Below are 60,948 nucleotides of genomic sequence, written 5' to 3'. Positions count from 1 at the left end.
CATTACCCTTGTCCCAAAAAAGAGGAATCCTTCTTCAATGGGGGAATATAGGCATATTTCATGTTGCAACTTAATCTACAAAAGTATTACTAAAATACTTGCTAACTAGTTGCTTCAAGCCTTGCAGATATTGTGAGTCTTAATCAGTGAGCCTTTATCCCTAAGAGGAGTATTGTGGAGAATATCCTCCTTGCTCAGGAGTTGATAACCGATTATCATAAGGACAAAGGTCAGCCTAGGTGTACTCTTAAGATAGACCTCATGAAGGCCTATGACTCGGTCAGCTGGGACTTCATTTTACATTGTCTTCACGCTTTGGGGCTCCTAACAAATTTATTGCTTGGGTTTAGGAATTTATTACCAGTCCAAGCTACTCCATTGCCCTCAACGGGTCATTGGTAGGTTATCTCCAAGGAAGAAAAGGGCTGCGGCAAGGGGATCCTATTTCCCCTTACCTTTTTGTCTTGGCCATGGAGATCCTATCCCGGCTTTTAGCTGAATCTGCAATTGATAAAGGGCATTTTGGTTTTCATCCTAGATGCCAAAACTTGAAGCTAACTCATTTGTGCTTTGCAAATGATTTGCTCATCTTCATTGCAGCGGATATGGCTTCGATCACTATAGTTAAGAATGTTCTTGGAGAATTTAAAGAACTCTCGGGTCTGAAGGCCAACCCTTCTAAGAGCACGGTGTTCTGTGTTGGTCTTCCGGTTGATTTGAAGCATGATTTACTGAACTGTTTGCAGATGGAAGAAGGGATTCTGCCAGTCAGGTATTTGGGGGTGCCTCTCATTTCTAAGAGGCTTTCGGCTGTTGACTGTAAGTCTCTTCTTTCTAAAATTACTGCCAGGATTGACTCTTGGCTTGTTCAGCATCTCTCATTTGCTGGTAGACTTCATTTAATATCCTCAGTTTTCAGCCTCCAGGTGTTTTGGGCCAGAGTTTTCATTCTCCCTAAGAGGGTTATTAGGCTTTTATAGCAGAAGTTCAAAAGATTTTTATGGTGTGGTAGGGATACTAAAGCTAATGCAAAAGTTTCTTGGGACAAAGTTTGTGTAACTAAAAGAGAATGAGGGTTAGGGCTTAAACGGTTGGAGCTTTGGAACGAAGCAGCAATGTTAAACCACATTTAGAACCTGTTTACACAAGCAGGATCCGTGTGGGTTGCATGGGTGGAAACTAATTGTCTCAAGGGGAACAGCTTTTTGCAAGTCTTTATTCTTGGAGTTGGAAGAAAAATGACCTGATTTCTTATTGATATACAAGAAAATTATATTCCAATAAAGAGACAAACCATATAGAAAGTAGTCGAGACTTTTGTTCTGCACAAATTCATAGACAAGTATTTTTTCCTCTCTTTCTAAGCAAAATCCCAATAGCCTTACAAGATTTCTGTGTTCAAGTTTTGCAACCACTATAACCTCATTTTCAAATTCTCCTACTCCTTGTCCAGAACTTTTTGATAACCTCTTTACAGCTATTTCTTGTCCATCAGAAAGTATTCCCTGAGAATACAAATTAAGTAGTTGTTAGAACAATTTACTAGGTACTTACAATTCCTATAATGCCAGCAACAAAAGCTTAAGCATTGTCAGATTTTGCATTACTGGATACGCTATACTCAAATGAGTATTTTGTGGTTTGAATTGTTTATTAATATATATTTTTTTACTTCAAAACAGAAACGTAAATCCAATATAAAATTAGTGGGTTAGAATTAGGGTATAATCCGTTTAATTAAATATAAATTTTATAAAGAACTTCATTTATTTCTTTTGATCTTTTATCACTTTTGAAAAAATGTACCAAAATTTTTAAAAAAATGTCAATTTAGGGTATTCATCTTTCAATTTTTTCAGTTTCAACCTTCGGTTTGAAATTTTCATTAAATCCTGTCAAAATTCTCAAAATAGCTCTCTTTTTTTTTTTTTGGAAAAAAGAAAAAAATCGTTAGGATTTAGGTATTTGTCAGAATTTAACGGAATTTACAAAAATACCCATACCTGGATCATTGAAATTTTTTATAAAATTTTTATTAAAAAAATAAACACAGGATTATTTTGAAAATTTTGAGAGATTTAGCAAAAAATTCTAACAGGAGGTTAAAATTAAAAAAAATAAAATAAAAGATACATACCCTAAATTGACACTTAAAATTTGAATATTTTTTTTAAAATAATAAAAGATAAAAAAATTATAAATGAATTTTTTAAAAAATTTTATACAGTACCTTAACACAACATGGGAAACACAATTCCTACATCCTACCTACCTTCGTACTTTTTAGAGCCTTCCTTTGTTTTGCACTTTTTTTTCTTTTTTTTTTTTAAGAAATTTTCTATTATATGAAAAGACGAAAAGCAACGACAGAAGTAAATGGTGACAAAAGTGGACATGAGAAAGATCGTTGAGAAAAATAGAAAGAAGCTTCATCATAAGAAGGTGAAATAGATTGATGGCATAAGAAGATCTTACGTCTTCCCCATGCTATGCCCCATATAAATCTTTGTTACGTCTACTTTAACCATAAAATTCCTCTATCTAACTTTTTTTCATTACTCCAAGATTCCTCAAAATACTTCGGTCAGCGGGTAGACAAGGTCATCCAACGTTAAGGGCTGCCCGCGTATGCCCACGATCTTGAACTGCCCGATTTTAATCATTAAAGGAGCCCACCCAGACTTGGCTCGTAAGCCAAAATCATGCTACCTTGGACTTTGTTATTATATTTTAATTATTTTATATATACCAAGAGATTTCATAATCGATGCAAGCAATAACAATATAAAAGTAAAATAAAAATTAATTAAAGAAAAAAAAAAATACGTAATGGATCCAAAAAGCACGGCGAGGAATAGGCACGACTATTATATTCTAAAGCTCCTAAGTGCCTATTAACTATGTGTACCCTATTTCAATCGTCATGCACGTCTCTTTCACGTTGCTTCAGAAAAACCCTAATATGAAGGTCAATATTCTTTCATGAAGTTCCACCTTTTGATTTTAATTCGTCTATTCTTTTTGTCTTATTGAATACAAAAATAGTCGTTAAAAACTTAGCTTAAAGCCTGGCGAAAACATTTGTTGTTGAAAGGGTCTCTGTTCATAATTTTTTTAATTGTGCATGCATCCCCGGCCCGTTCACCTACCATTATGCAGTATCATTTTCATTGGCTCTTATCTGTCTTTCGTGGGTTTATTAATTCTTCTTCTTCTTCTTCTTCTTCTTCTTCTTTTGGTTCTTTTTTCAACAGCTTGCAATGATTCTGTTGTAGATTTCTCCTTCATGCATTGCTTTCCTCCGACGTAAAAAAATAACATCTAATAATTTACCTTGTAAACCGCACCAAATCCACCTTCACCTAGCTTGTTATCATTTGAGAAGTTGTTGGTGGCAGCTTCAATTGTAGCAAAATTAAATTGCAATGACTCTACAGTACTTGTAATACCATTAGCAGCTGCACAACAAAACAGTAAATGTAAGCAACCACAAGTGTAACTTAGGAAATATAGGAATGTATATAAAACGACATCGTTTAATCTTTACCACCACCTTCCTGTATGGCATTGTACTTCTTTCTTGCTCTCCTGAGGAAGCAGTAGCCCATAACGAATAGCATCGCACAGACAGAAATCGCAGCAATAATGGCAATAATTGCCAGCAATGAGAGTTCACCTTTTCCTGCATAAACAATATTATTCCCGTTTCAATGATTAGGAGTGGGGGTACGTTGAATTGTTTCTAATTATAGGTGTTTTATTGACCGGTAGTTGTGACAAAATTAAACCTTAACGTATTTACCAACTATACATATTATCACTGTGTGTCTCACATTTGTGAAATGTAATTTTAATTGTCTGCATGTATATAAGTTTTTGGACATTCTCTTTTTGGCAAGTCGGTTTTTTTAAAAAAATTTCTACCCAATGTTTCTACCCATTGTCTTTCCACTGCAGCAACCCGGCAGATTCGTCATAGCTATTTGAAGACACCTATATATTGCAATCGTAACCCGACAGGTCCGGCGTGCATTGCACAAGGGTGTACAACGTTTGTGACATTGTGAATTTCGCTTCTTTCGTCCCAAACTTCTTAGCTCCAGACCCAACATTTGAAATGCCGGTTGCCAAATCATTCATTGTCGCCATCACTAGCTCGTCAAACCGGTTCGCACCCAAAACATTCTCTGTGCTCCAAGAGTAAGCGGTAGGGTCGGGGACCATGGTGGAGAAGATATACCGGTTAGAGTAGCGTAACATGCACACATCGTACCAAGCCACTGCCATTTTCCCCTCGGGGCAGCGGCCGACTACCTCTTTGGTTGCCACGGAAACACAGTCTCGGCAGGCTTCGGCTGGGACGTCGCCGCGGCAAAGGAATAGGCCGTAAACCGTGTCAACGGAGTTTCCGGCTGAGGCGTTGTAGAATTCCAGGTTGCTGGTGGCGTTGGAGGAGAGGTAAGCGAGGAGGTGCTTGAGGTTGGCTTGGTAGGTGCTGTTGGCTGTGAAAGTGGTTGTGTTTGGGCAGGCAGTGTTGAGGCGAGTTGCAGCAGCTTCAGTTCTGGTTTGGCTAAGAAAGGCGATCAGCAAGGAGAGGACAAAAAGGGTCGTCATGCAGAGGTTGAAGTTGATCAGCAAGCCCATGATCGTGAGCAAGGCGACTCCGGGATTGAGAAGATATGGTGGCCGGTGGAGTTAGAATCGAAGCTAGTAATGAAGCAAGTCAACTTAGTCAAGCCACCGAACTCGCGGTAACGCAGATCTCAGTCAAAGTTGGGAACGTACCTCAACAGTAGAACTGTGGAAGTAGGAAATTTCATATTTTGATTTTTGGAAAAGACGCCAATTTTGACATTTTTCAACAAAATAAAACGCGTCACTCCTAAAATTTTTGCCCGAAAATTTGATTCCTTGAATTGACTCCTTCCGAATAGACTCAGGCGAGTGGCCACAAAAGAGCCGTGCCCGAACTACATTGGTCCACGCGGAAGGGCCTCATCTGGCAGCCCCAATTTTCCAGATTTTTTTTATTATTATTATTATTATTTTTTTATTTTTAATAAATATATATATCTTCTCACTCTCACAAACCATGCCCGTCCTCCTCAGGTGTATTTTTTTTCTTTCGTTTTTTTTTTTTTCCTAGTATCCAAATCTCCTTACGGGTTGGGGATTATGATCGACAATTTTTGATACCATGTGAAAATTCTAATACGAATTCAGTACAAAATTAAAAAGTTAAAATTGAAAGGTCTAATCCGTATAATTAAATAAATCAAGATTATAATTAACCTATATAATCTTATACCTATATCTCGACATAATCCGAACACGACGTAGGACATTAAAGCTAACAATTTTTTACACGAACCCAATACAAAATTAATAGATAAGAGTTGAAGAGTAACCGGTTTAATTTAATAGGTTGAATCAGAGTAAACTTACATATTCTTTTACCCCACATCTTACTGAGTAGATGTTTGTTTTTAGCTTAGGCATTGTTTGAGTATCTCCTTATACAAAATCCATTCATGTAGTATGTCAATTATTATAATTGAACCTGGACCCATTTTAGTTAGGACACAAGTTCCTTGTGTTTCGTTATGCGACTCTTATCCCAATCTCAACGGGTCTAGTTCCCAGCCAAACTCCTAAACACTTGCTGAAACATAGCCAATACGTAGAAAAGAACTAATTCATTTAGTGAGAACAAACTTAGACGCCCATTATAAAATATACTACATTGAAAAAGTTTAGACAAATTAAAGTCAAAAGTCATTATGAGGGCTGATTGATATCTCTGATCTTGGGTCTCATAGTAAGTTCGTGAGTGTACCGGGCCTCTATATATATATATGAATGAGTATAATAAATAGGCATAAAGAATAACGTTAGTGATAAATTATCTGAACATGCATATTCAGGCCTAAAAGACAGAAGAAAAACAGGGGAAAGGAGAAAAACAGGGGCTAGGAAGGGTTGAAGAAAAAGAGGTGCAATTGGTTGGATTCTAGATTGATGAGGTTCCAATAACATATACTTATACTGGGTAACACATTGTTCAAGTATACTACCGAGGGTGTGTAATTGATGCTTCGGACAATAGCTCTGAATTGCTTGTAGATTGATCTGCCTCCAGCCCACTTGTTGGTGCATTTGACTCTGTTCTACTATGAAGGAAAAACCCTGGCCGTTGAGGCGATGATAGAGTAACAGAGTAACTGCTTAGCATGACAACTATTGACGCCATTGTTGGTCTTTCTGCTGGATTTTCCTGAACACACAGTAAGCCAATATGGATGCATCTGTCAACTTCATTTCTTGAATAAGAATCTCTCAAACTCGGGTCCAACAACTCCAAGGATGTTCCACGCCTCCAATGTCTCCAAGCCTGCATCAATTGCTCAAATATTCTTATAGCCTCTCCCTCAGTGGTGATGATGCAGGCATTACAAAAGAAACAAAAGCTTGCAGTATTTGTTGGATACTCACCTGGCTCAAGAGGTTGTCAATAGTTTCTGACGTACAGAAAGAATCGTTCTTCTTGCCACTTAAAATCTCTAGTATTAAGACACCAAAACTGTACACATCGGACTTCACTGAAAATTGGCCGTGTATTACATATTCAGGAGACATATAACCACTGCAAATCAACTCAATGATGTCACTAAAAAGAATATGAAACCTTTAAAATGTATGTAGTATTGATTAAAAACTTTTCTTTTTAAAATATTCGTAATTAACTTACTATGTCCCAACAATTCTATTGGTGTTTGCTTGAGTTTGATCAACTCCAAAAATCCTTGCCATGCCAAAATCAGAAATTTTTGGATTCATGTTCTCATCTAATAGAATGTTGCTGGCCTTAAGATCACGATGTATAATTCTAAGCCGAGAATCTTCATGAAGATAAAGGATCCCTCGAGCAATTCCACTAATAATATTGTATCGTCTTGACCAATCCAATAGTATTTGCTTCTCTAGATCTGGAAACAAAATTAAATATTTAAACATACAAATCAAAGTAAAATACATATTTAACTACTGCATTCATTTCAATAGCACATGCATATACTCTATCTCTTGCAAAAATGAGCCCTTCCTTAATGAACTTGATCCTTGGAGATATGATAAGACTCAACAAAAACAAAAATTGAAATGTAATCTCAATCCACGCATTTTGCAAGACAAACAAGGGAATTGGGGTTATGACTAAAAATTAGGACAGACCAAATAGAAAATAGTCAAGGCTTTTGTTGGGGACAAATTCATAGATAAGTATCTTTTCCTCTCCTTCTAAGCAAAATCCCAAGAGTCTCACAAGATTTCGGTGTTGAAGCTTTGCTATCAAGACAACCTCATTCTTAAATTCTTCTGCACCTTGTCCAGAGCTTCTTGAGAGTCTTTTCACAGCTATTTCTTGTCTATTGGGAAGTGTACCCTGAGAATCAGTTTGACCAGCAGTTAATACAATTTACTTTATAAAATTTATGAGTCCCCAACAAAAAAAACAAAAAAGAATAACAATCAAAGAAGAAGAGTAGCAATTCCATACCTTGTAAACCTCACCAAATCCACCACTCCCCACCTTGTTATCTTCTGAGAACTGGTTTGTAGCAGCTTTGACTGTAGCCAAATCAAATTGCAAGGACTCTATACTTGTAATTTCATTGGCTGCTATGCACACAAATAGGGCAAACGTTGTTTGAAAATTTGGAGTGTGGAAGCATATAAAAAAGAAGAAATACGATCTTTGTTAAAATATCAAAAACTATGAATTACAAATATATATTGTACCATTTTCATCCAGTAGAGAATTTAACTTCTTTCTTGCTCTCCTTCGTAGTAAGTAGTAGCTCATAGCAAATAGCACCAGAGAGACAGCAATTAAAGCAACGATGGCTACAATTCCTAGCAATGGGATTAGGCTTTTTCCTACATAAACAATAAATTGTTTCATGAGCATGCATGCTAAGCAGTATAATTGTTGAAAATTATGTTTGAAACATAGTAAAGATAGCGTGTAGCAAGTTTTCACTTTACCTTTTGGTCTCGTGCCTTGATCACCTGGAGCTGGAGGAGGAAAAAGCACCGGTGTCGGAGCCGGTTCCCCGACGGCTTGTATCTGATAAAACGGGTATATTTCGTACCTGAGATTACAACTAGGATCCATAACTGTGCCTCCAAGCTGTCCACCACAACACACCGCGAGGTTTGCTACGAGTGCCTGAAGACAACTATTGCAACCAGACCTGGAAAGGTCAGGGATGCACTGGACAAGGCTGTATATCGTTTGCGATTTATTGAAAATGGCTTCTTTCGTAGCAAACTTTTTAGCACCGGACGGAGCATTTGCGGCGCGAGCAACCAGCTCATTCATTATGGTTGCCACGAGCTGCCGGAAGCTATCTGGGTCTGTTGCATTATACCCGTTCCCCATAGAAAATCTATGCGCTTCGTCCATGGTGGAGAAGAACGAGGGCCCGTTGGAGTAGCGTAACATGCATTTATCGTACCATGTCACGGCCGCTTGTTCTGAAGGGCAGTAACGCTCAACAATCTCTTTGGTTGCGGTTGCCACGCAGTCTTGGCAGTCATAGGTGGCGATGTCACCACGGCAGAGGAAGAGGCCGTAAATTGAGGTCTCGGGGTTTTGGCCGGCGGTGGTGTTGTAGAACCCACTTTCATTCGTGGCGTTGGAGGAAAGGGAAGAGAGCAGCTGGCTGAGGTTACTCCGGTAGGTGCTGTTGGGGGTGGAAGTGATTTGGTTGAAACACTTGTGTGCGCGGTCAGCTGCTTCACTGGTGAAGCTAAGCAAGCAGAGCAAGGAAAGGAGCAGAGGGACGATGGAGACATTGAAAGAAGGCATGGCCAATATTCTCTTGTGATCAATATCTTGGTCTCGCTCAGGATCATTAATACTTGGGAGTTGTAATTAATCTGTCTCTTAGATTTAGAAACTATTACAAATCAACTATTATATTATAGCTAATCAAATGGCATCTACATGACTTCTACTATAATATTAGCATAATTTTTAAATAAAATAATTCGGATGGTTTGAAAGTTTTTGTAATTTCGAATGATTTAATTAGAAATTAATCTTGACTGTAACAGAAGTCAAGCCAGTGCGGATGTGCCTACCCTAGAAAAGTTTAGGGAGATGATCCCAGTTGCAGAAGAGAGCAAAGGGATTGAGGTCCCCTGCAATAATGGATTTGGACGGTGTAGAATTGGCTGAAACTGTACGTAACTATCCAAATAATTAATATCAACGACTCATGACATACTTAAAAAAAGAAAAAAAAGAAAAGAAAAAGACAACTCATGACTGTCCACTCAGGAGAGGAATCAAAATATTTTGTGAGGGTCCGAACGCAGGTGTAAAAACGTGTTTATGTAAAATAAAAGCAGACAATTCCTTTCCTAGATGCTCAGTTTATAAGATCATAATTTATATATATATATATATATATATATAACCTGGGATTTTCTTAAGTTCATGTTTATTTAGAATTATGTACTTAATTTCACTATTTTATTTGGAAGGTGGGTTTTACTGTTCATGTCCCACCTTCATACCAAAAGGTGAACCCACCGAGCGCCAAGTCACCTAATGCCGCCCAACAAAACAAGACAGTTTCATAGTTTCAACCTCTCTTTTTTTTTCTTTTTTTTTTTTTTTCTTTTTTTGGAGGATTAATAACAGTTTCAACTTCAACTTTTACCTCAGAGCATTTGTATATATTAAACACAAAAAAAAAAAAAAAAAGTACACTAATTAACAGACCAATACATTATGCATGCAAGCCACCTTACACAAATAAAAATCATAAGTACCCAGAAAAAAATTCTTTAAGAATCCACTGAAGTTCAAAACTCACATGAAGTTCCTTGAGGAGCACCCGGCCAGCTGCTCCTTGGCCTTTATCTATAGACTACACGATGCGTTTAATCCATCTGGATTCAGGAGAATCATTAGTCCATCACTCATCAGGTTTTTTGGGCCGAGGGATTTCTTCTAGTTCTAGAGTTTTGGGTGAGAATGTTAAAGGAAGGAAAAAGTGGCCAAGAAAAAAAAAAACAGCAAGCTTTAAGCTTAAGCTTAGCCTAGGGTTGAGATTGCGCAAACACAGGGCTGGTCAGTCTGCAAATCTGAATTTTTTTTAAGTCTGCAAGTCTGAATTCGTAAGTCTACATTTGAGAAGAAAAACAACCAATTTCAAAGAGAATTTGATACCTACCACCCCCAAAAAAAAAGGGGATGATTTGACATCTGCTTTTAAAAAAACCACTCGTTTCCAACCATTATACCACAAAAAAAAAAAAAAAAAAAAAAAGAAAAAGAAAAAGAAAGAAAAGAATCAACTAATTGAACCGCGTTGACAAATATTTTCCAATTTTCTCAAGAATGTTGAGACCCAAACTCGGTCATGCTCATTTTTCTATTTCCTGTGTTTTTGATTGCTAAAGCATATGGAAAATTATATGAAATTAATAAGTGACGTGATAGATTAGGCACCCAATGGAGTTTCGAAGAACTCGCTCTCTATCAATTAGTTGCTTGAATTAGGTGCAATTCTAATTTTTATTTGGAGAATTTTTAGCCCTATAAAAGTACTAGCAGCTTCCTTTAAACTTTTCATCAATTTAAAGAACTAAATCACTTTTTGTTTTCTTATTAAAATGCATTTTACAATAACTTCCCTTATCGTTTTTCTATACCATTTGAATGTTTTTTAAATTAAATAATTAGAGAAAAAATCATTTAAATATTGTTTCAAATAAATGCTAGATAAATAAAAGATAAAAGAATTTTTTTTATATTAAATAATGTTAAATGAAGTACTTTTGCTTCCCTATATAAGGGGTATAACTTTTGATTCTTTGGTTATTTCCTTAATTTAATGAAAGTAAAAAAGAAAAGAAAAAGAAGAGTGAAGATTTAGAAAACTGCTATTAGTCCTCTAAAATGTTATTATAGAATAAAATTAACATAAATAAATAATATTATCATATTAACAGAGAAAAAAGCTATACGATAATCATGCGTCAACGGTCAAGTGAAAGAAGTATGGGGTTGAATGTCATGAGCGAGACACTGAGCCGTGTGATATAACACGAAGTGTAAGATTAACTTTCATCTTATATTTATACTTCGACATAACCTAAATTCAATACGTGACATTTAGGACTGAAAATTTTTCACAAGATTTGTGAACCGATATGAACGTAACACAAAATTAATGAGTTAAGGTTGAGTAGTTTGACTCGTTTAATTAAACGGGTTAGGGTTAAAGTTGACCTATATAATTGCAAGCCAACTTCTTTTCTTTTCAACCTTCCTTTGCAACCAAAATAATCACAACCCAACTATAGTAATGGAACTAGCTATCATTCTCAAAGGAAAGATGAAACAATTTATCTTGAAATCAGCAAAATAGGAGCAGTAAAGCCCTAAGCATTTGTCATGAATTATATAATCATACTAAAAGCTGATGTAAATAAGCTGAAACTCCTTCATCGACAAATTCCCATGGTTAATTTACAAAAATAATAGCAACAGAAGTGATTGCAGGTCAACAAAGAAATGACAGAAATAAGAGTGAACAAGATCTAAAGTCATACTCCCCTTGACAAACCAAACCAAACCCCACCCCCCCCCCCCCCAAAAAAAAAAAAAAAGAGAAGTAAAAAAAAACATCTAATCAAGTAAACTAAATCGCCTTCTTACACTAAACAGATGAATTAAAAAAGATAAAATAAAATTCCAAAGATGCTAAGAATAGGAAAAGAATAATCCGAAGTTTTCATTTATAGCTTAATTACAGGAAGCGTCTGTTAAGAACACTTTTTATAACATCTAAACAAAATCTGGAACCAATCCACATATGTTGAGCACTTTTTTTGTGTCCATCCATAAATTGAAAAACATTTTTAAATCAGTTCCTTTGGTAGTGATTTAAATCACAGCAAGCAACTAAAAAAACAGGGGAAATGGTTCACGTGATTTTTTTTAATACTGCCCCCATATATGTCAAGACTCAAAACAAACATAACAAAAACCTTCCGAATTGTAAATTAACAGAGAAAACATACCCATCGAAATCCCTCCCTCTGGGATATGATAGATTACCTGGAAAGGAAATGAGCTGAATCGAGCTCGATGAGATCCCCAATCCACGCAAAAAACTGTACCCCCGGTTCAAGGATCTAGAAGCTCAAGCTTTTGGGTATTGGCTTTTCAAGATCTAGGGCACGAAATAATGACCAAGAATCAGCCAAATCTCACCCAAAAACAACTAAAAAAACTGGATCTTGAGAGAAAATCAAAAGGAGAGATAACAAGTATTAGTTACATTCAATGATTAATTTTTGGCACCCATCACATTTCATATAAATTTTCATCACATGCAGAAGAATAAATAAAATCAATGATTAATTTAATGCCCCGGTTGGTTGGTGGAAAAACCAAAGGAAAAGGATGGAAAATCAGCAACTAAGTATGTCACCAAATTCCGCAACAATTTCCGATCAGAGTTAAATGACAACTACCACCAGACTCACGTTTACTCTCACTCTTGAATTTAGTTGCCATTTCTAGAGGCCCAAAAAACAGCATAGACAACTCCAATTTCAGCAACAATTTCCACGTTTACTCTCACTCTTGAATTTCGTTGCCATTTCTAGAGAACCAAAAAACAGCATAGACAACTCCAATTTCAGCAACAATTTCCATTTTCTCTCGCTTTCAACAACCTTTCTCACCAACCAAACATCACCACAAAACCCGATCTCACAGATTCCCACACCTACACAGAAAATCCTAGCTGTACGTACGGACGATACACACCGACCTGTATAGAGAGATTACTAAACAACGAAACCAAAGAACCAAACCGTAAAGATAGAGAGAGAGAGAGACAGACACAGAGAGAGAGAGAGAGAGAGAGAGAGAGAGAGAGAGAGAGAGAGAGAGAGTGGGTATTACCTCGGAGAGTTTCTTCTTCTTCTTCTTCTTCGCCTTCTTTGGTCGGTACAATCAGCAATGATAATTATTTGAATTCATAGACATCCCATTCTGAAGGCATTTTATAACCGGAAACCCAATAGCAAAAAACCACAAATCACAGCAAGAAACTAAAGAAAGCAACTCTGAAAACAATTGAAAAAACGCAAAAATGGGGGAGATCGGTACCAGAGCCAGAAATGGGGGAAATCTGGGCCGGAAATGGGTCGCCGGAACCCTAAGGCTCGTCGGCGGTCGTTCTGTCGGAGATCGAGATCGCACGGTGGTTGGGTTTTGGCCGGAGATGGAGAACGACAGTGGCCGTTTGTAGTGGTTTTGGGGACCAAAAAATTGGTTACAGAGATGAAGACGTTTGGAATGGTCGAATGGTCGCTGCCGGAACTGGAAGAACGACGGAGTTGGGTCGTGCATTGAGAACGACGGTGCCGGGTCGTGCGTTGAGAACGGCGGTGGCGGGTCGTGCGTGGAGAACGGCAACGCTGGGTCGTGCGTTGAGAACTGCGGTGGCGGGTCGTGCATGGAGAACGGCGGTGGCGGGTCGTTCTTCGCGGTCGACGGTGGGAAGAAAATGGGTAGATGTAGAGAGGGAGGGAAAAATTTTGGGGGAAGCTCTGAACTGAAATGAAGAAAATGGTCTAATGGGAATAGATAACCGAGGGGTTTTCAAAATTTGAATTTTTTTTTTTTTTTTTTTTGAAAAAAAAAAAAAAACTGTAAAACTAAAATGGCCCTTTCCACGTAGGAAAGGGCCGGGCAGGAGCCGGTAAGATGGCCCCTGCCTATCATTACTCCTTGGTACCTTCTACAATGCTGTCAGTAAGACTCACATGGTTGTTGGCATGTTGCCTTCTTTCTAGATTCATCTTTGTTGCTGATGAGATAGATGCAATTATAACATGTCTACATGATCACGTCTAGTGTTGTACTTGGCCAAATAAAAAAACACCAAAAAAAAAAAAAAAATCGGTTGAAAAAAAAAAACCAAAAAAAGGGAAAGAGCCTCTACCCATAGTTTACTCTTTTCTCTTAGTATATTGTTAGCCCAATTTTTGCTTATGATAATGTTTAAAAATTCAATTCTATTTTAAAGTCATTTGGCTCTTTTCTCTTTGCTTATTGTTGGCTTAATTTTTTGCTTGAGGTAATGTTTAAGACCCAAACACATTTAAGCCTTTTGTTAGCTCTTTTCTTGTGGCCCATTAATGGCCCAATTTCTTGCTTGTGGTACTGTTTAAGACTCAAACCTATTTTAAGCCATTTGTTGACTCTTTCCTTGGCCCATTGATGGCTCAATCTCTTATTTGTGGTAAATGTTCCAAGACTTAAGCCCATTTCAACATTTTTACCTTTTGTTTGCTCTTTTTGGCCCATAGTTGACCTTAATTTTGGCTTTGAGGTCCAGTTTGAAAACGCGCGTCAATCCACAAATAATAATAATAATAACAATAATAATAATAATAATAATGAGAAGCAAAAGACAAACTGAAGGAAGTTCCTCCCATCAATTTGCGGGAGGATGTTAGAGAATAAATCTTTACAGCAAGTCATCCAAAACAACAAGTCATCCACGCCAATCTGCAAGTCACTAAAACCATTACTCAAATCTTCCTAACCTCTCCTTTATCTCGGAAGACAATCTTCCACCCATACCTTCTTGTATTTCTCATTTAGTTTTTCCTTTTGTCCTCTGATTTTTAACCTTTATTAAGTCTATATTAAGTCTATATATTGGTGTATTTTGTAACTAAAAATATGTAATGAAAATCAGTCAAAATGTAGTCGTTTGGTTTACCTTGTGTTTTCTCTTCTTCCCTCTTCTTGTTCTCTGTGTTTTTTTGTATTCTCTTTATTTCTAACACCAACTACACAACAAAACAGTAAATATATTGAATTCTGAAAATTCAAAAAATTATTATAGCCGAATGCTTAGTGATGATCAACTAAAGCTTTTCTTTGTTGTTTACCATTTTCTGCTAGTATATAATGTTATTGTAAGTCTTCTTTAATTTGTTCTTCTACGCAGGAAGAAACAGCCAATGGAGAAAAGCACGACAGAACCAGCAATTGGCACAACAATGGCGATGATAGTAATTAGAGATGACTTGCTTTGTCCTGCATTAACAATTATCATGCGTCATTGTGATTAATGAATGCATGAAATTCTCTTTCAATAAAAAAAAAAAAAAAAAAAAAAAATACACTATGATGGTTCGTTGTGAGAATAGATGGCAGATGCAATAATATAAAGTAAAAATCAGCTGGTAGGTACCGAAACATTGATTAGAAGTAGTTGAGAACTCAAAAAACTTTAGCATAGTGGGAAATGGAACGATGACCCGGACTTTTGGGATGGTCTAATTAAAAAGGTAGTAATTTTGCATTCATGATCTGATTACTCTAAAAGTCTCTATCTACTACCATGTGCGTACGGAGAGATTTTTTCCACCTCTTCAAACCCACGTTAAAATGGTTATGTTTCTGAAATCATTCACGTAACGGTCTTAAAATAAGCTTTTCTTTTCAAACTCCATTCTTGTGGCCGTAGGCATGTTCCTTCGAGGCCAAGCACCTCGAATAGCCTTATTATTTATATCTTTCATTCATTCAATTCCATACATTTCCATCTCAATCACTTCATACGTTCGTTACACTCCACAATTCATACTCTGTATCCATATATTCATAATACAAATTACATATAAGGAAAAATATGCTAAAGAGTTCCACAACTTACTAACATATACTGATTTCAAAGAACAGCAAACTATCGAGGGTATATTTCAGTAAATGATGCTTCATTAACTGATGGGCTTATAGATTGATCAGACTGCAGGTCTACTGGCTTGTTCGGCTTTGCTCCACTTGGATGTAAAAATGCTGGCTGCTTTGGTAATGGCAACGTAACAGAGTGACTGTTAAGCATGAGAACTATTGTCGCCATTGTTGGTCGGTTTGCTGGATCTTCCTGAACGCACAATAAGCCCATTTGGATGCACCTAACGACCTCATTTCTCGAACAAGAATGTCTCACTGTGGGATCCAACAATTCCAAGGGTGTACCTCTCCTCCATTGTTTCCAAGCCTGCATTCGTTCATTCAAAATAAGCAACATGTATTATTTTATTTTATTTTCATAAAAGCAACACAAAAATTGAAATTATACGATCCATACTCACATAACTCAGCAGGTCCTCAGCAAGTTCTGATCGATAAAAAGAGCTGTTCTTCTTCCCACTTATAATCTCTAATATTAAAACTCCGAAGCTAAAAACATCTGATTTTACGGAGTATCGGCCATGTATAATATATTCTGGAGGCATGTAACCACTACAAACCAATACCCCCATCAAAACAACAGTTGAAGTAAAAAAATGAGACAAATTATCCAAGATTGTTCTTAGTATCATATTAGTATGATTTAGTTTATCTCAAGCTAATTGATCTCCTAGGATATTGTATTGTGAGTATCCGAGTAAGTGTTGAATCCCACATTGATTAAAAATAAATAGAGTATTATTAGTAATTAATATACATAAGTGGAACCAAACTTATTAGAATAAGCTTTTGGGTTGGAGTGATGTCTAAACATGTATATTAATGTGTTTTTGTGGACTACAACAACCATACATTTTCCTTTTTCGTATTTCTCACATTCAAAAATGTTGTGAGTGCACTTGTGATTGTCCTGTCCCACATTAAGAAAATATAAAGAAAAATAGTACTTAATATACTTAAATGTACCTAAGCCCATAAGCTTAGGCTTTTGGGTTAGAAGTGGTGTCTTAGTATGTATGTTAACTTTCTCTTGTTGGACTCCCTAAATGTTTCTCTCCCCAACAAAAAGATAATAGAGTTTGTTGATTTAGATTATGCAAAGATGAAATAAACATAAAACTTACTTTGTTCCAACAATTTTACTTGTATTTCCTTGAGTTTGATCCACTACAAATATCCTTGCCAAGCCAAAATCTGAAATCTTTGGATTCATACTGTCATCTAACAAAATATTGCTAACTTTGAGATCACGATGGATAATTCTAATTCGAGAATCTTCATGAAGATAAAGAATCCCACGAGCTATTCCTCCAATGATCTTGTAGCGTATTGACCAATTTAATTGTCTTCGGTTGACAGGATCTATTATTTTGTCAAAATTACAAGTTAGAATTAAAGGATCGAAATTCAACAGATTAAGGAAATATAAGTTCAGATCCCTTAATGAAAAGTACTTTAAAAAAAAAAAAAAAAAAAAAACTTTAGTCTCTCATTATTTCATAGAGCTTCAGCTCCTTTTGTAAATGAATTATTGAAGGATTTGCAAGTCATTAATATCATGTATTCTTCAACGGCTAATCATGCATTCATTTAGACATAAAATGAATGGTAAAAAAAGAAAAGAAGTGGACATAAGTTCAGATTGGCCAAACCGAATAGAAAGTAATCGAGGCTTTTGTTGGGCACGTATTCATAGACAAGTAACTTTTCTTTTCCTTCATCGCAAAATCCTAGTAGCTTCACTAAATTTCTGTGATTAAGCTTGGCTATCAATACAACCTCATTCTTGAATTCTGCTGCACCTTGCCCATGTCTTCCAGATAGCCTCTTCACAGCGATTTGTTGTCCATTAGAAAAGATACCCTATACGTGTTAGAATATAAATTAAATGATTAAATTAATTTTCTTCCTATCAATTTTAGCTTTTGGGATAAGTGCTAAACATATGATATCAGAGAGAAGATTATAAGTTTGAATCATGTCTCTATAATTCACATTCCATTTTAATTAAATATTTCACGTATTTATAATACTATTTTAATGTAATCCCATCAAATTAATTCTTAATTTTCACATTTTAAAAAATTAGCATGCTAAATAACTTCTACCTTATAAACCGCGCCAAATCCTCCTTCACCAATCTTGTTATCATCTGAGAACTTGTCCGTGGCAGCTTCAATTATATCCAAATCAAATTGCAAGGACTCTATGGTTGTAATTTCAACTCCAACTAAACATCCAAACAGTAAATACAATCATTCTTAAAATGAAAAGATTTGAATCACAAATTTATGACACCACAAAGACTTTTTTTAAAAAAACAAAAAATGAAATTAATTATTTCGTGATCAAAGAATTTTTTTTTTTTTTTTCTTCACCATTTTCTTCGGATGAAGTGTAGTGTTTCTTCTTTGGTCTCCTCCGAAGGAAGGAATAGGCAATGAAGAAAAGAACCACAGAGATCACAGCAATTGGGATAACAATGGCGACAATTTTCAGCGACGACATTTTGCTTCCTCCTGCATACAACAATATGCATCATTGGCATGCTACAGATTAATAAGATAGTCCATTGAGAATAGCGGGGCAAGAGCTTAAGAGCTGTGGTTTGTGGTTTGTAAATTGGCTTGAAGAGCTACGTACAATTTATACTTTGGAAGTGTAAATGTACAGGATCCTCAAATTATCCTCAAAATATCCCCATTGAGGGTAAGTGTACAAGATACTTTTGTAATTTCCCCTTTGATCCATTGAATAAAATAAAAAAGTGTACAAGATACTTGCATGTCATTTTTGAGTTGACAGAAGAGAAAATTAATAATCTCAAATGATAGATAGTAAGGTATATTAATTAATTAAATTGGAGGAATGTTATACGTACATCTGATTTTTTTGAAAATTGGTTTTTTATTAGAGAATCATGCCACATATTCTGAATGAGGAGTGATAAATAGAATTATTAATATTAGAAAAACAAAAATTGAGAATATTTTCAAAACTCGCAGACTTGGAAAAATAAAAATTGAGAATTAGAGATTTTTTATGGATAATAATCAATCATAATTTACTTGTTCTAATTGCCAATAATTTAGATAAATAACATAAAATAAAAAAATAAAAATAATTTTTTTTTTTTTTTTTTTTAAATGAGATTCATCGATCTGTTGGGATAAAATTAAATTACTAAATAACTTAAAATTTATTTGGGCAAATACGTGATTACTTGTTAATGAAATTCTTTCCCATCATCTACCATTTACTAGTAACCTAGACAGATAATGGAGTGGATCACAATCTCTTTTCATACCTGGAGGAGGAGGAAGAGGAGGAGGAGGAAATGCAGGCGAAGCAGCTGTGACGTTGTAAAATGGGCTCACTTCAAATCTAATATTACAACTTGGTAGCAGAACCCTTCCGCCTTGTCTTCCATCACAGCAGGAAGGAAGATTTCCTATGGCGCGTCGGAGACATTTATAGCAATCGGACACACTCAGGTCCGGCGTGCACTGCACGAGGCTGTACAGCGTCTGTGACGCCGCCAGTGAACTGTTGAATTCCACTTCCTTCGTCGCAAACTTCTTTCCTCTCACAGAATTCGACGCACGGGTCGCCAACGAATCCAATGTGCTGTCCATCAACCCGACGAAGCGGTCTCTCTCTGCCTCTTCGATAAACTGCGGGTTCTCCAGGATTTTCGCGGGATGGTAGTTAATGGTGGAGAAGATGGGGAAGTTGGAGTAACGTAACAAGCACTCGTCGTACCATATTATAGCCCCCATCAGAAAGGGGCAGCGTTGTACTATCTCTTTGGCTGCGTGGGCAACGCAGTCTTGACAGACACTGGTGTTGACGTCGCCACGGCACAAAAATAGCCCGGAGACCTCGCCAGCGAAGGCGTTGGAGAACCCAGTGACCGGAGTGGCTTTAGAGGAAAGAGAAGAGAGGACGAGGTCGAGATTGGATTGGTAGGCGCTGTTGGCGGTGAAGTTTTCGCCTGGCACTGAGCAAAAGTTATAGTTGTAAGTGGGTGCTGCTTCATTGCCACTGGCAAGGCTAAGCAACGAAATCACGAAGAGAGACGAAAGGAATATAAGAAATTTGAAAGAAGTCATTTTTGGGCAGGGTTCGTTCATCAGTTAATCGATCGATCTCTCCCGTCGATCTTTTCCATTCCATGTTTGTTTCATCAATGAGGTGCAGATATATATGAAGAGGACACGGGTGGTGATCACTGATCAGAGATGCAATTGGGGCTTTTTGACCATATATGGTCAACAAAGATGCGCCAGGACAATGCATGAACGGAACAAGTTGATTTTAGAACATTCAAATCTGTCTCGAAGAGGTAGTCATACCTTATACGTATAGAAAAAGTCACTAATTTGAATCTTTCTATAAAACATTCAAATCTGTCTTGAAGAGGTAGTTTAATCAATTGAAAATCATACCTTATACGTATAGAAAAAGTCACTAATTTGAATCTTTCTATATATCCTCTCGTGTGGAAATATAAAAATATAAAAATAAAATAAAATAAAAAAGCATTCAAATCTAAATGGGGCAGGAGAATTAATTGGAGTTTATAAAATTTAGGAAAAAGTACACTTAGTCCCCTCAAACTACCACTCAATTGTCAATGTACCCCCCAAACTACCAATTGTGTCAATGTCCCCCTTTAAACTACTAAAAAATGTCAATGTTCCCCTAAGACTAACAAAAAGACAAAAATGACCTTAATTTTATTTTGAATAAGACAAAAATGTCCTCATAAATTCAAAAGATTAAAAACTAAAACTAAAAAATAAAAAATAAAAATAAAATAAAAAGAAATTAAAAACGAAAAAGAAATTAAAAAAAACGAAAAAAGAAAAAAATTTTATTTTTTTATTTTTTTATTTATTTTAAAAAAAGCAAACAAAAAATAACTGAAATTTATTTTTTTTTTTTAAAAAAAATAAAATAAAACAAATGAAAAAAAAAACCAGTTTTTATTAAATTAAAAAATGAAAAAGAAAATTTTTTTTAAAAGAAAAAAAATGAAAAAACAAAAAATAACTGAAATTTATTTATTTAAAAAAAAACAAATTAAAAAAAAACCAGTTTTTATTAAAATAAAAAAAAAACGAAAAAAAAAAAAAAATTTTAAAAGAAAAAAAAAACTGAAAATTATTATTTTTCTTTTTTAAAAATATAAAAAACAGTTTTAAATTTTTATTTTATTTTTTGGAATAAATTATTTTATATTATTTTAATAATTTTTTTTAGTTTTATTTTATTTTAATAATTTTATGAAGGGCATTTTTGTCATTAGGGGGAGATTGTGATTTTTTGGTAGTTTAGGGGGGGACATTGACACAATTGATAGTTTGGGGGGATACATTGACAATGAAGTGATAGTTTGGGGGGGTTATATGTACTTTTCCTTAAAATTTACATTTATAAATCTGTTGTTTTCATTTATATTGAATTTTTTGTTTTTAAACTAACGTGTCATTAGATCTCTAAAATATGGGTTTTAGAACAAATCCTGATCGAAGGTATTCTCTTAAATCTTTTAAGACACTATGTAAGGAGCACAAAGTTTATATATATAAATTAAGAAATGCTAGAGGTCCTTCTATGCTAACATGGCATCCTACTTTGAATAATAATAATAATAATAATAAAACTACATATTAAATTGAAAATACATATTAAAGTGCAGTCATGTTTGTTTCGTGGAATGAATTGTAATTAATAGTATCGTGTAATATTGTCACAGACCTATTGAAACTAATTGTATTTTTTCTTTTAAGTCTCTCGTTTATGTGATGTAAATTGACTATTTGATTTGAGTTTCGGTTATACATTTATTTATTTGGATTGTTTTATTTGATAAACATGGCCAAATGAATTTAATTCCTAAGTGAGTAATTAGTTAGAAATGATTGGTCTTAATTAGAAAATTATTTCCTAAGGCCAGGGCTTAAGCAATCAAAGTGTTTAAGGCTCTTTAAATTTATTCTAAAAGGCTTAAGTGGAGTTAAATGAGCATTGGACCTAATGGATAAAACTCAAGCCCATGCTTAAGACACTACAAAAAAAATGGGTTTTCTGGACGGTTTTTTTATAGACGGTTTTTAAAACTATCTATAAAAAAAAATTCTAGGCATTTTTTGGTTAAACCGTCAGGGAAAAAAAAATACGGATGGTTTGAGTAAACTGTCCTTAAAAACACAGACGGTTTTATTAAAACCATCTGTTAAAATATATTGATGGTTTTGAGAAAACCGTCTATAATATTTATAGACGGTTTTCTCAAAACCGTCGAGCTCTGATAACCTAAAATTGGAAGAAGAAAAAAACCCCAGCTAGCCCAGCTCACAGTCTCCAGAAAGTTCGACAGTACTCTCCCTCTCTCAGAGTCTCTCACACCCGGCCGCCGGCGCTCTCTCCCTTCTCCGATCCGGTGCTATCTCTCACACGGCCGCCGGCACTTTCTCCCTCCGTCGGTGCTCTCTCCCTCCTCCGGTGCTCTCTCCCTCCTCCGGCGCTCTCCCTCGCTAGCTCGGCTAGCTTGTACCTCAGCTCGACCCATCCGGCCCCTCCCTCTGGAAGTCGAACCCGGCTGGCCTAGCTTCCTCCTTTTCTCCGGTGACGCCCCCAAACGTCCCAGCTATCCCGGGAGCCAAACATAGCCTCCATTTTCCCGACGCCCGATTTAAAGGTTGGTTTTTTTCCCTTCTCCTTCGTGGTTCTCAGCAAGCAAACTGAACTGGCTTTAGTTTTACATTAATTGTCAATTATTAGTAATATACATTAATTTGAAGCACAACAAATGTTGAAACATAATCATATAAGTATGATCTGTTATTATACCAAGTTAGTTTGCAATTCAGTCTTCTACGTACCTATGTAATTAATTAACTTATTAGAGAACCGAAATAGCTCATAATATGTCAAAACTCTAAAATAAATACAAACATTTGGGACTGTTAATCCACCACGCATCGTCATCAGTAGTACTAGTATATCAGACAAATTTATATATTGAAATTTTATATATTCGGATCCACATATATCCCAATATGATTTGCTTGGGAATGCTGCTTGTTGCCGCCATTTCATTGATCCGCAATAAAACATTTGGTGAAGGTTGATAGAGAAAGGTAAGGACCTGCCCCATTAGTCAACTAAAGAAGATGAAGGAAAAGCTAGTTTGTGGACAAAAAATAAAGACAGATTTCTACTTCTTTCAATATCATAATCGTTTCTCAAATTATAGGACAAAGCATGGCAATGACTTTGGAGGATATAATTTGATGAAGTCCTAATCTCCACAGTAACTTTTTCCTTTTCTTTTTGGGCTAAGGAGAGACTTGCAAACACTGAAAATAAAGGCTTAAAAGTCTGCTAGGTTGTCTTCATGGGAGATACACGGCCGTGGGTGAATATTGATGAACACCTAGCTATCACTTTCGGCCATTTAATTAATTGATTTTATAATGATCTTCCAGCTGAGCCAACACATGTTTGTTAGCTCTATATATGATGAAGACACCAGGCCCGGGCCGGCCTTAATTTGTTAATTTTTTCCGATCGAGTTCCAAATATATTTTTGATAACCCAATTAATAAATAATTAGAGCTGGAAAAGCATATCCACTACAAGGTAGGGCTGAGGACTTGTTCGTTTGTTGATAGGTGCTAGTCAGTGTGCATGCACTTAATAATTTTATGGAAATTAAGGCTGAAGCATATCTCTCAGGACCCTCTTACGATTCTAAGGGTTAATAAAGGATAACTACCTTTCCTAACTAGCTATGCTTATTGTCAAAACAAACAAACCTAATTGTTAACCTAATACTCTTGGCCACGTTTGCCTTAATTTCTTGTTTGATCCTTTTCTTTTATTTATATATATATATATATATATATATATATATATATAACTCAAAATACAAAATACTATAAAAATTATTAAAAATCACTTTAATCTAACCTTTATATCACCAGAACACTTTCAAACAAAAAAATATTATCTAAAAAGCATTAACAAAGTAAGCGATTTTTTATTTTTATTTTTTTACGTTAATAAAAAAAATCATTCTCTATTATTTTAATTTTTAATTTTTACCATCCAGATGAATTTAAAGAGCAAATTAAGGAATGATTTGGCATTCCTTTTTCTCCTTTTTACTTTTTTGCTCTTTATGATCTTTTTCTATGAACTATTAATAGTATGATGATGTTGGTCCTAAATGTTACTCCAAAATATAAGAGAAACTAAACCATAATTTTCAGTTTCATCTTGTTTTGGGTGGGAAATGGTGGAGTTGTTTTCTTTGGGCTAAATTTTGGCCCAACTGTGTGCTTTTATAGATAACTCCAGCCCATGTTGGACAAATTAGAACTGGACAACTACTGTGTTATTGACATTAATATTGCTTAGACACATTATTGAAGTTATAAATGAATCCACATGGTGTTTAGGTCTTGTTTTGACATGGGATTTAAGACTGCTAAACTTGACATATACATAATTTGTTCCTCTTTTCATATTTCTAACTTTCGTGAACGATTAACCCTTTATTAGAAATATAAAAATATTTTGTTACCATATAGCTTATGCGGTATATATGTTTTTGTTACCATAAAAATGTCTTATAACAGCTTTTGCACAGGAAAAACACCTCTGTTTTTTCAGTTTTCAATATTTTTTTCTTCTTCACATGATGTAGTTAGAAAGATGGATAAGAGTTGGATGAAGTTGCCGCGAAGTTCGCGAGAGTATATTCGTGGGGTTATGGCGTTTGTGAAATTTGCACGTGAACATGAGAGTAGAAAAGGGGTCATTGTGTGCCCCTGTAAAAAGTGTTTGTTGGGCAAATCATGGTCCTGTGAAGTTGTATTTGCCCATTTAACGTCAGGTACCGGGATTATTGAGGGTTACACTGAGTGGATAATGCATGGGGAATTACCTGTCCCTCCCGTTCATAACGAGACAACACATGAAGCTCCCAGGACGCTTCAAGTGGATAGCATTCCACTAAATGGGTGGTCCAGTGGGATGCAAGACATGCTTATTGACGTTTTTGCGATGCACGATGTTTGTGTAGAAGTCGGTGGGTCTCAAGTGGGAGTTGACGCCGAAGCCGAATCCGAGTCTGTGGATGTTGAAATTGAAGACTCTAACAGGGTGCCGAATAAGTTAGAAGAATTGCTAAAGGATGCCGATACGCCACTCCATGGAAATACAAAACATAGCAAATTGGGAGCTATTGTGCGTCTATATAGTATTAAGTGTATAAGCGGTTGAAGCAATACATCATTCTCCATGTTGCTCGAATTCATTAATGAGCTGATGCATTCAGATGCAAGTTTGCCTAAAGACACATACGAGGCAAAAAAGTACTTGAAGGATTTGGGCCTTGAGTATGAGAAGATATCAGCTTGTCGCAAAGGTTGTATGTTGTTTTGGAGGGAAAATGAAAAGTTGGACAAATGTACATTCTGCAATGAGTCCAGGTGGAAGGATGACTTAACTAATGAAGATGGGTCGACAAAAAGTTTGAAAAAAAAGTCGGTCAAAGTGTTGCGTTGGTTCCCTCTAATACCAAGGCTGCAGAGGTTGTTTATGTCCCATCATACAACCCCACATATGAAGTGGCACGCTCAAGGCCGTACAAAAGACGGTGTGTTGAGGCATCCGGCCGATGGAGAAGCATGGAAGGCAATTGATTCACGTTACCCAGTATTCACATCAGACCCGCGAAATGTGAGGCTTGGTTTAGCGTCAGATGGCTTCAATCCTTTTGGGAACATGTCCTCTAGTCACAGTACTTGGCTGGTAATGTTAGTACCATAAAATTTGCTTCCTTGAATGTGCATGAAGCAACCGTATTTTATGTTAAGCTTGATTATCCCTGGTCCGAGTGCACAAGGACAGAATATAGATGTGTATCTAGCGCCCCTTGTAAGTGAGTTAAAAAAACTATGGGAAGTAGGAGTAGAAACTTTTGATGTAACATCAAAAAAATATTTCACAATGCGTTCGGCCTTGATGTGGACGATAAATGATTTTCCGGCATACGATGATTTGTCAGGTTGGAGTACACATGGCCGGAAACCATGTCCTTGTTGTAGGCATGAAACGCAATCAACGTGGCTAACTTATGGTAAAAAATTTTGCTTTATGGGACATAGGCGATGGTTGCCTCCGGATCATCCATGGAGAAGAAACAAGAGACGATTCAACGATGCGCAGGAAATGGTTGGTCCTCCCAAAGTGCCGGATGGTGATGAGATCATCCGAATAAGGGATACAAAAAAGACGAATATGGATTCGATCTTGTCAATTTCAAGAACCTAATACACACGGGTGCGCGACTAACCGATGATCTGTTCGTACTACCAAATCAAGTATCGCAGGTGTATTATGTCGAGGATCCTAAAAATACAAATTGGACTGTTGCTGTAAGGACAAAACCTAGAAATGTGTATGATATTGGCAGTGGTGAAAGTGATGATTATGCTGAGGCTGACAGTTATCATGAGCACGAGCCGTTCAACGTCAACGTAACGGGTGACGTTGGTTTTGATGACATTGATTGTGCACGTACTAATGTACCGGCCACCCAAGCAACATAATAATTGTATGTATGAATATGGTTAAACTATGATATATAATTCAAATATATGGTGTCTAGAATGACTTACTTATAGTCGTCTCACTTTTATTTTCTAAGCATGTCGTTTCTGTTGCAAAAATATTGTATACTTTATTTACTATTAAATGTGACCCATTTTCATGTGTTTGTAGGTAGACATGGCCCCTAAACAAAGAATGTCGCGACCAGGAAAAGATTTTTGGACGCCTATAGACCGCACACCGATTGAGCGACCGGTTGTAGGGTCGGACGATACGACACAAGACCCTAATGAGACACAAGGGGGCGTAGATTGTCAATATGTACTACATGAGCGACCGGTTGTAGGGTCAGACGATACGACACAGGACCCTAACGAGACACAAGGGGGCATACATTCTCAGCATATAGTACATGACCAACCAGTTGTAGGGTTAGACGAAACGACACAGGACCCTAACGAGACACAAGGGGTTGTAGATTCTAAACAATATGTAGCACCTGATATGGAGTTTGGATCATCAGCACAATCAGTACTCGAGACTTCACAACATAGTGGTACTACTCGGGTGCCGCATATATTACGGGATGGGAAAGTTTACACAATAGGTATGAATTTTTTTTATATTTGATTAGTCAATCACTTTGGTAATCTTTTACTATTATAGTAATAATCAAGTGTGACTAACATTTTTTTTATGAGTTGCAGATGAGCAGGGTAGAAAGAATGTTAGGACTGTTGGTAGTCCTAAGGACATATGGCACATACCTGATGGGGAAAAGGTGGTGATCGAATTCAACCTATCCTACCAACCAACCGGCCAGGGGGTTGAGAAATTTAGAAGAATTTGTGGGAAAATCATAAGAAGTGGTAAATTCATACGGCTGCATGGTAACTGGAGGACATTACCATTGGAAGGGAAGGAAGATATGTGGCGCACCCTAACGGTAAAAAAATTTTTATTTCCATGTCAATAACTTCTTATTTATAGTTTTGTAGTCTTACATTTCCAATTAATTAAGATATGGGATATCATTTTCTGTGTAGCAAAAATTTTATTTTGAGCCTATTCACCTACTCGCGCACATAAAAAGATTAACGTTGATGGACCTAGCAAAGAAAAGAAGGCAACACAGGTACGAGGTGAAGAAGGGTCTAAAGTTGAAACAAGGTGATACCGTACAATCTGTGGTCAGTAGGGCTTCACCAGCGCCAGTGTTCGATGCAGAAGACTTCGAAATGCAAGTTGATACGTGGTTGTCTTCGGCTAATAAGGTATTTTAATGTATTTCTTATTGGCCTTTTCTTTGTAGAAGAAATCCACATATTTACATTACCAAATTTATAGGAGAGAGCGTTGAAGTCCAAGATAAGCCGTGCCTAAAACGCACTTCTTCACACTTTGGGATTGAAGAGCATCGCACAGGTTGCACGAGAAATGGTACGTCTAATAGATAAACGTTCACGGCTTGTACATACTGCTGTAATATAATAAGCTTATAACTGATAATGTTAATGATATTGCAGGAGGAAGACATAGGAGAAACACCGAACCGAGATGATATGCTCATTGTCTCGCACACCAAGAAAGATGGGAACCTTGTGAATGCGGCGGCTGGAGAAACTATTGTAAGTGGTAAATACAACATATTAGTTCTAGGTTCAAGTTCTCACCCTTGGATGTTTTGTGCAGGAGAAGATAAGAGAAATTATTGAGAATCAGTCGCCTGCAAAACGAGTGTGTTCACAGGGGTCAGTCTATTGGTCGCATAACGATGCTGTGCACAAGTGCTAGGACGAGAACATTCCGGTCGTGTACGCGGGGTAGGGTTAGGGCCGACTCCTGGTAAATCCACCTCTTATACCTCCAGACAAGGATCGATCTTTAGTGCGCCTACTCCCAAAGAACAAGAAATGGCTGCTGAGATGGAACGTTTGAAGACTTTGTACGAAGCACAACAGGAAGAGCTTGCAGCTGTCAAACGTATGGTAGCCTTGATTATGGCAGAGAAACAATCATCAATGGGAAACAATGAAGAATGTGATGTTTTGGTTTACACTTAACTTTTGATTAATCAGTCATTAATTGTCCCCTCTTACTGTTCATTGGGATTGTTTTATTTTATTTCAAATTTCACTAGAATAATTTATGGTTGAAGATGAATGCTAATAGTTAAGAGGAATGTTAACTATTATATGCTTAGGTTGAATCTTGGAATTCTCGTGAACATGTCTTTTTAGTTATTGGGGGAAAACGTCGTCAACTCGTATTTTCTATTAGCTACAATTTTAGCTGCTTATCAGTGATCTTTTGTAGAACTTGCTACTCTTTGGTAGTGTAGGTGCTGAAATGGCTCTGTAGTGCAAAATACCGTCATTATTTTCTCTATTCTATCATTAGCTTAGCGGTGTGATATTGACAGTTAAAAGTTAGCTACTTAATTCCTAATGCTACTACTAGTTTAAGGATCTATTCTATCATTTGAAGCGAAAAAAAAAAAAAAAAAAAAAAAAAAAAATGAAGTTTGCTTGTATGAGTACGTATTTAGGCAGTTATTTTATAATCATTACTTGTGTTTAGTTTTCACCTAAAAACATGTTAATCATAACTTCATTAAGATGATTCTTACCTAACAATTTGAGATTTGTATACCTATTGCAGCAAACACTGGAAGCATAAATGAACAAGATGGTTGAAGCAAGCAATGCACACAAGGTCGTAAATCGGATTAATTCTCCTCTGGGCCGGCTTGCATGCATTGATGATTATAATTGTCACTACAAAAAAAATGGGATTTCTGGACGGTTTTAAACTGTCCAGAAATCGAAAAAAAAACCGTCTGGAAAAAGTTCCAGACGGTTTTTTCTGGACGGTTTAAAACCGTCTAGGATAATTGGTCGGTAAAAAAGATTGCGGACGGTTTTTCTAAAACCTTCCGCAATCTTTTATGGACGGTTTTACCAAAACCGTCCGTAAAAAATTACGGACGGTTCGGGTAAAACCGTCCGTAAACATTATGGACGGTTTGAGCCCAAACCGTCTGGGATTTATATGGGCAGAATACCGAATAATTCTGGACGGTTTGGGCCCAAACCGTCCAGAATTATTATTTTTTTTAAAATTAATATTTAAAAAAAAAACCCTAATACAACATTTCCAATCCATTTCCAAAATCCCAAATTCAAATCTAAATTCAAATACAAATACAAATTCAAATCCAAATCTATTTCCAAATTCAAACAACTCACAACATAACAATAGTCCAATAGCTTACATATTTAAAACATAATTAAACAACTCACAACGTAACCTATTACAGAATTCAAATATAAATACATAACTAAAAATCCAAAAATATTAAAACAAGTTGTTTCCATACACAATTATAATCATCAATGCAAGCAAGCCGGCCCATAGGAGAATTAATCTGATTTACGACCTGTGTGCATTGCTTGCTTCAACCATCTTGTTCATTTCTGCTTCCAGTGTTTGCTGCAATAGGTATACAAATCTCAAATTGTTAGGTAAGAATCATCTTAATGAAGTTATGATTAACATTTTTTTTTCCTTGAAAAGATGATTAACATGCCATTAGGTGAAAACTAAACACAAGTAAAGAGAAGGTGTTTAAAAGTTTTGTACACACAAGACTATCTCATCATACTCCCATGGCGATTCAATATTCATAATTTGACATTGAGGATCAATTATTATCTTCTCAAGCTCAACAGCATTATCAATCAAATACCTGACCTAATCAACATCAATTGTTTGACGACGTTTTCCCCCAATAACTAAAAAGACATGTTGACAAGAATTCCAATATTCAACCTAAGCATATAATAGTTAACATTCCTCTTAACTATTAGCATTCATCTTTAACCATAAATTATTCTAGTGAAATTTGAAATAAAAATATAACAATCCCAATGAACAGTAAGAGGGGACAATTAGTGACTGAAGATGGCAAAGTTAAGTGTAAACCAAAACATCACCTTCTTCGTTGTTTCCCATTGATGATTGTTTCTCTGCCATAATCAAGGCTACTATACGTTTGACAGCTGCAAGCTCATCCTGTTGTGCTTCGTACAAAGTCTTCAAACGTTCCATCTCAGCAGCCATTTCTTGTTCTTTGGGAGTAGGCCCACTAGAGATTGATCCTTGTCCGGAGGTATAAGAGGTGGATTTACCGGGAGTCGGCCCTAGCCCTACCCCGCGTACACGACCGGGATGTTCTCGTCCTAGCACTTGTGCACACGCATCGTTATGCGACCAATAGATTGACCCCTTTGAACACACTCGTTCTGCAGGCGACTGATTCCCAATCATGCATTGGTGGTCTTTGTGGTATGACAAGTCCAATATGGTATTAATTGTAATTTGTACCTCATGGATTTATATGGTGGTACAACAAACAACCTTTCTCTTTTTACTTGGAAAGGAAATTTCGAAAAGGTTTAGACAACCATAAGATAAACATTAAGGTTTTGGTTGTAATCTTGGAGATTGAGCATCTTAAATTGTTCATATCTTTTCAATATAACTTTTAAAACAAGTATATTTCCATAAACATCAAAAACATTCCATCTATAATTTTCTGAACATTCATTCATCCATCGTCATACAAACCAAAAAGATACACAAAACCAAGAAAAATACTTAAAATTATTATAAGGGGTAATTACCTTTTTCCCCCATGAACTACCAAAAAATGCGCAATGCTCCCATGAACTACCAACTCGACCAAAATAGAGCATTCAACTACCAAAGACAACCATTTTTCCCCCTTCCGTCAGTCAAAGGGGTTAAAACAAACGGTCAACGGGTCATGTGCCGTTTTATATGGGGGCATGTTGAAAGATGATGGTAGTTAATGGGGGGAAAAGAGGAAGATGGTGGTAGTTCATAGGGGGAAAAGAGGAAGAAAATGAGGGTAAAACGGCGTGTGACTGACGGAAGGGGGGGAAAATGGTTATCTTTGGTAGTTGAATGCTCTATTTTGGTCGAGTTGGTAGTTCATGGGGGCATCGCGCATTTTTTGGTAGTTCATGGGGGGAAAAGGTAATTACCCCTTATTATAATTATTATTTGTTTTTTTTATGTATTTTTAACACCCAGTTATGTGAGAGATCGAGAGGAAGTGTTGATATATATACATATAAGTACTGTAGTATATTACTATATTAGAAATAGATTAAATTATCATTAATTAGAAATAGATTAAATTATCTCTGAGTTTATTTCTTTAAAGCAATATAACTTTTGGTTTGATTAGATGTTAAAAAAATTCACATGTTAATAAGACAACATATAGTGTTGAGGTGATTTATTCCTTAGGGGAATTCTTTCTATATATGAGACCATAATAAAACATATTAATTAATTAGGATATTACTGAACCCAAAAGTTTAAGCTAACGAATTTGGACCCAATTGCTTATATTTTAAATATATATGAGACTTAATTATTTTTCGCTGTATATTCTAATTAACACTTAATTTGAGGTCCTTATATACCAATTGGCCAAGTTAGTTTAACAAATACTTAAGAAATATGTAGAAAGAAGATGGTAAAAAATGGACAAAATTCCTCAATCACTTTCAAATTAAAAAAAATACATTCTGCTATTGTATCATGCTAGAAAGAATTAGTAACAAAAACATGAAAAGATGGAAAGGAATCTAATTCTTTTCTTTAATTATTCCAAAATGCAGCCATGTGAGGAGGAACAAACACTGGTTTTAATTTCTCACATGTCAACCTCATAATTCATCCTTCATACCCTTCCTAATCCTCCGTTAATTCCCTTAATTTACAAGAAAAAAAAATGGTAAGAGGTCTAAAATTCTGCCAAAAACTTCAACAAGTAAATTCTCTGCCTCCTTTATACTCTCATGACTTATAGCTAATTTTTTTTTTAAAATGGAAAAGTGTGATTAAATTATTTTTTTTAATTGTTTGTCGATATATATTTTTATAGAACCGAAAACAAAAGTGTTAACCATGTTGTCACGGATATTCTTTGAATATGAGGTGCCCATTAAGGTGATTGATGATATTAATTGTCTGTACCAATCCCGTCCAATTTTTGGAATCTTAGTTTCATGGATAAATAATTTACAAAATAGTTAAGAGTAAAATAAGAGAAAGATTAACAAATAACCAAATTAACACAGACAAATAAATTGAACAAACAGATCGAAAATCTCCAAATTGCCCAAACGGAAAAACAAAAAACCCACAAAACAAAAATACAAATAACCAAGTCCAATAAATAATTGCAAATTATAGCAAGCTAGGAAAAAAATCAATCAAACCTTTAAACCGGACGTGGGCCGGCGTACGTCGGGAAAACGGGCGTAGGCTAGCTGAGACGCGTCGGAGCGTCGCCAAAGAAGATGATGTAGGGCCAGCCGGGGTCGACTTCTAGAGAGATGGCACCGGAGAAGACGATGAAGGGCCAGCCGGCGGGATCGACTTCTAGATATCGAGAGGGACCGGAGGGATCGAATACGCGCGAGCCAGAGAGAGATAGCTAGGGGGAACTGAGCTAGAGAGAGAGAGAGAGAGAGAGAGAGAGAGAGAGAGAGAGAGAGAGAGAGTGCCGGAGAAGCGGAGGAAGAAGCTAAGGCAGCCGGCTGAGTGTGTGTGAGAGAGAGAGCATGGATCGAGAGAGAGAATGAGCTGAGCTAGGGATTTTTATTTTTAGAAACTAGGTCTAGACGGTTTTAGAAAAACCGTCAGGAATTAGAAAATTCCAGACGGTTTTAAAAAACCGTCTATAATAATAATATAGACGGTTTTAATATAACCGTTGGTAATTGTAAAATTCCAGACGGTTATATTAAAACCGTCTGAATTTTAAGGACGGTTTTTTTAAACAGTCCGTAATTTTTTTTTTCAGACGATTTAATAAAAAACCGTCCACAATAGTGTTTTTATAGACGGTTTTGAAAACCGTCTATGATAAAACCGTCCATAAAATCCGGTTTTTTAGTAGTGTGTGCATGGAAACAACTTGTTTTAATATTTTTGGATTTTTAGTTATGTATTTATATTTGAATTCTGTAATAGGTTACGTTGTGAGTAACCTAGTACGTTGTGAGTTGTTTAATTATGTTTTAAATATGTAAGCTATTGGACTATTGTTATGTTGTGAGTTGTTTGAATTTGGAAATAGATTTGGATTTGAATTTGTATTTGAATTTAGATTTGAATTTGGGATTTTGAAAATAGATTGGAAATGTTGTATTAGGGTTTTTTTTTTTGGATTTTAAATATTTATTTTTTTAAAAAAATAATAATTCTGGACGGTTTGGGCCCAAACTGTCCAGAATTATTCGGGTATTCCCCCATAATCAATCCCAGACGGTTTGGGCTCAAACCGTCTGTAAATTACGGACGGTTTAGGCCCAAACCGTCCATAATTTTTACGGACAGTTTTACCAAAACCGTCCGTATATTCTTACGGACGGTTTTACCCGAATCGTCCGTAATTTTTTACGGACGGTTTTGGTCAAACCATCCATAAAAGATTATGGACGGTTCACAAATAACCGTCCACAAATTATTTTACCGACCCATTATCCTGGACGGTTTTAAACCGTCCAGAAAAAACTGTCTGTGTGGTATAGTAGTACTTGGCTAAGGTTGAAACCCTAGCCTTAGGTGCATGGGGAGAATAATGCTCCCCATGACTGTATGGTGTAGGGGCAAGGAGAGTAATTTTCTCTCCTTGGTCGTGCACCCTAGGGTTAGGACTAGGTGTCCCAGTTCTTAATTAACTCATATATATATATATATATATATATATATATATATATATATGAGTAATTTGGAGTTCACAAACTTTAATATTGGGATTTTAGGAATTGTACCGAGTGAACTGTTCTAAAGGTTGGGTGAAATACATTCTTAAGGTACGTATACTTCCTAATGGACAAAAAATAGAGGTTATCGAGAAATTCTGGACAAGGAGCAGAACAATTTAAGAATGAAGTTGTATTAGTAGCCAAACTTCAACACAAAAATTTAACAAGGCTATTGGGATTTTGTTTGGATGGAGAAGAAAAAATACTCGCCTATGAATTTGTACCCAACAAAAGTCTGGACTATTTTCTATATGGTATGTCCACTTTAACATATATCCAATAGTCTTTGCCATTATGATTGTATAAGAGTAATTTTTAACCAATATGCATTTGTATCTGATCTTTTGTTCATATAGCATGAGTAATTTTTGTAATGAACTTGTAGACCCAAGAAAACAAGAGAAATTGGATTGGATAAGACGTTACAATATAATAGGCGGAATTGCTAGAGAAATTCAATATCTTCATGAAGATTCTCGATTAAGAATTCTACATCGTGATCTCAAAGCCAGCAACGTATTGCTAGATGCCAATATGAATCCAAAAATTTCAGATTTTGGCATGACAAGAATTTTTGGAATTGATCAAATACAAGGAAACACAAGTAGAGTTGTGGGGACTTAGTAAGTTCAAAAGTTTTCTTATTCTTTGCTTCATCAAAACTAAGGAGTACATTTATTGTTCAACCGAACGTATAGATTGTTAGAAAAATATTTAAATGATTAAATCTTTTGTTTCCTATCAATTTAAGCTTTTGTAATATATAAGTGGTGATTCAACACGATATTAGATATGATATTTACCTTATTTGCCTTGCTGATTTATTTCATTGCATAGGTTGATTTAATTTTATAATACTTTTCATTAGTTACTTGATTGTATTTCTTATTCTAATTGGCCTTATTCAACTATAAATAAGCACTTTCTATACACACAATACAGTTTTCTATTATCTTGTTTATTTTAATAAGAGTAAAGGTTCTTACTTCAAACCTTCTCTCATTTATTCATGTCACATTTCAATTAAATATTCTATAATATGTTGGGTCTCACTTATTAAGGGGGAGTCTGATAATTAAAAATTATTTATATGATTAAATTAACTCTATCCTACGAGCTTAAGCTTTTGGAATAAGTAATAATTTAATATAGATCACTGAAATCGAACAACATATATTGGTAACTATATACGGTGTATAGTTTGATCAATGTGTGTACAAATGTTATGCGTATTATATCATTTTGGAAAAGCAATTGGCTATGAACTCAACCCTAACAATTAGAGTATAGTTAAAAAGACTTTATTAGCTTTCAAGTGACACAGTTATATTTATGGTGCTAGCTTGCAATGGGTATATGTCTCCAGAGTACACAATGCACGGAGAATTTTCTGTGAAGTTAGATGCGTATAGTTTTGATGTGTTAATTCTAGATATTATCAATGGCAAGAAAAACAATAGTTTTTATGAATCAGAAGGTGCTGAAGACCTCTTGAGCTATGTGAGTATCAAACAAATTCTGTAATTTCTTTTTCCTGTCTTTGATGCCAAGTGCAGAGAAGAGAAGCTTGACATTCTGTGTACTACGTGATAATTTGCTGCAGGTTTGGATACATTGGAGGGATGATAGGCCCTTGGAAATGTTGGATCCAAGTTTGAGAGATTCTTATTCTCGAGATGAAGTCCTTTGATGCATCCAAATTGGCTTATTATGTGTTCAGGAAGATCCAGCTAATAGACCCACCAGGGCTTCAATACTTCTCACACTCAACAATGGCTCCATTACACTACCATCACCGCAAGAGCCTGCATTTTTCCCCCGCACTGATCAGTCTACAAGCAAGGCAACGCCATGGTCTGTTAATGAAATGTCCATTACTGAACTACAACCTCAATAGTCCGAATAAAGCATCTACAGCCTTTTGTTTATGGAATATAAACTCAAGACGTACAGTATGTTACTTAAGAGTTCCACGTCAATCGTTTATCTTGAATGCTATGTTCCAATATAGGCTGAACAGGAATAAAGGATTGTTGATTTTGTAACAGCTTTTATTGTTAAAAACTTATATTGGGCGGAGAATATAAATAAATGTAAAGTACTAAGTGAGATTGTGCTATATAAATGATTATGAATTTCACTATTTTTTGTTTTTTGTTTTTTGTTTTTTTTTTGTTAACCCAAAGCCTTCCCATACTTAAACTCTATAACTCCACTCGATATCCTATCCAAGCTTTTCATATGATTCATCTTCCGCTTGAACCATTAACTTTTCGACAGGCTGCTGCTAAACCCGAGTGGTGTGCTGCAATGAGCAGTGAATACAGTGCTTTAATGAATAATCAGACTTGGATTTTTTGTCCACAACCTAGTAATCATAATGTGGTGAGAAATAAATGGGTATCTAAAGTTAAAGAAAAACCTGGTGGAAGCGTGGATAGATACAAAGCCCAATTAGTTACCAAGGCGTTTGATCAGAAAGTAGAATTGACCACTATGAAACCTTTAGTTCAGTTACCAAAACAACAACAATCCTCATAGTACGTTCTCATTTTTGTAGTTAATTTTAACCTGTGCATATGTTAATTGGGTATCTTGATGAAGAAGTGTATATGAAAAATCCTCAAAACTTATCGCTTCTGAAAGGATTAGGGGCCCGTTGGTAGGCCCAAAGGCAAAAGTCAATCAGGGCCCATATTTGGATCTGATTAAGCTAATAGGAATAAATGAATTCAATCATTTAATTATATTTTAAAATTTCAAAATTGACATGGAGACAAGAAAAAATAATAATAAAAAGTTTCACATTGCACAAGCGTCAGAATCAAAAAATAAAAAATTTGAGTAAATGTTCAGTTTTTCACAACAAAGTTCTATACAAATTGAGGTGACGGATCATAATTAGCGAAATAATTAATGGTAGACTTGTCAATATTATACTCTTAATATTTATCAATTATGAATTGTTACAAAAAAAAAAAAAAAAAAACACTTCCGTTTCGTTGTTTATAGTTAAATGGCAAGGTTCTGTTCAAAAAAAAAAAAAAGAAAGTTAAATGGCAGGGTTCGCTTGGCACATTAATATGTAGAAAAAAATTTTAATAAATCATTTTTATCAAATGGAGTGCACACTCTTGTGGCGGATGGGACTTTACAAGGGCTCTTTTCGAGAATAAAACATATTAAATTCGGCTTCTGTGCTGTAATTTAAAACTACAGCACAGATTTGGTAATTTTAACGAACGTCCAGCACAGATCCTGTAATCTTATGAACGACCATGATTGTTTTGGGTTCCTATTAACCCAAACGTCACCGTTTTAAACCCCAAGAAGACTGAACCAAATGTTTGAAGGGTTTTTGATTTGACGCCGTTTAAGAGTAGTTGGGAGCGTCTCTTTCAAGGGTTCATCAGTGCCTGAATTTGATGCGGTGCGGTCATGGGGAGTTATCCTGCAGCCCTCTCCTCTCACTCCCGCACTCCTTGGGCCCAATTCAGGAACTAGGTTTTTTTTTTTTTTTTTTTTTCCCTAATATTTCAATTTCTCAAATACTGTGTCAGATCTGAAGATTGCTCTATTTCTTACAGATGAGGCTTCTATCTCTGCAACCTTTACCTCCGCCTTGCAGCAAGTCGCAATACTTTGTAGCTTCATTTTCAACTTCTCTCTGATCTCAACGTTGCCCAGAAAATTTTCATTTGGTTAAGAGGAAATCAGAACAGAGAATACAAAAAATTGGCTTCAAACCAAAAATACTTCCAACGTTTGGTTCAGTCTCCTCAGGCTCTAAAATGATGACGTTTGGGTTAATAAGAAGCCAAAACAAACATGGCCGTTCATGAAATTCCAGAATCTGAAGCCGGATTCAAACATATTTGTTTTTGACTTCAGCATTTTATTAGGCACATCTACTTCCAAACGGGCGTCTATGTTTATATATGAATGTACATATGTTCGACCAAAGTTTAGATTCTAGGTAGCAAATAACACCAAGACAGACAACACCTCGCTTCCTCACACTATCGAGGGTGTATTTGAGTGATCAATGCGTCATCAACAGAATATGGAACTGATTGGCTTGAAGAATCACCATGCCCCGCTTCCGTTGTTTTCATGTTCCTCTTTGCTCTTCTCCGAAACAAAAATGCCAATTTATCTCCTAATAATTTCAGTGCAAACAGAACTCTCAAATTATCAAGGTTGCAACTTTTCTTATCAGCAATTCTCAGAATTAAGCTACTAGCTAGAAAAGAACTGATTTTTTTTTTTATTTAAACTATGAAAATACAGTTATGGTAATAAAAAACTTTCTATGTTCTTACGATTCTACTTGTGTTTCCTTGGGTTTGATCCATTACAAATATTCTTGCCATGCCAAAATCTGAAATCTTTGGATTCATATTGCCGTCTTATAAGACATTGCTAGCTTTAAGATCGCAATGTATAATTATAAGCCGAGAATCTTCGTGAAGATAAAAAAGCCCTGGAGCAATCCCTCCAATAGTCTTGTAACGGGTTAACCAATCCAGTTGTCTTTGTCTTTCTGTGTCTGTATTTGTCAAAATTAAATATTCAATTTGGAAATAAATAAGTCTCAAATGGACCCAAAATAAAAAATGTAATAAAGAAGTAGATATGAGTTTAGATTGGCCAAACAGAATAAAAAGTAATCAAGGCTGCTGTTGGGCACATATTCATAAATGAGTATCTTTTCGTCTCCTTCTTAGCAAAATCTTAAGAGCCTCACTAGATTCCTATGTTGAAGCTTTGCAACCAGCATAACCACATTCTTAAATTCTTCTGCAACCTGCCTGGAGCTTTTAGATAGCCTCTTCATGCTATTTCTTGTCCATTGTAAAGGATCCCTGAGAATATATTTGAAACAAGGTTATATATATAGAACATTCAATGAAAACACACATATATGTATGTATTTATAAATATAAATAAATTTCATTGCTAACTATATTCTAACTTGTAAACCGTACCAAATCCTCCATTTCTAATCTTGTTATCATCAGAGAAGTTGTTTGTGGCAGCTTCAATTGTACCCAAGTCAAATTGCAGGTACTCTACACATGTAATTCCAACCCCAACTACACATCAAAATAGTAAATATATTGAATTCTGATAATTCATAAAATTATTATAGCCGAATGTTTAGTGATGATCGATCAACTAAAGCTTTTCTTTTTTGTTTACCATTTTCTGCTAGTATATTATTGTAAGTCTTCTTTAATTTATTATTGTAAGTCTTCAACCAATGGAGAAAAGCACGACAGAACCAGCAATTGTTACAACAATGGCGATGATAGTAATTAGAGATGACTTGCTTTGTCCCGCGTTAACAATTACCATGCGTCATTGTGATTAATGAATGCATGAAATTCTCTTTCAAAAAAAAAAAAAAAACTTTTATGGTTCATTGGTTGGTTCGTTGTAGGAATAGATGGCAGATGCAATAATATAAAGTAAATATCAGCTGGTAGGTACCGAAACATTAATTAGAAGTAGTTGAGAACTCAAAAGGCTTTGGCGCAGTACGTGGGAAATGGAACTATGACTCTGACTTTTGGGATGGTCTAATTGAAAAGGTAGTAATTTTGCATTCATGATACTCTAAAAGTCTCTATCTACTACCATGTGCGTTCGGAGAGATTTTTTCCACCTCTTCAAACCCACGTTAAAATGGTTATGTTTCTGAAATCATTCACGTAACGGTCTTAAAATAAGCTTTTCTTTTCAAACTCCATTCTTGTGGCCGTACGCAAGTTCCTTCGAGGCCAAGCACCTCGAATAGCCTTGTTATTTATATCTTTCATTCATTCAATTCCATACATTTCCATCTCAATCACTTCATACACTCCACAATTTTTTTCTTTTTCTTTTTTTTTTTTTTTTTTCTTTTTTTTCTTTTTGACATGTCCACATAAGAGGGGGAGGGGAGATTCGAACTAATGACCTCCGCTTCATGAGGCGTGGTCCCCAGCCGACTTAGCTATCTATTGGGGACTACACTCCACAATTCATACTCTGTATCCATTCATCATAAAGATTACATATAAGGAAAAATAGGCTAAGAGTTCCACAACTTACAAACGTATACTGATTTCAAAGAACAGAAAACTATCGAGGGTATATTTCAGTAAATGATGCTTCATTAATTAATGGGCTTGTAGATTGATCAGACTACAGGTCCACTGGCTTGTTTGGCTTCGCTCCACTTGGACGTAAAAATGCTGGCTGCTTTGGTAATGGCAGCGTAACAGAGTAACTGTTAAGCATTAGAACTATTGTCGCCATTGTAGGTCGGTTTGCCGGATCTTCCTGAACGCACAATAAGCCCATTTGGATGCACCTAACGACTTCATTTCTCGAACAAGATTGTCTCACAGTGGGATCCAACAATTCCAAGGGTGTACCACTCCTCCATTGTTTCCAAGCCTGCATTCGTTCATTCAAAATAAGCAACATATATTATTTTATTTTATTTTCATAAAAGCAGCCAAAAAATTGAAATGATACGATCCATATATACTTACATAACTCAGCAGGTCCTCAGCAAGTTCTGATTGATAAAAATGGTTGTTCTTCTTCCCACTTATAATCTCTAGCATTAAAACTCCGAAGCTAAAAACATCCGACTTTACGGAGTATCGGCCATGTATAACATATTCTGGAGGCATGTAACCACTACAAACCAATACCCCCATCAGAACAACAATTGAAGTAAAAAGATGAGACAAAAAGTATACAAGGTTGTTCTTAGTGTCATATTAGTAGAATTTAGTTTATCTCAAGCTAATTGATCTCCTAAGATATTGTATTGTGCGTATACGAGTAAGTGTTGAATCCCACATTGATTAAAGATAAATAGAGTATTATTAGTAGTTAATATACGTAAGTGGAACCAAACTTATTGGAATAAGCTTTTGGATTGAAGTGATGTCTAAACATGTATATTAATGTGTTTTTGTGGACTACAACAACCATACATTTTCCTTTTCCATATTTTTCACATTCAAAAATGTTGTGAGTGCACTTGTGATTGTCGTGTCCTACATTGAGAATGTAAAGACCACGGAAAATAAATAGAGAATTGAGAATTTATAAATGAGAGAGTTTAATATTGATGGCGTAATAGTGCAATTTAGAAATGATAGGGGCTAGTTTTAAATAAGACTAAAGTTTGACCTCAGCCATAGCCACGTGTGTGGCTATGGATTATTGGGGAAATATTTTCCCCTCAATCTCGCAGCAGCCCCCACCACCCTTTTTTCTCCTCTCTTCTTTTCCCTTCTTTCTTCTTTCCTTCGGCTTTCTTCTTTCTTCTCAACCAAACTGAGAGACCGACTGACAGAGAGAGTGACGTGAGATGGAGTGATTCAGGGAGATTGAGAAGGAAAGAGAGACAGTGAGACGCGGAGATGGAGGACCCGATCAGTGGGTCGTTGTCGGTGGGTCGGCGACGGTGGAACCAGACGACGCCGACGACGGCGACTCGATTCCCGGTGGCCAGAAGTCGATTTCCGGCGAGCTAAGGAGCTCCGGCGGAACCCAGGAGCCGAACCACGAAGACCCGTAACCCATGCGACCCGTGACCCAGACCGAACAAGGAGAGACCCGGTTCTCCATGGCGACTTTCCGACGCGATTTCCGGCGGTTGGAGGCTGTTCTCCGGTGGTTTCCGTCGGTGGTGGACTACCCAGTGACCCCTGTGTGTGTAAGACCCGGAAGACCCACCAAAGTCATGACCCAGTGACCCGTGAAACCCGGTTCTCTATGGGTGTTTTCCGGTGAATTTTCGGCGACTGCCAGTGGCGTTTTCTGGCAGATTTGTTGAGGAAAATCCCCAAGGTGTAAATCCTATAATTTTGTAGATTAATTTGTGAATTGTTAAATTAGGGTTTCATGATTTTATTTGGGGTTTCTCTACTGTTTGGCCGGTTGATTTTGTGTACTGATTTGGGTTTGGTTTTGATTGAGGAGTGGTTTTGTGGGATATTGTTTGGAATGGTGGGGGCAATTTTATGGGTTAATCTAGTTAGAAATTCTGGATTTGTTGTGGCCGTGTGTGCTGGAATGGATTGTTGTTGTTGGAAGATCTATTGGCGTTGGTTGTGTTCTGAGTGCCGGTTATGTGTGTTTAATATGCTAAGGTTGGGTGGCTTGTATAGTTTGGTTGTGTAATGCTTTGGGTTGTGGATTTGGAGTTGGTAATTTTGGAGATATGATTATGGGTTGCTGTATTTTAGTGTTTCAACTATGGGTTTTGGGCTGTGATTTTGAAGAGGATGGTTGAACATATGTAAGTGGATTTGTGGTGTGTTGTATTGTGAATTGGCTAGATAATGGTTGTATTAAATTGGAGAAATATTGTGTTCATGAGACCAATGAGAAAGAAGTTATGTTAAGTTCAATAATTAAAATGAAAACATTAGATTGGAAGAGAAATTGTGCGATGGGCAAATGTGAGAAAAATGAGCATAAAGAGCAATGAGTAAAATAAATAAATAGAGTAAATAGATAGATATGTTATAATTTAATATTATAGTCTAATCTAAGTAACTCCATAGTCATTAAATCGTTTAGATCATTTTTATGTAAATAGCAAATACGGTTAAAATAGAGAAGAAATTGTGGTGTCTAATTGAATATAAATTGCAAAAAATGATTGATTAAATGAAGAAGTGTATAAATATAATGGTGGTGGACAAATAGTGAATTGATTCTAGGAATAATGATTAGCTTTAGTAAATGAATATATTCAATATGTGATTGTAATTTAATTTAATAAGATGTACTAGATTAATAAGTTAAATAAGGTTAATGTCTTAAATCTAAACTACTTAGATGACTAGTAATTAGTAAATAATTACATATTAAATGTAACGATTGAATAGGAATATTTTAAAATGGTAAATTGTTCAAATAACTTTAAGACAACAAATATGAAATAATGATATTATGGAAATACATAAATAGGCTTCAAATTCGTCTATTAGTGTAAGTAGATAATTAATGCGTTTATTTATGTATTATAAAATACCTAAGTGCGTTATGAAGTGGTGCTTAACTCGGTAAGCCTTCTATATATATATGTGTATGGGCCGAATAGACTTAGCTAGCTTAAATGGATAAACTAACTATAAGACTTAATAGTTAATAATAATAACCAGGCAACTTGGTACTTAATTCACCTATCTATGTGAATATAACACTTAAGTGTATCATCGGATTAGGTTTAAGTGTTGTATATGTATATGTACATATGCTGGTATATGCGTTAAATATATATGGTTAACTTAATAGATAAGTTAGATGCCATTAATGTGTTGACAATGATAATTCGGTGTAATAATAATTAGTGGACAACTAAAATAGTAAACGTGTTTTAAAGATAATAAGTGAAATAAATATGAACCTATAACCAATGATTAACCTAATAATAGCTTAGGATACCCAGCTAGCTTTAGAAGCGAGTGATGTGACGTGTGAGCACGCGGGTAGTTAGGATGTCATAAAGTATGTGATTCAATAGCATAGTCTAATGTTACCAATGTTTGCAGGCTTGTGTCGTGATTGGAGACGTAGACTTGTTCTCCAATGTAGAGTTCGAGTAATTGGAATCCAGTGGAAGTTCGAGTCAGGAGTCTAATGCAGCCAAGGTGGGTATTCCACTCACTGAGTAAATATATATTTTTATATGTATTGGATTGATAAAAATATATATATTGTTTATGAAACCGAACCAACCATATGATGAATTACATGCTTTGAGATGATTTGATTAGTTTCGATTATGTTTAAATTATATCAATGATGTTTAAGAAATAGTGCAAGAGTGAAAAGTATTGAATCGATTTAAGTGTTAAGTTCTGCGGTTGAGATTTAAATTATGCAAAATTGTTTGAGAACATGTCATGTTGAAATTGTTTATGTTTTATGAAATTATGTTTTGAGTTTGAGAACATGTCATGTTGAAATTGTTTAGATTTTATGAAGAAATTATGTTTTGAATGATTTTAAAGGGTTGCATAAAATGTTGGATTTGTTTAGTTTTAAGAGGACGTGATTTAGCAACTGCATGATTTCAGTGTGATACAGTAGTGAAATATATACTGGTCAAGCACGGAACATTGAGCATGTAGTATAGATCATACATATCAGAGTAACAGTATCGGCAGAGTAATAGTATTAGCACATTGAGGCAGTATCAGCAGCACATTGAGACAGTATCAGCAACATATTGAGGCAGTATCAGCAGCACATTGGGGCAGTATCAGCAACACATTGAGGCATGCATATCATGTATAGCATTGTTTAATGAGTGATGTTTTTATGTTAGGAGTAGTTTTACTAGACGTATTGGTATGCATAAGAGTCTTCATGAAAAAGATCTTATGTATATTTCTATCGGATAGTCATGTGTTAAGGTCATACATTGAACTTGAAAGTACATGGATACATGACTACTCAGGCGCGAGTAATGGCATGTCTATGAGTAAGAAGGTTGACTGTTCTTGTTCTTCAAGAAAGACGTGTTAACATGATTGAGTTCAACTCTAGTGCTCTCATGATCTACTGACGTCAAGGCACGAAGCTGGAATACAATTAGAGATGGTGTTGCGAGTGTTTTGTTGAAGGATGTTATCCTAGTATGGAAAAGTAAGATGCCATGTTCTTTGCTTAAGACTTATGTGTATACGTGATATTTGTGATGGAGTGATCGTGTGCACATATGTCTGAGCGACCGGTGAAAAGTATTATTATAGAGGGGTCTATATGTAGAATCTTTCAAGCGGTAGATTGGAACTTCTACATATGTTCACAGCTATATAGTATGTTTTAAATGTTTTCTGAATAGTCGGTGTTTGCTGCATTAGCTGTTGGTAAATTGTGGCTAATATAGTGCTCGCATGACAAAAAAATAAATAGGGGTTGGTTCTTTGTGAAAACTCAGTTAGTCTTATATCACTGAGGTCTTAGTATGAGGTATACTAAAGCGGTGAACTCATTATTTCACCTATGCGGATGTGGATACCACCACAACCGTGTAGATGATGTTTCTTTGGCTGCAGATACTACGGTATAGTCGATGGGTCGGTAGCAGTGTGCTTGGGATATTATGACTGAAGCTCACCGCGACGGTTGTAATTGTCGGACCACAGGCTGTCCACTATTTTATAGGTTTGGTATAGCTTGTGACGTTTGTGTCACATATTCTTTGTAAAACCATAGTTGTTTTGTAAATATTGTGTTAATAAGACTCATACAGATAGATGTTAAATGGCTCTATGTGGTAATTAATTTGTAATAGATGTATAAGTTGTAATTTTCGCTGTTCAGATTTATGTTTTCCGCTGCATAGATAGATATATGTCATACTCTAATTATCAGGTACATGTTATGGGGCATGTGTCATATGTTGGCTGAGCAACACGTAGTCGTGCCACTGCGATGACTCGTTTTACGTTTTGTATAAAAAAAAAAAAAAAAAAAACGGGTCGTCACAGAGAAAGTATAAATAAAAACAGTAGTTAATATACTTAAACGTACCTAAGCCCATAAGCTTAGGCTTTTGGGTTAGAAGTGGTGTCTTAGTATGTATGTTAACTCTCTCTTGTTGGACTCCCTAAATGTTTCTCTCCCCAACAAAAAGATAATAGAGTTTTGTTGATTTAGATTATGCAAAGATGAAATAAACATGAAACTTACTTTGTTCCAACAATTTTACTTGTATTTCCTTGAGTTTGATCCACTACAAATATCCTTGCCAAGCCAAAATCTGAAATCTTTGGATTCATATTGTCATCTAACAAAATATTGCGAACTTTGAGATCACGATGGATAATTCTAATTCGAGAATCTTCATGAAAATAAAGAATTCCACGAGCTATTCCTCCAATGATCTTGTAGCGTATTGACCAATTTAATTGTCTTCGGTTGACAGGATCTATTATTTTGTCAAAATTACAAGTTAGAATTAGAGGATCGAAATTCAACAGATTAAGTAAATATAAGTTCAGATCTCTTAATGAAAAGTACTTCAAAAAAAAAAAAAAAAAAAAAACTTTATTCTCTCATTATTTCATAGAGCTTCAGCTCCTTAGATATGATTCAGTTTGTGAAAAGTTCATGGTAAATGAATTATTGAAGGATTTGCAAGTCATTAATATCATGTATTCTTCAATGGCTAATCATGCATTCATTTAGACATAAAATGAATGATTAAAAAAGAAAAGAAGTGGACATAAGTTCAAATTGGCCCAACCGAATATAAAGTAATCGAGGCTTTTGTTGGGCACGTATTCATAGACTAGTAATTCTCTTTTCCTTCATCGCAAAATCCTAATAGCTTCACTAAATTTCTGTGATTAAGCTTGGCTATCAATACAACCTCATTCTTGAATTCTGCTGCACCTTGCCCGTGTCTTCCAGATAACCTCTTCACAGCGATTTGTTGTCCATTAAAAAAGATACCCTGTACGTGTTAGAATATGAATTAAATGATTAAATCATTTTTTTTTTTCTATCAACTTCAGCTTTTGGAATAAATGTTAAACATATGATATCAGAGGGAAGATTATAAATTTGAATTATGTCTCTATAATTCACCTTCCATTTTAATTAAATATTGCACGTATTTATAATACTATTTTAATGTAATCCCATCAAATTAATTCTTAATTTTTACATTTTAAAAAATTAGCATGCTAAATAACTCCTACCTTATAAACTGCGCCAAATCCTCCTTCACCAATCTTGTTATCATCTGAGAACTTGTCCGTGGCAGCTTCAATTATATCCAAATCAAATTGCAAGGACTCTATGGTTGTAATTTCAACTCCAACTAAACATCCAAACAGTAAATACAATCATTCTTAAAATGAAAAGATTTGAATCACAAATTTATGACACCACAAAGACTTTTTTTAAAAAAACAAAAAATAAAATTAATTATTTCGTGATCAAAGAATTTTTTTTTTTTTTTCTTCACCATTTTCTTCGGATGAAGTGTAGTGTTTTTTTGGATGAATTGATGAAGTGTAGTGTTTCTTCCTTGGTCTCCTCCGAAGGAAGGAATAGGCGATGAAGAAAAGAACCACAGAGATCACAGCAATTGGGATAACAATGGCGACAATTTTCAGCGACGACATTTTGCTTCCTCCTGCATGCAACAATATGCATCATTGGCATGCTACAGATTAATAAGATAGTCCATTGAGAATAGCGGGGCAAGACCTTAAGAGCTGTGGCTTGTAAATTGGCTTGAAGAGCTACGTACAGTTTATACTTTGGAAGTGTAAATGTACAGGATCCTCAAATTATCCTCAAAATATCCCCATTGAGGAGGGTAAGTGTACAAGATACTTTTGTAATTTCCCCTTTGATCCATTGAATAAAAAAGTAAAATAAAAATAAGTGTACAAGATACTTGTCATTTTTGAGTTGACAGAAGAGAACATTAATAATCTCAAATGATACATAGTAAGGTATATTAATTAAATTGGAGTAATTTTATACGTACATCTGAAAATTGGCTTTTTATTAGAGGATCATGCCACATATTCTGAATGAAGAGTGATAAATAGAATTATTAATAGGATCATGCCACATATTGGCCTTTTCCCGATCTTTAAAATAATATAATATTTTCAAAACTCGCAGACTTGGAAAATCAAAAATTGAGAATTAGAGATTTTTTATGTATAAGGATCAATCATAATTTACTTGTTCTAATTGCTAATAATTTAGAGAAATAACATAAAATAAAAATAAAATAAAAAATAAATAAATGAGATTCGTCGATCTGTTAATTAAATTACTAAATAACTTAAAATTTATTTGGGCAAATACGTGATTACTTGTTAATGAAATTCTTTCCCATCATCTACCATTTACTAGTAACCTAGACAGATAATGGAGTGGATCACAATCTCTTTTCATACCTGGAGGAAGAGGAAGAGGAGGAAATGCAGGCGAAGCAGGTGTGAAGTTGTAAAATGGGTACACTTCAAATCTAATTTTACAACTTGGTAGCAGGACCCTTCCGCCTTGTCTTCCATCACAGCACGAAGGAAGAGTTCCTATGGCGACTCGGAGACATTTATAGCAATCGGACACACTCAGGTTCAGCGTGCACTGCACGAGGCTGTACAGCGTCTGTGACACCGCCAGTGAACTGTTGAATTCCACTTCCTCCGTCGCAAACTTCTTTCCAGTCACAGAATTCACCGCACGGGTCGCCAACGAATCCAATGTGCTGTCCATCAACCGAATGAAGCGCTCTCTCTCTGCCTCTTGGATAGACTGCGGGTTCGGCAGGGGTTGCCCGGGCCCGTAGTTAATGGTGGAGAAGATGGATTCGTTGGAGTAACGTAACAAGCACTCGTCGTACCATATTATAGCCCCAATCTGAAAGGGGTAGCGTTGTAGTATCTCTTTGGCTGCTTTGGCAACGCAGTCTTGACAGACTCTGGTGTTGACGTCGCCACGGCACAAAAATAGCCCGGAGACCTCGCCAGCAGAGGCGTTGGAGAACCCAGTGACCAGAGTGGCGTTAGAGGAAAGAGAAGAGAGGACGAGGTCGAGATTGGATTGGTAGGTGCTGTTGTCGGTGAAGTCTGTGCCTGAGCAAAAGTGATAGCTGTAAGTGGGTGCTGCTTCATTGCCACCGGCAAGGCTAAGCAACGAAATCACGAAGAGAGACAAAAGGAATATAAGAAATTTGAAAGAAGTCATTTTTGGGCAGGGTTCGTTCATCAGTTAATTGATCGATCTCTCCCGTCGATCTCTTTCATTCCATGTTTGTTTCATCAATGAGACACAGATATATATGAAGAGGACACGGGTGGTGATCGCTGATCAAACCCTAAAAGATACGCCAACAAAACTTCTTTTTTCCAAAACCTAAAAGATACGCCAGGGACATGCGTGGACGGAAGAAATTGATTTTAGAACATTCAAATCTGTCTCGAATAGTAGTTTAATCGGTTAGAAATCATGCTTTATGAAGCGGAAGTCACTAGGTCGAATCCTCACACGCTCTCTTGTTTGGAAATGTCAAAAAATAAAATAAAATAAAAAATTCAAATCTTAATGGGGCAGGAGAATTAATTGGAGTTGATAAAATTTACATTTATAAATCTGTTGTTTTCATTTATATTGAATTTTTTGTTTTTAAAACGACGCGTCATTAGATCTCTAAAATATGGGGTTTTACAACGAATCCTGATAGAAGGTATTCTCTTAATGTTTTAAGACACTACATGAGGAGCACAAAGTTTATATATTATATAAATTAAGAAATGCTAGAGGTTCTTATAGCGTTTTTCTGGAGTCTTTCTATGCTGACATGACATCCTATTTTTTTTTTTTTTTTTTTAAAAAAAAAAACTACATATTAAATCGAAAATACATATTAAAGTACAGTCACGTTTGTTTAGTTAAATCAATTGTAATTAATAGTATCGTGTGATATTGTTACAGACCTATTGAAACTAATTGTTTTTTTTTTTTTCTTTTAGGTCTCTCGTTTAGGTGATGTAAATTGACTATTTGATTTGAGTTTCGGTTATACATTTATTTATTTGAATTGTTTTATTTGATAAAATTAAACATGGCCAAATGAATTTAATTCCTAAGTGACTAATTAATCAAAAATGATTGGTCTTAGAAAATTATTTCCTAAGGGTTTAAGCAATTAAAGAGTTTTGGACTCTTGAAATTTACCCAGAATACCCAGAATTTAATTCCCAAGTGACTAATTAATCAAAAATGATTGGTCTTAGAAAATTATTTCCTAAGGGTTTAAGCAATTAAAGAGTTTTGGACTCTTGAAATTTACCCAGAATATCCACTATTCTAAAGACAAAGCTAGTTACAAAGCACTCATATTCACATACCTTCGATGCAGTAGCCATACCTTTAATTCTGACACGTAACCCAACGTGAGCCCCTCCCAACCATGTTTCCTACTTGAAGAGGTCTTCAATAGACTCCTTTAACTTAGGGCTCCTCTCTAGGTTAGACTCATAAAGTGATCAAATCACACACAAATACCCTAAGAGAGCTAATAAATATTTTTGTTTCTGCCTAAACATCCTCTCTTGGTACACAGGAATTCAATACCGAATTCTCTAAATAATACAAGCCTAAAGACCTCTATATACAGGTTTCAGAAAACCTAATACTGATAGAAGTCGTAAACAGTACTAGGCGGCGTCTGGACAACAAGCAGCAAGCGACTTCTTTTCACGAGGTCAGACGCGTTTCTTCAATAAATCTAGTCTTCTTGTTTGGACGGTGTTACCCTGGCGTCCGGGCAGTTGCTTGCCTCTGTTCCACTGTTTGTCGCCATCACAATCTCGCTCGGACTCTTCATCAAACAGGTGCTCTCGGGTCTAGTTGTCCGCTGGGCTGTCTAGACGCTTGTGTGAACAGGTATTCTTTGTGGCTGGTGTCTGCTGACATGTTTGGACACTTCATTAAGTACTGATGAGCGTCCGGACGCTTCCTCTAGCCATCTAGACGGTAATTAGGGAACCAACTTGCTTAACTGTAATTCGCACAAAATCTTCTGGATCAACCGAAAATTGCATTCTTCATGCTGTTGACACTGACATTGCCATATTAAGGCTTTTTTTAAGTTGTGAAAGTAATTCTGAATATCTGGAAGACTCTGGAATATTTCGACATCCTTGTTTTGGTCCAACAGACTTACGTCAAGTGATTTTGTCAACCAGAATGTAGCCAATTATAAAATACTAACACAAGTATATAAATAAAGGACCATAGTGAAGCATAAATGATACATTGATTGATTAATAGAATTCATCAATTCGTAAATCGAAAAACTGCAACTCAAATTTCATAAATATTTTTGTGAAAGGCACAAGAACGTGCAAAGATTATTGTGAGAAATATTCAACTAAAAATATTTGGTTTTCTTAAGTTTATGCTTCTATCTATTCTATTGATTTGAGAATAGTTTGTGAGTCCATACGCATAGTCATAATCAGTCATCAAAGAGAATATATAAAAGTTTAATCAAGAACACCAAGAACGTCAAGAACGTCTTCTAAATCATTCAACATGCAAGGAAAATCTCAGTCGTAGTTATATAGCCCTATATGCATAGAAGAAACCGAATTTGATTGTAAGTATTGCGAAATTGAGTACTTGTTTTATCTGGCTTTTTCTTTTATCTTAAAGCAAAATTTTTACTGGAATAGATTTTCGCTGCGTGTACTTTTTATATGCATGATCTCTAACAGTTATAAATAACTGGTAACATCCTAGGGAGGAGTAGCCGGTTAGGAGTTTGAGGGGTAGGCGAAGGCCGTTAATAACCACTAATCGCATACTCTTACATATATCAAAATATATATACATATATAATAATAATAATAATAATAATAATAATAATAAATAAAAGAAGAAGAAGAAAAAAAAAAAAAAAAAAAAAAAAAAAAAAAAAGAAAGAAAGAAAGAAAGAGAGAAAAGAACATATACCCTCGTTAAACTACAACCAATTGTCAATGTACTCATAAACTACCAATTGTATCAATGTCCCCCAATGACAAAAATAACATTCATAAAATTATGTACATTCTTAAAATTATATAAAGAAAAATATATATTTTTTTAAAAGAATAAATTAAATATTTTTTTTTTAAAAAAAAAAAAAAGAATAAAAAAAGTATAAAAAAAAAACAAGGTTTTTCATTTTGTTTTATATAATTTTGGTAACTCCTTGCATTCTTTCATTTTTGTCGTTTTATAATTTTTTTTTTTCTTAAAAAAAAAAAAATACAATCTTTCAAAAAAAAAAAATTGTTTGGATTTTTAGTTTTAGTTTTTTTTTTCTTTCAAATTTATAAGAATACATTTATCTTATTGAAACTTTTGTAGGGTTATTTTTGTCTTTTTGTTGGCTTTAGGAGGATATGGACATTTTTTTTGTAATTTATGAGACACATTGACAATTGAGTAGTAGTAGTTTAAGGAGGGCATATGTACTTTCCCTATAAAAATAGAGATATATTATTTGCGCAAGTCTTACATAACAATTCACAACAATGCTGATGTGGAAGAGAGAAATAAGTGATGCACTATGCTTCATTTTGAAATAATAATAATAATAAAAAAATAAAAATATTTTACAATAGAATTGTTGTGTAAAAGTTGCGCAAATAACATATCTCATAAAATTATATATGTATAATTACCATTTGGCGTCATTACAAATTAAGGCTCTAGCTATAAACTATACTCGTAAATCTTTTCAAAATTGTAATGTTAGAAGAAAGTTCTTTTCTTTTCTTTTTTTTTTGTCTTCTTAAAATTATTATTAAATCTGTAATATATCATTATTGAATTATGATTTAGTAATAATGTTGGCTGGTAATCCCTCGAGCCTTTCTCCTTCCAAAACTATTAATTCATGCCAGTTTTTTTCCGGCAACGACCTGAAGTGTTTTTAGGGATAGATTTTTTGACCGATTCAAATTCATAGAGCTTTCTTCCATGCATGGTTGCTTGACCAGCTAACTTGGTCTTAAATCTTAATGACGTATAAGGACGGACGGACGGACAGACAGACAAGTATTCAAGTTTGCTTGACTACCTTGGTTGACTGAGATATGATATTTGTGTTTTCAAGGAGTAGGTCAATTAATTGGGTTAAGACTACGCATCATAAAGTAGAAGTTACTAATTCAAATCCTCTTTTTCCTCCTCTTATGTGGACATGTCTTAAAAAAAAGAAAAGATATTTGCACCTTTTCTTTTTATACTGTTTTTACATTTTATTGTTAAATTTATGAGACCATCTTAAGTTATGCAAATTTAATAATAAATTTAATAGTTAATTTTATTTTTTTTTTTTTTTTTGCTCCTTGTGATTTATTTTGTATCGCAAATGGTATCTCGTTTATGGTTAAAAACAAAGATGGTACTTTCATCCAACTTCCGGCCAAAAATTGACAGAAGTCGTACTACAAAAAATGTTGCATTTCGCCACGTGGCTACAGTTTACGTGCCCGAATCCCATGTGGCCGCATGGCCACGTGCCTGAAAGCCACATGGCTAACTATTGTAATCTTAAAAAAAATTACAATTTTTTTTTTTTCACATGGGAGAAAATAATCCAACACGTGGCATTTTCGGCGACCTGCCTATTGCATGCGGCATGTCACTAATATATTAAATATATAATACATTTATATATTGATGCATACTTATTTAAATAATATATTTGTATTAAAAATATTCAGAATGATATACCTCTCAATGTCTATTTTTTTACCAGAAGTTAGTTACCAAATGATGTGTAGTTTACATATGAAATAAATCATTTAAAAAATAAATACAACTTTTAATTAATACTACGTACATATTTTAGTATATTCTATGGTTTGAACCCTAACCCTAGTTTAGTATTTATATAGCATGCATATATACATATGGCTAGAGTTTACATTTGTGTAATATATACATATATACATGAAAAATATATACTTGTTTTAATTAATAATATATACATAATTAATAGTATATATACATAATGTATATATACTATAAATTATTAAAGCACTAACCTTAGTTTAGTGCTATATATAGTATATATATGTAAGGTTAGGGTTGTGTACTACACATATAAAATGTATACTTCTTCAAAAAATATAACAATTTTCAATATATTTATACTATATACATAAACTGCAGTTGTGCTTGTCTGGTACGCATAAGAAAGTGAATGCACAAGTTCCTAAGTATCATCTACAGAAAAGCCAACCTCGTCAAATAGAACATGGTAATGCGTTGGCCTTGTGGTCCCGATCATTCCAGCATACCTTACAAAGATATAAATTTGCATGCCTCTATCATTTGATCCAGTTCAATGTTCAAAACTTGATCGAGTTGGGACTCGTTCACTCCAACCCCTTAAACGTTATTTGTCACAACCTCAAATCTCATAATGTTGATTTTCAAATTTTTTCAAATTGCAAGCACATAAATTGGCACATATGCAAATTTTTATTGCCTTACAAATTGAGGACAATCTCTCAATTCATTGTGTGATCCATATGATTAAGAGTTAATTTCACGATAACGTAAACAAACTTCACCGAATCACCCTCTAATAAACATACCGGGAGTACCCCACATTTAAGAACAAAAGGTGTTCACTTGAAGGACTCAAAGTGGACCAAGTGGTAGGCCTGCATGACTACTTATTATTAAATCTGTAATATATCATTATTGAATTATGTTTTAATAATAATGTTGGCCGGTAATCCCTCGGGCATTTCTCCTTCCAAAACTATTAATTCATGCCAGTTTTTTTCCGGCAACGACCTGAAGTGTTTTTAGGGATAGATTTTTTGACCGATTCAAATTCATAGAGCTTTCTTCCATGCACGGTTGCTTGACTAGCTAACTTGGCCTTAAATCTTAATGACGTATAAAGACGGAAGGAAGGACGGACAGACGGACAAGCATTCAAGTTTGCTTGACTAACTTGGTTGACTGAGATATGATATTTGCACTTATTCCTTTTTCTTTTTCTTTTTTTCTTTTTTTCTTTTTTTTTTTTCTTTTTAATACTTTTTTAACATTTTATTTTTAAATTTATTATTAAATTTATGGAACCATCTTAAGTTATACATATTTAATAATAAATTTAAGAGTTAAAATATTTTATTTTTTTGTTCTCTGTGATTTATTTCATATTGTAAATGGTATCTCGTTTATGGTTAAAAACGAATATGGTACTTTCGTCCAACTTCCGTTCAAAAATTGACGGAAGTCCGATCCACGTCAACACCTTTAAGAAAGTGACATGTGTCCTATACTTAAAATAAAAATTAAACTAAAAATAATAAAACTTATTACAAAATTAATTTTAAACCCCCCCCCCCCCCCCGTTTAGCCCATGCCCGATTAAGGTGGTTCGGCCAACCAAAAAAAAAAAAACAAGAACATTTAGGGTTTGGCCTTTGTCAGACCAAACGGGGGTAGCTCAAGGCTCTTGGGGTGGTTTCGACCACCTCCATTTTGCTTTTTGGGGGTGGTTCAGCCACCCTTAATTTTTAAACGGAAGTTGGACAAATGTATAATCTCCGTCTTTAACCATAAACGAAGTATCATCTACGATACAAAATGAACCACAGGCCTAGGGCACTACAAATTTTTTTTTTTCCCTGACAAGTATTTAGTGACGTGTCAAGAGGTTTGACACGTCATTAAATTTTAGTGACATATGATTTGTGGCACTAATCAGTTCGTCACTACTAAAAATTTAGTAATATGCCGATATATGACACATCGCTAAATTAGAGTTTCATATGGATCGTTAATGTTGAATGCTATGTTCAGTAATAAAGGATTGTTGATTTTGTAATAGCTTTTATAAAAACTTATATTGGGTGGAGAATATAAATAAATGTAAAGTACTATGTGAGATTGTGCTATATAAATGATTATGAATCTCACTATTTTTTTTTTTTTTTTGTTAACCCAAAGCCTTCCCATTCTTTAAACTCTATAACTCCACTCGATATCCTATCCAAGCTTTTCATATGATTCATCTTCTTCTTGAACCATTAACTTTTCGACAAGCTGCTGCTAAACCAGAGTGGTGTGCTGCATTGAGCAGTGAATACAGTGCTTTAATGAATAATCAGACTTGGACTTTCTGTCCACAACCTAGTAATCATAATGTGATGAGAAATAAATGGGTATCTAAAGTTGAAGAAAAACCTGGTGGAAGTATAGATAGATACAAAGCCCAATTAGTTGCCAAGGCGTTTGATTAGAAAGTGGAAGTGACTGCTATGAGACCTTTAGTTGAGTTACCAAATCAGCAACAATCCCCATAGTACGTTCTCGTTTTTGTAGTTAACTTTAACCAGCGCATATGTCAATTGGATACCTTGATGAAGAAGCGTATATGGAAAATTCTTAAGGCTTATCGCTTCTGAAAGGATTAGGGGCATGCTAGTAGGCCCAGAGGTGATCGTCTATCAGGACCCTTATTTGGATTTGATTAAGCTGGTATGAATAAATAAATTCAATCATTTAATTATATTTTAAAACTTCAAAACCGACATTGAGACAAGAATAAATAATAATAAAAAGTTCCACACTGCACAAGCGTCGTAGCCAAAAAAAACAAAAAAAAGAGCAGATGTTCAATTTTTATTACAAAATTCGTTACAAATTGAGGTGACGGATGATAATTAGTGAAATAATTAATGTTAGACTTGTCAATATTATAACTAACCTTAAGCTACGTATCTCCTAAAAGTGATTGGTTTTTTCCCTAAAGCAGCCCAATCCCACGTTACAGCACTACAATGAAAATTCCTCAATAAATTTGTACATGCTGTTAAAGTTTTCATGATTGGAGTCCTGCGGATTTTCACACCGTTTCTAGGGTTCATCAGTGCCTGAATTCGATGACGTGCGGTCATGGGGAGTTATCCTGCAGCCCTCTCCTCACACTGCCACACTCCTTGCAATTCAGCAACTGGGTGTTTTTTTTTTTTTTTCCCTAATATTCCAATTTCTCAAATACTGTGCCAGATCTGAAGATTGCTCTGTTTCTTACAGATGAGGCTTCTATCTCTGCAACCTTTACCTCCGCCTTGCAGCAAGTCGCAATACTTTGCAGCTTCATTTTCAGCTTCTCTCTGATCTTGAACGTTGCCAAGAAAATTTTTGTTTGGTTAAGAGGAAATCAGAACAGAGTACAAAAAATTGGCTTCAAACCAAAAATACTTCCAACGTTTGGTTCAGCCTCCTCAGGCTTTTTAAAATGATGACGTTTGGGTTAATAAGAACCCAAAACAATCATGGCCGTTCATAAAATTCCAGAATCTGAAGCCGGATTCAAATATATTTGTTTTCACTTCTGCATTTTATTAGGCACATCTACTTTTAAACGGGCGTCTATGTTTATATATGAATGTACATATGTTCGACCAAAGTTTAAATTCTAGGTAGCAAATAACACCAAGACAGACAACACCTCGCTTCCTCACACTATCGAGGGTGTATTTGGGTGATCGATGCGTCATCAACAGAATATGGAACTGATTGGGTTGTAGAATCATCATGCCCTGCTTCCTTTGTATTCATGTTCCTCTTTGCTTTTCTCCGAAACAAAAATGCCGGCTGCTGCGGCAACTGCAGGCTCACAGAGTGACTGTCGAGCATGAGAACAACTGTTGCCATTGTTGGTCGGCTGGCTGGATCCTCCTGAACACACAATAAGCCAATATGGATGCATCTAATGACTTCGTTTTTTGAAAATGAATCTCTCAATGTTGGATCCAACAGTTTCAAGGGGGTTTCCATTCTTCCACTGTTTCCATATCTGCAATAATTCATTAAACAATATTCAGAATCCTTATCTTTTCAACTTTTTCAGTAGTGATTGATTATTAGTATTTTTTTTTTCTCTTCAGCACTAGGGGGCGATTACATTGGCTTTCACAAAGTAAAGCAAAATTGAAATAATCTGATCCACACTCACAAAGCTTAAGAGGTCCTCATCATGTTCTGATTGGTAGAAACAATTGTTCATTTTACCACTGATAATCTCTAGAAGTAGGACGCCAAAGCTAAATACATCGGACTAAACAGAGAATCGTCCATGCATTGCATACTCTGGAGACATATAACTACTACAAACCAGAACCACATTGTAATAATTTTATATTAAAAAAAAAAAAACCAAGAAGAAGTAACATTTTGGAAGCTCAAAGGCCAATTTATCTCCTAATAATTTCAGTTCAAACAGAACTCTCAAATTATCAAGGTTGCAACTTTTTCTTATCAGCAATTCTCATAATTAAGCTACTAGCTAGAAAAGAAATGAATATGTTGATTTAAACTATGAAAATACAGTTATGGTAATAAAAAACTTACTATGTTCCCACGATTCTACTTGTGTTTCCTTGGGTTTGATCCATTACAAATATCCTTGCCATGCCAAAATCTGAAATCTTTGGATTCATATTGCCGTCTAATAAAACATTGCTAGCTTTAAGATCACGATGTATAATTCTAAGCCGAGAATCTTCGTGAAGATAAAGAAGCCATCGAGCAATCCCTCCTATAATCTTGTAACAGGTTAACCAATCCAGTTGTCTTAGCCTTTCTGTGTCTGTATTTGTCAAAATTAAATATTCAACTTGAAAATAAATAAGTCTCAAATAGACCCAAAATGAAAAATTAATAAAGAAGTAGATATAAGTTTGGATTGGCCAAACCGAATAAAATGTAATCAAGGCTACTGTTGGGCACATATTCATAAACGAGTATCTTTTCGTGTCCTTCCAAGCAAAATCCTAAGAGCCTTACTAGATTCTTATGTTGAAGCTTCGCAACCAACATAACCTCATTCTTAAATTCTTCTGCACCCTGCCCAGAGCTTTTGGATAGCCTCTTCACTGCTATTTCTTGTCCATTGTAAAGGGTTCCCTGAGAATATATTTGAAACAAGGTTATATAGAACATTCAATGAACACACACATGTATATGTGTATGTATTTGTAAATATAAATAAATTTCGTTGCTAACTATATTCTACCTTGTAAACCGTACCAAATCCTCCTTTTCCAATCTTGTTATCATCAGAGAAGTTGTTTGTGGCAGCTTCAATTGTACCCAAGTCAAATTGCAGGGACTCTACACATGTAATTTCAACCCCAACTACACAACAAAACAGTAAATATATTGAATTCTGATAATTCAAAAAATTATTATAGCCGAATGTTTAGCTGCAAGGAGATTAGAGATTAATTACATATGATGATCAACTAAAGCTATTCTTTTTTGTTTACCATTTTCTGCTAGGAATGTATTGTAAGTCTTCTTTGTTCTTCTACGCAGGAAGAAACAGCCAATGGAGAAAAGCACGACAGAACCGGCCAGCAATTGGGACAACAATGGCGATGATAATAATTAGAGACGACTTGCTTTTTCCTGCATCAACGATTAACATGCGTCATTGTGATTAATGAATGCATGAAATTATCTTTAACAAAAAAAAAAAAAAAAAAAAAAAAATATGATTGTTCGTTGTGGGACTATATATATATATATATATATATAACAGTAATTTTATTTTCCCACAATAGAGCTCAAACAATAATAATATCCATATGCTAGATGCAATAATAGTAAATATCTGGTAGGTACCGAAACATTAACCAGAAAAAATAGTTGAGAATTCAAAAGGCTTTGGCGTAGTTGGAAATTGAACAATGATTTTGACTTTTGGGATGGTCTAAGAGCATCTCCAACTATTAGCTATTCAAAATATATATTTGTTTTTAGCTATTAATTTTTCAATATAAACTCTAACAAATTCTTTATTAAACTTTCTACTTTCTTTAAACATTACTTTTCAATGGTTTAAAAATAAATATTAAAGTACAGATATCGAAATGACAAAACTCGATGGCTCAATTTCTACCCCCTCTCCAAAAAGTTCTTTTCTTTTTTTTTTTTTTTTTTTTTTTTATTTTTTTTTTTTATTTTTATTTTTGAGTTTTTTCCCCAAACCCAAAATACACCCTTACATCTGTAAAAATAAATACGATCTTGTGATCTTTTTAAGGTTTCCTCTCTTCAAAATTTTTTTTTTTTTTTTTTTTTTTTTTTTTTTAAGATCAAAAGAGGTGATTTGGGTCTTTGCAGCCAGAAGACCCAAACCACTGATTTTATCTATTAGAATATTGTCTGCCATTACTTCTATTTTTAAACTTGTTATACATCAAATGGAAGTCAAAATTGTTTTATAAATAGTGAAGAGATTTATGTGGAGCAACCCAAGGGACTTGTAATCCCCGGTCAAGAACACAAAGTGTATAAATTGGTGAAATCTTTATTGGATTAAAGCAAGCTTATAAACAATGGCATGAAAAGTTTGACATGTGATTTTGTCTAATGCATATTTGATTAATGGTATAGGTAAATGCATAGCAAGTTTACAATAATGAATGAGTCATTATTTGTTTATATATATATATATATTGGTGACTTGCTTATTTTTGAACTAGCATTAATGTTATGTTAAAGCTAAAAGAATTATTGCATCTAATTTTAATATAAAAGATATGGGTAAAGCCAATGTCATTTTGGACATTAAGGTTATTAGAGATAAAGATTGCACTATTTTATCTCAGACACATTATGTTGAAAAGATGTTTAAAATATTTGAGTACTTTAATCCACTTATATCACATCGTATAAAAAAAAAAAAAAAAAAAAAAACACACTTAGTTAAGAATTATGGTAACGGTGTTTTGCAAGAAAAATATGCACAAGTCATTGGTAGCTTTATGTTTTGGCAAACTGTATATGCCATGATATTGTTTATATTGTGGTAGATTGAGTAGATATACTCAAAATCTTGGTGTTGAGCATTAGGATGCTATCAATAAATTGTTGAGATAATTAAAAAGCGTAATTAATTTTGGTTTGTCATATTGTGGTTATCCTACTATATTGAAAGGATATTGTGATGCTAACTTGATTTTTGAATCAGATGACACTACAAAAAATAAAAAAATAAAAATAAAAGAAAGAGGTGTTTTGAGCCCTTTTTTTTAAAGCCGTTTTAAG

At 35.0% G+C, this 60,948-nt stretch overlaps 4 protein-coding genes, 2 long non-coding RNA genes and 1 pseudogene across 8 annotated transcripts; 1 reads left to right on the top strand and 6 right to left on the bottom strand.

Annotated features, from left to right (window-relative positions):
- Window positions 1-1,118: 1,118 nt before the first annotated feature.
- Window positions 1,119-4,644, bottom strand: LOC133868265 (cysteine-rich receptor-like protein kinase 10). Its single transcript, XM_062305079.1, has 4 exons — window positions 4,014-4,644; window positions 3,548-3,682; window positions 3,334-3,458; window positions 1,119-1,505 (listed from the first exon to the last, which is right to left on the bottom strand). Exons 1-4 carry the CDS (start codon window positions 4,642-4,644, stop codon window positions 1,119-1,121), a joined length of 1,278 nt encoding a protein of 425 aa, XP_062161063.1.
- A 1,235-nt stretch (window positions 4,645-5,879) lies between these two features.
- On the bottom strand, window positions 5,880-8,979 carry LOC133867954 (cysteine-rich receptor-like protein kinase 25). Of its 2 annotated transcripts, none has more exons than XM_062304741.1 (7): window positions 8,044-8,979; window positions 7,798-7,935; window positions 7,556-7,677; window positions 7,231-7,441; window positions 6,749-6,986; window positions 6,493-6,643; window positions 5,880-6,391 (listed from the first exon to the last, which is right to left on the bottom strand). In XM_062304741.1, exons 1-7 carry the CDS (start codon window positions 8,867-8,869, stop codon window positions 6,071-6,073), a joined length of 2,007 nt encoding a protein of 668 aa, XP_062160725.1. In that variant the 5' UTR covers window positions 8,870-8,979; the 3' UTR covers window positions 5,880-6,070. The 2 variants fall into 2 exon arrangements, with proteins under 2 accessions (XP_062160725.1, XP_062160727.1); XM_062304743.1 differs by having other exon boundaries at window positions 7,556-7,674; window positions 8,044-8,977.
- A 6,605-nt stretch (window positions 8,980-15,584) lies between these two features.
- Window positions 15,585-19,959, bottom strand: LOC133867955 (cysteine-rich receptor-like protein kinase 10). Its single transcript, XM_062304744.1, has 7 exons — window positions 19,113-19,959; window positions 18,184-18,324; window positions 17,914-18,035; window positions 17,458-17,668; window positions 16,930-17,167; window positions 16,207-16,357; window positions 15,585-16,112 (listed from the first exon to the last, which is right to left on the bottom strand). Exons 1-7 carry the CDS (start codon window positions 19,936-19,938, stop codon window positions 15,795-15,797), a joined length of 2,007 nt encoding a protein of 668 aa, XP_062160728.1. The 5' UTR covers window positions 19,939-19,959; the 3' UTR covers window positions 15,585-15,794.
- A 20,472-nt stretch (window positions 19,960-40,431) lies between these two features.
- On the bottom strand, window positions 40,432-49,099 carry LOC133868261 (cysteine-rich receptor-like protein kinase 10; annotated as a pseudogene).
- LOC133867965 (uncharacterized) lies at window positions 41,593-45,640 on the top strand. Of its 2 annotated transcripts, XR_009900249.1 has the most exons (3): window positions 41,597-42,162; window positions 43,875-43,973; window positions 45,366-45,640. It is a non-coding gene; the product is annotated as an uncharacterized LOC133867965 (long non-coding RNA). The 2 variants fall into 2 exon arrangements; XR_009900248.1 differs by lacking the exon at window positions 45,366-45,640 and having other exon boundaries at window positions 41,593-42,162; window positions 43,875-44,139.
- An 8,103-nt stretch (window positions 49,100-57,202) lies between the features above and the next one.
- Window positions 57,203-58,008, bottom strand: LOC133867969 (uncharacterized). Its single transcript, XR_009900253.1, has 2 exons — window positions 57,851-58,008; window positions 57,203-57,691 (listed from the first exon to the last, which is right to left on the bottom strand). It is a non-coding gene; the product is annotated as an uncharacterized LOC133867969 (long non-coding RNA).
- Window positions 58,009-58,244: 236 nt separating this feature from the next.
- Window positions 58,245-59,280, bottom strand: LOC133868260 (cysteine-rich receptor-like protein kinase 10; the record flags this gene model as incomplete). The annotated part of the gene is made up of 4 exons (XM_062305073.1): window positions 58,245-58,483; window positions 58,590-58,800; window positions 58,910-59,031; window positions 59,163-59,280. Coding segments are annotated over 4 exons (690 nt in total), but the record flags the coding sequence as incomplete, so codon positions are not given.
- Between the last annotated feature and the right edge of the window lie 1,668 nt (window positions 59,281-60,948).

This window comes from Alnus glutinosa, chromosome 5 (assembly GCF_958979055.1).
Source record: "Alnus glutinosa chromosome 5, dhAlnGlut1.1, whole genome shotgun sequence".
Classification (NCBI taxonomy): Eukaryota; Viridiplantae; Streptophyta; class Magnoliopsida; order Fagales; family Betulaceae; genus Alnus; species Alnus glutinosa.
Note: the sequence above shows the minus strand (reverse complement) of the source record. Positions and strands in the feature narration are given on the sequence as shown.

Coding starts and splice junctions, on each gene's coding strand:
- LOC133867955 (XM_062304744.1), bottom strand. CDS start 19,938: ATGAACGAACCCTGCCCAAAAATGACTTCTTTCAAATTTCTTATATTC. Junction 17,669..17,913: donor GATTTGGCGCGGTTTATAAG/GTAGAAGTTATT, acceptor TAACACGTATAG/GGTATCTTTTCTAATGGACA. Junction 17,168..17,457: donor CCTCGATTACTTTCTATTCG/GTTTGGCCAATC, acceptor ACAAAATAATAG/ATCCTGTCAACCGAAGACAA.
- LOC133867954 (XM_062304741.1), bottom strand. CDS start 8,869: ATGCCTTCTTTCAATGTCTCCATCGTCCCTCTGCTCCTTTCCTTGCTC. Junction 7,678..7,797: donor TTCTCTACTGGATGAAAATG/GTACAATATATA, acceptor TTGTGTGCATAG/CAGCCAATGAAATTACAAGT. Junction 6,987..7,230: donor CCTTGACTATTTTCTATTTG/GTCTGTCCTAAT, acceptor TTTTGTTTCCAG/ATCTAGAGAAGCAAATACTA.
- LOC133868265 (XM_062305079.1), bottom strand. CDS start 4,644: ATGGGCTTGCTGATCAACTTCAACCTCTGCATGACGACCCTTTTTGTC. Junction 3,459..3,547: donor TGCCATACAGGAAGGTGGTG/GTAAAGATTAAA, acceptor TTTGTTGTGCAG/CTGCTAATGGTATTACAAGT. Junction 1,506..3,333: donor GATTTGGTGCGGTTTACAAG/GTAAATTATTAG, acceptor TTGTATTCTCAG/GGAATACTTTCTGATGGACA.